This window comes from Ruditapes philippinarum, unplaced genomic scaffold (assembly GCF_026571515.1).
Source record: "Ruditapes philippinarum isolate M1 unplaced genomic scaffold, ASM2657151v2 ctg582_1_1_1_1, whole genome shotgun sequence".
Taxonomy (NCBI): Eukaryota; Metazoa; Mollusca; class Bivalvia; order Venerida; family Veneridae; genus Ruditapes; species Ruditapes philippinarum.
Window position 1 is genome coordinate 32,736 of NW_026867385.1, and position 72,089 is coordinate 104,824.

General features: G+C 32.3%; 5 protein-coding genes across 5 annotated transcripts; 2 read left to right on the forward strand and 3 right to left on the reverse strand.

Annotated features, from left to right (window-relative positions):
- Positions 1–890: 890 nt before the first annotated feature.
- Positions 891–4,016, reverse strand: LOC132735949 (perlucin-like protein). Its single transcript, XM_060722991.1, has 4 exons — positions 3,801–4,016; positions 3,280–3,389; positions 1,799–1,889; positions 891–1,511 (listed from the first exon to the last, which is right to left on the reverse strand). Exons 1-4 carry the CDS (start codon positions 3,955–3,957, stop codon positions 1,273–1,275), a joined length of 597 nt encoding a protein of 198 aa, XP_060578974.1. The 5' UTR covers positions 3,958–4,016; the 3' UTR covers positions 891–1,272.
- Positions 4,017–9,798: 5,782 nt separating this feature from the next.
- Positions 9,799–23,234, reverse strand: LOC132735930 (perlucin-like protein). Its single transcript, XM_060722969.1, has 6 exons — positions 23,075–23,234; positions 14,809–14,969; positions 13,181–13,282; positions 12,540–12,634; positions 12,209–12,299; positions 9,799–10,253 (listed from the first exon to the last, which is right to left on the reverse strand). The coding sequence occupies exons 1-6, from the start codon at positions 23,095–23,097 to the stop codon at positions 10,018–10,020; spliced, it is 708 nt and encodes a 235-aa protein (XP_060578952.1). The 5' UTR covers positions 23,098–23,234; the 3' UTR covers positions 9,799–10,017.
- Positions 23,235–23,270: 36 nt separating this feature from the next.
- On the forward strand, positions 23,271–27,995 carry LOC132735932 (protein immune deficiency-like). Its single transcript, XM_060722970.1, has 3 exons — positions 23,271–23,512; positions 24,667–24,846; positions 26,622–27,995. The coding sequence occupies exons 1-3, from the start codon at positions 23,416–23,418 to the stop codon at positions 26,894–26,896; spliced, it is 552 nt and encodes a 183-aa protein (XP_060578953.1). The 5' UTR covers positions 23,271–23,415; the 3' UTR covers positions 26,897–27,995.
- Positions 27,996–29,266: 1,271 nt separating this feature from the next.
- On the reverse strand, positions 29,267–45,391 carry LOC132735933 (geminin-like). Its single transcript, XM_060722971.1, has 7 exons — positions 45,243–45,391; positions 42,627–42,713; positions 39,911–40,154; positions 37,775–37,857; positions 36,240–36,329; positions 35,157–35,304; positions 29,267–29,501 (listed from the first exon to the last, which is right to left on the reverse strand). The coding sequence occupies exons 1-7, from the start codon at positions 45,327–45,329 to the stop codon at positions 29,497–29,499; spliced, it is 744 nt and encodes a 247-aa protein (XP_060578954.1). The 5' UTR covers positions 45,330–45,391; the 3' UTR covers positions 29,267–29,496.
- A 2,734-nt stretch (positions 45,392–48,125) lies between these two features.
- LOC132735948 (kelch-like protein 20) lies at positions 48,126–53,478 on the forward strand. Its single transcript, XM_060722990.1, has 3 exons — positions 48,126–48,202; positions 49,888–51,074; positions 53,348–53,478. Exons 2-3 carry the CDS (start codon positions 49,964–49,966, stop codon positions 53,476–53,478), a joined length of 1,242 nt encoding a protein of 413 aa, XP_060578973.1. The 5' UTR covers positions 48,126–48,202; positions 49,888–49,963.
- The last annotated feature ends 18,611 nt before the right edge of the window (positions 53,479–72,089 follow it).

The window sequence follows — 72,089 nt, forward strand, 5'->3', positions numbered from 1 at the left end:
ATCTTTTTTCAAGTATTTACTGTTGCATTTTTTTGCAAAACTACAGAATTACATTAAAGATTTAGGGGAGGGAAAAAACATTGTACCATAACAGCGAAGCCAGATGGGTTATTTCTCTTATCTTGAAAAGTGATAGTCCTTCAGTATTCTTTCCGACTTACAAAAAACGGACATAACACACTATCATATATAAAAGAGAAGCTTTAAAAAAGGTTTTTTCCCTTTTGAAAATATATGTTTTTTTTTATTGAATTTTTATATTAAAAACTTTTAAAAGGGTTTATCTTTTCCGAAAAAGTAATAACATAAAAACAGGAGGCCTTTATTTTTCTTGGCCAAAAAATTTAAAGGGATATTTAAAATTGTTTTCAAATTTTATCAAGCTTTTTGTATAAAAGCTTATAGGTTATTTTCGACCCTTACAAAAATTTTAATGTTTCGAAATAAAGAAAAAAAAAAATTAAATGGATCAAATTTTTTCTTTTCTTAGACATTTGCAAATTTAATACCCTGTAAATTCCCAAAAAAAAAAATTAAAGATAAAATCTTTCATATAAAACCCTTTTCTCCGGGTGTAGTGAAAAATATTCTGAAAAAACCCCAAACCCCCTACTTACTAACGTGCTTAAAAAAAAATAAAGTAAAATTGAATTGCTGTGCATATTTCAATTTAATCTTTTACTTGTAAATAGATTCATTTATTACTTATTTCAAAGCTAAGTGAATATCAAAAGACCCGTTAGCTCTGAATACTACTGTGAATATCAACCAATTTAACTCCAAAATACATTCTTCAGCAAAAGAAGAAAATATCTCAGGTGTTGATTTGTCATTATATGCAGTTAAACCCATGAAGAAAAGTCATCGTTTGGAAAGACAATACGTGGATTTTATCGGCAAATGACATTTATTCAGACTTCAGTTCATGTCTTGTAATTGATAATTGTTTTATAAAAGTATACTTTTTAAAAAAAACTATGTGATGATCTTCTGACACAGTAACAAAATAAAATATCATATTTAAAAACAAAATGTTGAATAACATTTGAGTTTTCTTTGACTTACAAGTCAAGATTTCTATAGCAAAACATGAGCAACCAGTCAATACAAGCACAGAATAATTGAAGAGATCATCTTTGCGGTTAAAAGATAAATGGTGTTTCTAGACTGGTTCCAGGTTATTACAAATGCGATTACAAATGTTAACATAAACATGTAATAACTCAATTCTGAGTTAAAGAGTTTAAAGAGTTTTTAGGTATTGTTTTGTTTTTATCTATTTTCTTTAACTTTGATTTTCATTTCACAAATAGACTGAAAATGAGCATGGCATTCACTGTCATTCCACTTCAGGTTGTAACTTCCTTTAAAATGTGCACAGTCTTCTTTTCCCCCACCATCATCAGGTTGACCTTCATTCCAATCCGTAAAAGATACATCCGAGTTGTCGTCAACCCATTTGAATACACCTTCTGTATCAGCATCTGTGAGTCCAAACCAAAAGTCAGTACCTGTAAATGAAATTTTTAGGTGAGACGGATTAATATTTCAGATAGATAGTTCATATTATTATTGAAACAGGTAGTATAACTTATTCGCTGAAATTCTTAATGCAATTAAGTCCCTTACAATTATCATAAATAACCTCAAATTCAAAGAAAGACAATTTCATCACAAGTAAATAAAGGTTATGGACATACCCGGTATGACATTCAAATTAAGTAAATAAAAACTTTTGATTACTAAAAAGTGATAACAAACATAACCAGTTAAGGAAATAAACTTTACATGTACAAACCTTTTAATGTACTTAGATGGTTTCTTAGGAACGTGTTTTCATCTGCATTTTCTATTTGGACTAAATCAGCATGAAGTGTTAGACACTTGCACTGTAATAAGAATTTATATTTTTTTCAATTAACAATAGTGATCTGCTTTTAAAACATCAATGTCATACGAAATGGATAAAAAATTAACATCACAAAATAATTAGGGAACTCGCATACATTTCATGAAGAACATCAAAAGTGTCAAATCTGTACAATTGTTATGAAGCTTATTAAATTTTGTGCATTATCAAATAATAGTTAAGATTCAATCCTTAGAGCAATTTTTCACGCATTTTCGTATAGACACGAAAGTCAATAAAAATGTGTTTAAGTTGAGTGAAACATTAACTTGCATGCCGGAGCACGTGATACACAAAAGGGGCATAATACTGCAAAGGTGCTTAGCATATTTATCTGCCCTTTACTTTTATATTCTGGAGTTAATATTTTTAATATGAAAACATCAAATTATGTTATAAAAAAGAAATAATAAAGAAAAAATGCCTTTCAGGTTAAATGCCTTTAAGAGTATCTGTTCCTTTGAAATAAAATAGAAATAAAAAATTTCATATTTGATGGTGAGCTAGTACTTCAAGTTAAAAGCGATAGTTTTTGAGAAATGTAATTTGACAAGTAATTTAATCTAAGAAAGGGGAAATAACTATACAAAAATTATATGTTTATCTGTCCTTTAGAAATGCATTTCAATTTCAAATGTCAACGAAAATTCTAGGGGTTTTTTTGTTTGTTTTTTGTTGTTTTTGTTGTTGTTTTTGTGATTCACTTTGACAGTCTTTAAAAAAAAAATAAGTATAACAGGGGCATAAATGCATTTTTAGGATTATATGCCCTTTGAAATGATGACATAGTTTGATAATGAACATGTATAACAAGATTCAAGATAAGAACTGTGTTTGTGTCCAACAAAATAATCCCAAACAAAATTGTAAACAGTGTCAAAAGGTAAGAAACATTTAACAATTTTAAGATTATCTGCTAATTTGAATTAGCATCCACTTATGACAATAAATATGTATACAAAGTTTGAAGTAAATAACATTAATTTATAGTTTTTGGAAGAATTTACATTACCAAAACTGTTAGCTTCAACTGCAGAAACATGTTTAAACTGATTAAAGAAGTGTCAAAACTCCACCACGTGACATCCAGTATATTTTTATGCATAATGTCATAGGTACTAGTATATTTCATTGTTTGGGCCAATTCTAAATTATGGACATAAATATGTCATCTACGGAAGCAAAACATTATTCCTTTTATTGCGTTATGGCCTTACTTGCGATAATTTAAATCTAAGTGTGCTGAATGAGAGGATACGCAGTTCGTCTAATTACAAAAGAAAAATACAGAAAGAGGCTGAGTGAATTCATTAAAAGTCATAGTTTCAAATTTGACACAAAAACAAGAAAATTTGTTTCTTATTTCTTACTCTCGCTTGATAAAATGAAGAGTTTTCCTTCATAATCACGTAACATGAACCTTTGTAATGGATCCATTCATCTGGGCATTGCGTACACATCTTGTCTTTATCTTCTAAGTCTTTGGGACAGAAAACAAATCTAGCTTTTCAAATAATCATAAGATTAAAAAGTAAAATGAAATAAGTTAAGAAATATAATTAGTTTCACTATTGATTGAATCGCACACTTTATTTCTGACAAAATGTGTGGGTTTTTTTACCTTTCATTCTACCATTTTTCTTACATAAAAACTTGACTCTGGTTAAGCCCTTGCTGAAATGCCCAACAAATAATTGTTGAGTCATATACGCAGGTAGTTCATGAATGATATCAATTCTACATTTTGCAATGCAGGCATGGGATATTGAAAGTCGCAGAACAAACGTAAATGGTGCTTATATCCGACTCATATATACTAAATAAGATAAAAGATGATTTCGTTACACACTTTGTAAAGTTCCACAATGCAATGCAATATTAATGCATTCACCTTCTTTACTGACTTTTTCCTCCAGCTCTTCTAATTTGTGTTCCAGTCGGACTACCTTTGATAAAAGTTGCTCCTCATAATGGTATTTGGAACAATGCTGTTCCGCAACACAACAAACAACGTACCATGCAAAAACGACTCCTAAATATCCTTTCATGTTAACAATAACAAACGGACTATATCTGTCGCAAACTCTTTTGTATTGTTTTAATCGAATTATCAGCTTATATATTAATGATATTGAAAGTCACTTGATATGTGAGAGTATCGTTTTAATTATTTTGATAATTTATCAAGCGTTCGTGTGTGTGCATTTACAGATATGTGAAGAATTAGTAAGTACCTTTAAATATTCACACGCTACTAATGATTGCAGACAAGTTTGTTGACTATTTTATGGATAGAAAAGTAAAATGCAAGATTTGGTTAAAACATACGACCACTACAAACCAGAAATAAACAAATGTAGAATCATTTGAAATTTTTGAACACCTTACTGACGATAAAACACGAAAGCCGATAAATCAATTGTAATCAAAATTATATGAGCTTGACATTCTTCCAACCAATATTTTGAAAATGTTCAAAAATGAACTATGACTTTTAATAACCAAATGTAAAAATATGCTTTAATTGTCATTATTCTGATTGCCGTAGTTGTATTTGAAATTGCCGTAGTTGTATTTGAAAGTAAGCTGTAAGAATTAGTTCGTTCTGGGACTAATAGTGTATCTTTCTGTCTCAGGTTCGTTTGAGATCTTCCAAAACGCAGTGACGCGCTATGATCAAACACGATATATTTACTATCAGCTGATTTGGTTTTTGTCATTTCCTTTCATTACGGCTTTTGTAACTCACTCTCGAAATGTGGTCATGAATAAGTCTAGGTCCAGATTTGTTGAAGGTTTAACGCAAGTCCCTTCAACTGTGAATTACAAATATAAATGTATTACATATAATTGTGTTCAAATTTGACGCCATTCGGATATGAAATGGCTTAGTTATTTAGTTTTGAACAGCAGTGGTCATACCGATAAATGTAAAAATATGACATTTGTTAAAACACTGTAAATTTGTGCGATCGTTAAATATTGTCAACAGATTGGATATACACATTCAGATCAATATAAAATGATTTAATTAACAAAGGACAATCATCCTACCATCAGATCACTTGTTTTCAGCTGGCGGAAGCAATTCAAAAATAGTGAATACAAGATTAGTAACAGGAAAGGGCATGGATGAAAGCGGAAAATTGGCGGAACGTTAGTGACGTCAATTTCAAAAGCGCTACAAACGGATCGGCGGTTAACGAAGCGAACTGTCCGGCATTTTTTATGTCTGCTTCGGATCTACTTATTTAGTTCTGACCAAAGAATTGAATATGAGACATTTGTTTTAAACATTATTTTATCGTATTTAACTAGATATATGTGTTATCAATAAATTAATAAAATAATGATTAACGGTAATAACTATTAGAATTCTCCCCAATTTTATTTAAATAACTGATAGACTGTGCTTAGTAGAAAAAGATACTTTTCAATTAATACATATTGTTATTTTACTGTATATAATCATGTTGTTATTTTATTGTATATAATCATATTGTTTTGAAACGTACGATTACATGTGTGAATTAATTATATAAATCGCATTTGCTTAACATTTAAGTCCATGCCTGTTGAGTTTCGAGATATGAAAAAGCGGAGAATGGCCGGCTATCGGGCATTTTTATATCATTTTTTTCGAGTGGAACGAAATTGTGATGGCGTTCTTCTTCGCTTCGTCTCCACATGTGAAGCCTGGTCATAGCTACATGATTCAGACCCCTAGAGAACTAGCGACAATACTTTCAGAAAAAATGGCGCTTGTTACATTTTGTATTTCTTTTACGACATCAAGAACGTCATTTATTGTATTGTTAGAGTGCGCCGGATTTTTACCCCTTGTTAATTGAAAATTTCACAGAATTGTTATTTGTAAACATTTTTATTGGGTTTTTTTCACTGTATATAGAGAACATGTTCACAATAAACAAAATATTTGTCTTTGTACCTTTAGTTATAACCTTGTTACTTGTACAGGTATTTTTATATTAAAGTATAAATGCATATATAGTGCAATTAGTCTGTGTCTGTCAACCTGCCTTTACTGTAAAAAATGTATATTCTTTTTGTAATTACGACATAGTATCTCGTAGAAACAAGTTTATGCTTGGAATATTTACAAAAATAATAAATTAAAATATATCGTTATATAAAAATAATATTATTCATGTTTAGTAAACCAAAAGGACCTCCTTATATTTCACGTGCACATGAATAAGAGTAGTTTTTGACGCGCAAAATGAAAACGTTGCCTTGCATAATTTGTATATGTTTATGCAAAACGTCAGTTGTTTTAGTACATTTTTAAGATATTGCATTCAGCCTATTGTTAAAAAGAAACACCAATTCCTATAGTTTTTAATAAATGCTAGATGGAACGTGACGCTCTTAAAGCATGGCTATACATTCGGGTCACTAATTGTTATTTGTCTAGCGCGTTCGTGTAAATAATGTTTTGGCTGTTTAAAGATGATGTAGTGAAACATGTATTAATTTGACAAAACAAAAGCGTATATGCACAGCTGTTTGTTTTTTGTTGTTGTTGTTTGTTTTTGTTTGTTTTTTTTTCGTCCCTTTAAAGCACCTAGTATATGGATTTGTTTCCCTTTTCAATTTGGTATCAATGATTTTTAACAAATTCTCAAATTGGCTTGTGTCATGGTTCGTTACTAAATGTATTTTTTTGAATAGGCGCATCTTGACCTGTTCACAATTGGGCTGGAAAAATCCTATAAACAAACACACTATTTTGATAAGAAAATTAACATTATTGATTAAGATAAATTGATATTTTGCCATTTCGAAAAAGAAATTTTAATTAATCTTTAAACGTATGTACATGTGATGTAATTAAACTCTTTTGGCAAGAGCATAAACACTATAATAATAATAATAATAGATGCAACATGAACCTTCAAACCTGGATAGATTACGAGTATTTGTTATAAAAAAGTAAAATAGAATCGTGCATGCTCAACACTATATATAAATAACTGTAGACATATAACAATTAAGGCCTGGTATATCAACCTTTGAACAATAAGAGCGTGCCAATCATTAGATGGATAAATACGCATCTGAACAATCATTTAAGTATAATGAATTTGAAAACATCCTAGGAAAATTTATGTATTAAGTCCCCACCAAGTATTAGAAATGCATTCATTTCTCTTTATAATCATTCCTCATAAATAAGCATACCTGGTGATTAGTTTATAAAGCTAATTAACCATGTCTAAGGCATGCTCAAACAAAGCCAATAAACGAAATTTCTTTGTTTATCTATATAATAGGAGTTCAATTTAGTGAGACATCGTCGTAGTTTGCACCAAACATGTTCTATGTAAGTTTATTTCTAATATTTTTCTATGATGTCTGTAGATTGAATATAACTTACAAGCTGACTATAATTAATTCAATTATCAATTATGTTTGTAATGTGGCGAGTGGCGGCGAGAAAAATAACCTTCAGTTTATAAAATGTTCCGGACAACTTTTAAATCCGCGAGATTTTAGGTCGAAATTGTATAAAATGTCGCGGCTAATAGAAGCTCTTGCGTTTGTTTTTTTTGTTGTTTTTTTCTTTCTTTCACCCCTCGTTGTAAAACGTCCAGTTAGTTTAGACTAAGCCACGCAAACATCTGCCTAGTTATGTAGCCGATCGTGGTCGTCCTAATCCGCGATATTTAATCCCCTTCCGCAAAGCGGGTAGGGGATTCTAGGAATGGTCTCCGTCTGTCAGTCTCTCCGTCCGTCCATCAGTCTGTCCGTCCGTTACACTTCCAAGTCCGCTCCATAACATTTAAACCGCTGAAAAAAAATTAAAATAACTTGGCACAAGTGATCACCATTATGAGACGATGTGCAGAGCGCAATAATTGGATTGTTACCCCAAAGGTCAAGGTCACACTTTTAATGTCGAGTGTTAAAAAGTGTACATTTCGTGTCCGCCCCTTAACATTTAAACTGCTGCAATGCTTTCAGATAGCTTGACACAAATGATCACCATTATGACACAATAGTAAAGTCACTACCCTCAAGGTCAAAGTCAGTTTCAAAGGCCCAATGTTAAAACATCTAGGTACTTTTCATTTTAAAATTACTTGGCACAAATGATCCCTACCATGCACGATCTGCAGAACACAACATCCAGGTTGCTACCCCCAAGGTCAAGGTAATATATTCTCCATAATTTTTTGACTTTAATAACTTAGCACAAATAATCACTATCATGAGACTATGTGCTGATGATATGCCTAGCGCAACATCAAGGTCATGGTTGGTTAAAGGTCAAGAAGTACAAATTCATGTCTGCTGTGGAAGGCGTTTTAGCTTTAATGAACATGCATATAATTATAATACAAACAAAACAAACAAGTATTTTGTTTTGTTTTTATCAGATAATCTCGATCTCGATCCCGTTTGAGATTCAATCTTTGATACAGTAATTTTATTTAAAAAATCAACAAGGAGAAGTTACGGAGTGCTAAATCCCCTGTCGAACAGGTAATAGGATGGTCCGTTCATACATTGACAATTAAATACATTACAAGGGGCAACAAACCAAACATAAGGTCGTTAAGTTTAAAGTTGATATCTTTTAAACAGTTTGAGTTCTAACCTTGATAAAAAATTGAGCATGAAACATATAAGGCAATATTATATATATAATATAATGAAAAATATGTAGAGAAGAGTTATAAAAGTTCTATATAAAGTTCTTTTATACTTATGCTCCATGCCAATTAAACATGGAAAATATCAATGGGCAATGACATAATGCGAAGAGTTTTCATTCTTGATATCTGCTTTCCTACTTACTGTGATCTATCTCCATTGATGCTTCTTATTTTTATTTCTAAAACAGCACGCAGCATGTGTTATGGTCGGTCTGGATTGAAATAATAAAAGCAAACAAATGGCACTTTTAAAATGAAATTTATCTATGAAAAATTGCAAAGAGCAAAAACTAAATCCAATTGAAAGCTTGCTATCATTTTTTTTATCTATTATCGTTTTTCCTTCCATAATAAATTGTTGTGATAAATTTATTTGATACGCCACATTCTTGCAACGCCCTGTAGCCCTTTCCAATTTTTGTTCGGTGCCCTGCTTGGTTCTTTGCCCCTCGTCTGAGATTGTTGGCTGCTGCTGCGTTAAGTTAACGTTGCCTTAACTTGTTGGTCAGTGTTCTCATATTTAATTAATTTCTAACAAACCGCTCAGGTATCATTCTAGATAAATATTACAATTCTCCAAAAAGGAATTCTTATCATCAAACAGATGACAAGATTTAATTTTTTTATTTCAGCGATAAACGTTTAATAATAATGCAGCAACTGCACAGTTTTCATGTAAAAAAACAAAAACTAATATTGTTTGTGTATTTGTTTATTTGTTTATTTGGATTCCTTTTTATTCTGTAGCGTGTATGCTCGCTCGCGCGCGCGCGTGCGTGCGTGCGTGCGTGTTTGTGTGTGTGTGCGTGCATGGGTGCGAGTGTTTGTGTGCGCGCGCATGTGTGCGTGTGCGCGTGCAGGTGCGTGTTTTTTAGCTGTTTTTTTTTTGTCGTTTTGATGCAAAAAAAAATAAATACTCATGCCTACGGCCTTCGTGGTCAATTCCTACGCAATAAAATTCCAAACCGGTGTTAAATAGCCGATAGACACCGCTAAGACCGATATTATTTCTTAAATCTAAGAATTGTTGGTCGCGTGGGTTCAAATCCGTTCAGAGGCAAAAATCTTTACACTCATTGCCTAGAACTGATTATATCATAGAACGGGGGTAAGCTTGAGAGCTTCCAACACAATCGAAATCTGATAATTGAGTATAAACTAATTAATGGCAGAACTGCATCAATATAAAAAGCTCATTTAACACTGAAATATGATTGATTATTATTTCTTTAATCGAGAACATTCATAAGCCAAACATACATACTGTATACAACTTTCCATATGTTTATGAGTTAAAAAGGGTATATCACTTTAATAAATTGCAATTGATAAAACCTATAAAATGTTCTATTTACTAGTTAAGAAGTTGTTTATAATGTTCCTTTCAATGTTTGTTGTTGTTGTTTTCTGAATATTTTTTATCTATATTTATTTCAAATCTGTCATTTTCTTTTCACAAATGAACATTAAAGGATCATCACAGATCCGGTCAATCCATTCGTAATTCCTTCCGGCGAGCATATTTACGCAATGTACCATACCAGTCTTGGAAATGCCAGGTTGTTTACGCGCCCAGTCTTCAAAATAGGGTGTCGATTTGTCGTCAATCCATTGGTAGATGCCTCTTTTAAAAACATCTGCCAATCCAATCCAAACGTTAGAACCTGGAGTGAGATACATAAGTCATTCAGATAAAATAAAGGATCATTCAGATAAAATAAAGGATTAACTCAAGATTTTTATTTCTTCGCCAATTTAATAAAGCTTCTCAGAAGACGTAATTATTTTTTTATTCTAACACTCCTCGTGATTTTGTCACTAAACACAAAGAAGAAAAAACGGCCAACACGGTTTAGGAACTTTTTGTATATGTAGATTTCTTTTCATATAATGCTTAAATAATATCTAACATACACAATGGTAGGATACTACGTCATCGTGCACCTGCCGACCTTTTTTGTAGAAAATCCGTCGACTCGAAGGTAAAATACGATTTTATTGCAAGAAATAGTTAGAGTATCAAAAATGTAATGTAGCGCATCAAAGAACGGCTGCGGTCCTTGAGGTAAGGTATTTAATTTTTTTGAAATAAGTGAAGAAAAAAAAATAAAACTATGTACAGCAATGGCATTGCCATCCTGATATTTCTATAAAATAATAAAAAGATATAAAAGACCTGAAAAGCAAAGCAAGTGGTTGTTTCTGCTATTTTCTTGGTTCTACATTTTCTTCGCGCCCCATTAGCAACAGCTAAAGCAGAATTCAACATTTAAACATAAAAAATGGCAAAGTTTTTGAATTCAGAATGAGCGGAAGATGTGTTCATAACGGCCCTATACTGTGACATATACGTGCCGTTCCGTAAAAAGAGGTGTATGGTTTTTAAGTAAAATAATGAATTACCCCTAAACATGAAAACAATGGCCGGAACAAAATACAATGAAATTGTTGTGGATTATGAAGCATCATTTGGAAATTTTAAACGGCGCTGTATTTAAGTGGATAAAACATGTTTCAAAGAATTTTGGAACTGACATTACTTTATTCAATGCAAAAAAAGCAAACACGAAACACAAATCTGAAAGTATGACAATGTGTCATTTACAATTGCATGAAACGCATGGAATACTGTTTAATGTCAAACTTGACAGAGATTGTCAGATACAGGGATAGTTGAAGAGAAAAATATACATGTACTTTATGATGATTACTATGGTTAGTTCAAGTATGTATAGTGTTTTGTACATTATATTTCCACAGCTTTTACCAATTAAAGTCATATAATGCAAACATCAGGAAGGTAGGTAGGTAGGTAGGTAGGTAGTCTATGATTATTCACGGTCAATCCGCCCGCAAGGGCTCAAAAAAGCATCTTTCGCTGTCGAGTACGGACTCCGGGCATGTTACCAGGGATTTTTTTCCTTAAAGAGTCAAATTTGAAGCACAAAGTGGTGATAATTTACCTTCGCGCAATTTCCATGGATAATAAGCCAAAGATATGAATTTTGAGCCAAAAGTAGTTCACTGTTTGGCGAACAATGAGAACCTAAATGTACAGTTACCTGTAACAATATGAAAAAAGAAGCACCCTAAAGAGCTGTTTGCCAACTAAGGGCCGTGTAACCTGTGCTAGGTTCCTCTCGTACCCTAGCACACCATCCTTGTCGTCTCTCCGCCTACATTGTAGGGCAACTCCCCTCGGCATTAATCAGAACATCGGCAGCTGGTTTGAGTTCAAGGTCTGGTCTTTTTCGCCATTCCAAGTCCTCAAATCTTCTGTTGATGCCCTGTACATTCACAGCGACGAGCACGCTACGAGGGAAAGTGATCATAATGCAAAAACCTTTGATCGGCTATTGATAAATACCTAGTTCATGGGTATATTGTATAATCATTTACGGTGATAACAAGGCTCTGAAGAGTTTACGCTAGACAGTCAACCAACAGCTAGAAGTTCCCATCTGTGACGACAGTCGGTGACAGTTTCTTGCAGATTGCCCTTATATCATATTTGCCCTTAAATCATATGTAAGACAGAAATAACAAAAACTAATATTTCTATTTAACACTTTTGATTATAAACATGACTGCACATAAGATAGACTTAACAATTACAGACCTTTTGATTCACTCAGATAGGTTTTAAGGAACGTGTTTTCGTCTGCGTTATTTATATGGACTAAATAAGCATTGTGGTTTATACATGCGACCTGAAAATAAAGTAAGACGCAAGGTTATTTATCGGAGAATTTTGACTTCCAAACAAAATACTAAATCACTATATCTTTACTACTTTACCAAAAAGCATCAGAAGAAAAAGATGTATCAGGTAATTGGCCAATCAGTTACTTCTTGAAAAGCAAATAAAAACAAAAGGCTTTTGAGAAATAGAATAAAAGCATTTCCGAGGCACATTGGGTCTTTAAAGTTTAGTTTTCAATCTGACTTACTTCTGCTTTTAAAAATGGTAACTCATCCTCCACTAGCAAGTAACAAGATCCATCGTTATATTCCCAACCATCTTCGCACCTGGTAGATACTTTGTCTGTTTGGAGAAAAAAAAATAATCATGTTTAATACATTATTTATGAAATATTTTATCTCTTATCAAATTTTAGAAGTTAAGAACAAGTTAAGAACAACTAAATGTTAACTTTTTTGTCTTTTGAAAAAAAGTCAATCTAGTTTATACATTATCCTTTTAATTGTCAAAATTGCATGTATATGTAATCATTTTTAACAAATTGACATATCCTCAATCACTTTCTCTTTGTTTATACACTTGGCGGTGTTGGACAGTACTACATCAACATCATTCCATATCATTACAATATTTTTTAAGAGACATTATGCCAATATAAGTGTAAATGGTTTATTTATTTGTTAGTGATTTTTGACTTTTTGGGGTAGGGAAAAAAATTACAATAACTGCCTTAACTGACGGTTTTTATAAATTCACATAAAAGTGTCTTATGGAACACAGAAAAGAATAAAATATCAACCAATCAAAACTTTTTTCATAAAATAAAGATCGCCAATTATGCTGCTTGATTGCCTTTATATGAAATCGTAAATCAAATGTAACATTTACCTCTTTTTTGCATGTAGATTTCTTGTTCCAGCTGGAATACTTTCTGTTCCAGGTTGCGGACCGTTGCTAATATTTCCTCCTTATCTTGGTACGACGCATGTCCTGCAATACAATAATCAAAGCACAGAAGGCGCTGAATTTGTTTGGGTCTCAGAATGTCAGAAAGGTGAAGGTTGTAAGACTATAAACCAATTTGTTTGTAAAGTGTCACCAAATTCTGTTTCCAGTGTTATAACTATAGTACGTGGCTATAAGACTAATTGCAACACTGATATTCAATTCAATGTTTATTTGGCTTAATCAATTAAAAAAAAAACAAACAAAAAAGACACAAGTAGCCTGAACTGGGATTTGAACTCAGGACCTCTCGCTTCTAAAAGGGAGCGTGTAAACCCCTCGACCACGGGGAGTTATAAGATAACAGTCTGAAGAATACCAAATTATTCTTAATTAGAGTTTGTAACCCTTATTAATTTCAATGTATTTTGTTCACGGTTAATCTGTTGCTTAACACTGAAGTAAATAATCATGGCGCTGAATACAAGCATGTATATCTATAAGAATAACACAACATTAGAAATTAATACGCCTTCATTTGACAATCTTTACGCAGTGATCTCCCCTTATTTTTTCGGCGTTAATGTACATATGAAGGAAAGTAACCGCTTCCAAAAAGCGGACTACTTTCGGCATTTGCAATTAACAGCATGAGGGTCTGAAATTTCGCTACCATTATTTGTTTGGTCTGACGACCCAAACAAATAAAAATGAGCCGCGTCACGACAAAACCAACATAATGGGTTTGCGACCACCATGGATCCAGACCAGCCTGCGCATCCGCGCAGTCTGATCAGGATCCTTGCTGTTCGCTTACAAACTCTATAACAAGTAGAGAAACCGATAGCGAACAGCATGGATCCTGATCAGACTGCGCGGATGCGCAGGCTGGTCTGGAGCCATGCTGATCGCAAACGCATTATGTTTGTTTTGTCATGGCGCGGCTCAAATGACATATCGCAAAAATGACTTCTGAACATCCTTTCATACTTGATAAACTTAACAGATTGATATGTCTATTCCAGAGTCATTTCTGCCGTTTTTTATTAGGTGTATCAGCATAAATTGTAACGTATGACACGTGACTACATACTTTTTTAAACACGAATGCTCAAAAAGTACTATTAAATTACTCTATATCCTTTAATTAAATGGTTCGTAGAGTTTAATGCTAAAATTTTATTCCAATTTGTAGCTTACTATAGAACCAATTGCACCAATATGAGCTTTTGTTCGTTGTTGTCCTCTATAAAAAATGCTCCTAAGTCTAAATTGGGATCGACATGGGGTTCACTTAGTGTACATAAAATCACAAAGTAAAACACATTTAAATATTCTTGTGTGAAACCACAATGTCCAAAGCACGTGGAAATTGCCATGTTAATACTATAAAAGTTATGTAATCATACCTATGGCTTCAACATTGCGGTCACTTAGTTCATATAGACTATAAGTTATAGAATAACCAATTTTAATAAATTTCTTCTTATAAACCTAACATATATAGTGTGCATCGCATTGTTTTCCTCGAAAAATCAAATTATAACGCTGAAATAAAAGCACTCATTTACCTCTTTTGTTGACATTGACTTCCAGCTGTTTTACTTTCTGGTCCAGCTCGGCAACCTTGTCTAATAGTTTCTCCTCCACATTGTTTGACGCTTGCACCGCAATACAATTAACAAAACAGAACGCAAGAATGACGTCTACAATCCCTTGCATGTTTGCTACACTTAAACAGATTTATATGTCTATTCCAGAGTCCCTTCTGTCGTTTTAATAAGGTGTATCAGCATATATAGTAACGTATGTCACGTGACTTTATTTTTTTTTTAAACCGGAACGCCAAAAAGTTATATTTATCCTTTGAATGAGTTCGAAGAGTTTATAGATATTAAGGTGGTAAAGACTAAAATTGTTTATGATTGCGTAAGCAAAATTTCAGATATTTGCTATTTAAAGTACAATACGTGTAGTTGTAGTCTTATATGTTTTTGTTGGTTATATCAAAGGTGTAGAATGGCATTCCTTAATGCTGTCCTTTGTGTTCAGAATTATATCTAATGGTCAGAGATTTATCCTACCCGGTATTAAGTTCAGTTCAGTGGTATTTTAATGATGCATTAATTTCAAAACAATTATGTACCATAAAGTGTACATGTATACATTAAGCTATATCTAATGAAATAGTATATGAAAATTAAAAAAAAACATTAAAATATTGTTGCTATCATTACTTTATGCTATTTATTATACAATTGTAAATAAAAAAGATCTATGTTATTTCATATACACGAAAATTGTACGTAAACAGAATAAGATGTTCCGGAATAAAATATTCAACTGCTACCTTTAATAGGATTGGCGATAATTTATTCAAACATGCCCACTCTTGTATATGTATATATGTAAATGAACATACTCGTGAAATAAATATGTTTTAACTATACATGCCCACTCGCTTTTAATAAAATACTGGTATGCTTTCAAATTACTCTCGTTCAATATATTCTATAACTATATAATCATTAAGCACATAAAACATTAATTTTACGAGCCATATATACCAAATATATAGAGAATATTGAATTATGCGTGTAGGTTCAATACTATTATTAATAGAGTTGAATAAAATTATATTATGCAAGCCTCTGGCAAGCAAAATATTATATTAATCTACGAATTCAATAAATTCAGTAATTTATCACACAGTCGTTGCAAAAAATCATTTTTCATTGACGCGCCTATAGTGTGACGCCAACATTTAGCAAGTCTTTACACTATGTTTATATCACGTCAAAATATATGCATGGCCGTGCAATACCATTTTTACGGAGTCGCAAAATCGGCAAGGTATGTGATAAATTTTTTTATCAAATAACCGTGTCGATTTTACGACTCCGTAAAAACGGTATTGCACAAACGTACATATATATTGACGTGACATCATTTGCGTTATACAAACATAGTGTAAAGACGCTCTTAATTTTAGCGTTAGGCTATAGGCGTGTCATTAGAAAAAGATTCTATTGCACATTAAAAACTTTACTTTGGATATGTTATATGAGAATACTATAATTGTGCAAGTTCAGTACTGAATTTAGTAAACTTGTTGAATAAAATTATATTATGCTCGCAAGAGGCTCGCATAATATAAATTTATTTCAACTTGTCCAATAAATTCAGTCATTCAATATCCTATATTTATACACTTTCATTTTACATACAGAATTATAAGCCAAAAGTTGTAAAACACTATTTTGGCTTTCCGATAGGAATAATAATATCTGTCATATTTTGCGGTTCGGATCGGAATATCCGTCCCGAGGTGACCCGCCCACGACGAGGGACGGATATTCCGATCCGAACCGCAAACATATGTCAGATATTTTTTCTTGCATATTCTACCATATTCAGTTATATTTTAAATTCTTTATTTTTAATTTCAATGTAAATTTATATTATTACAACCGTAACTACTTTCTTTCAACAGCGTATGAATTACAATTTCATTCATAACGGTAAAATGACGTCATCATAAGCGTGCCATTGTACAGCACGCGACTCATCTGGCACCCCCATGCCAGATGAAATTTCCGGCATGGATAAAACTCACGGAAACGCCAGTCTGATATGTAAGAACAGTTATTTCTGTTACAAAGTTTGTAGTATCGCTAAATAAAATCACTGTTTGTAGTTCGGATGTGAGTAATTATATCAAGAGAACATACATATATAGTATGCATTACATTGTTATTCTCTATAAATGTTATTTAAATCATAACCCTGGATTAAAAACAAAATGATACCGCCCTTTAAGTATGCGGAAAGAACATTGTGTTTTCTTCAAAACCCGACAATAACAAGTCTTTGTAGTATCACATTCTGATACTCTACAACAGCCTTTTCGGTCCTGCACTTTTGGATCACTTAGTTTACATAGACTTACACAGACACTACGATACCCACTTCCAAAATTTTAAAAGCCGTTTTTTAACATTTTTTTTCTTCAACTGATGCGGCATTAAAGTTTTGGATTTGATCCGTTACAAAACCTAACCAGAATCACATATGTGATTTAACCTTTTTTTTTCATTTTGTAAATACCCTTGTCCAAATTAAATAACTCTTGTGGATTTTTTAGATAAAACAATTATTTTATTATCGTTCTATACCATTTAAAGTATAAAAATATTAATACCGTCTTTAACTGTGAAGACTACAGTCGACCATGACATTTAGGAACTATGCGAGACCTCGTATGAAGTCATGTAGTCATTCGCGGGAACCGATTAGAGAAGAGTCGTGTACTATATTTAGAACATCTTCAATATTTAAAATTCAAGATAATGTTTTATTTATTTTCTTTAATTTTTTAATACTTAAAAATACAAAAGTCAGTAACTCCCCTTTTTCAATATCTGTAAAAAAAGTATTTTATAAAAAAAGTTGTTCTATTTTCTTAACCATCCGCGCAAAATAACCCGTTAAAAGTTATTTAAATTATAGCTACTTGGGTCAAAATTAGATAAAAGAGCCAAATGGACCAAGGCCACTTTATTACATTGTTATGGTCCCTCTTATTTGTAACAAAACACGCGAAACCCAGATAACTCTTTAATCGGTAAAATGACTTATAACTGCATGTCTCCAGATAAGCCCAAATATTTCGAGAAAAATATTCTAAGATTTTAAGGAAAGTAAAAGGATTTATTATTTAAATAATTATTTACATGCGATTATATAAGGACTGATTTTGCAGTATTTATTACTATATTTCTACTGCGTTACTAACGCAGTAAGGACTTTTTCTGGTAACATCTGTTTAGCAATTCACGTGGTGTTTCCAATGTGTACATTACTTTCTTTGATCATTTCACAATATGTTACTTTTTGAAAACATTTTTAAAATTTCATGAAAATTAGCATGAATCTGGGGACATGCTAGCTGCTTTATATCCTAAAACTAAAAAGCATGAAATAAAAAGAAACTTTGTTTGTCGAAATATATTTCATACAGTGAACACCAGATGTTATATTTCCACGTAGCAAAGAGAGAAAATATAAAAGCTGGTGTTCACAAGCAAACAAATATATATATTGTCAATCATTGAGATATTAATTCAACTTTTATATATATTTCCTTAAACTATAATGCGGTTTAAGGGTTTAATTGCCCATTAAATACAGCTATCGCCAGCTATAATCTTAATATAGTAAATCTCTCTTTTTAATATTTCAAGTTTGAAATAAAATTTAAGATGATTCAGTGGTTTATTCCACTGAATGCGTTTCCACAACAGGATATTTCTTTTTCTTCTTTGCCACTTACATGCGTTTGTCAATAACACCGTCTAGTCGCGGTCTTTAGATATAGTTTGCAAATGTACGAAAACAAGCACAGCGTATCAGTGAAAATTATGAAAACTATGAAAGTTAACTTTATTAAAACCGCCTTTTGGCTTAAAAGAGGTTTTAATGATTTCAATTTGGAAATGTCTATATTAATTAATTAGGTCCGTATTTATCACTAACGTAAAAGGCAACAGCAGATGAAGGTCAAGTTATCCCAGATATCTTGAATGATTGGTTGACCTATGGTGATTAACTCGGAAGGGTAGCGCTAACAAGTGCCGTTTTTTGTAAGACATGGTGCCTTAAAAAGTATTTTCTTCTCCTGACCACCACGGTACGAACAACAGGCTTAGGAAGATCTGCATAGAAATAGGAAAAAGCGTAATCTCTAAAGAACGCCCGAAACGACAAAAATAACAATGTTTCGGGCTCGGTTTGATTAAGCCTGTTCATGGGCGCTACTGGAAGGTGAAAGTTATCATCCACGCACCTTAGCACTGGCTTAAACAGAACTCAACATTTAAACATGAAAAAGGTCGCCAGTCGCCGCTAATGTGGATACTTCGGCTGGACCAGCAAGTGCGCGGAGACTCTGGCCACGAAGGCCAGTATAAGTAAATTCACAAGGTTAGCTTTTAAAAAAGCTAGTAGCGACTCGCTTCGTAATTTCTTTCCAGGGGCGTGTTTAAATGTAAAAATGACAGTTCTGTTAGCTGAAAAGACTTCAGCGAACATCAAAATAAAAGTGACATATAAAGTTAAGGAAGCCAGTTCTCTCAGTCTCTCAGTTTAACAAAGAGGAATATGAGTATATATGAATTAAGATGTAAACAGATAGAATGAAGTCCCTATGTCTATGCACATTTACTATATGGCCTGTTGACCTTGACCAGAAAAAAAAATAGATAAGTAGAATTCATAAAAATGTCTCTTTATACGAAGTTAAGTTGTAATATGTTATTTAGTATTGGAATAAGTGACAGATACAAGTCCTGAAGTAAACACAAGTTGTCTATCAATTCAGCCAGAAAAGCCGGGATCCTATTAAAAAAATAGGATCCCGGAAATTGACCAGTTCAAGAATATAGTTTTCAGAAAAGCCGGGATCATATTAAAAAATTAAGAGATTCAAGGAATTGGACAGTTCAAGAATATAGTTTTCAGAAAAGCCGGGATCGTATATAGGGATCCCGGGATTTGACAAATTCAAGAATATAGTCTTTGATTTTTCCAATTAATTAGGCATATAATTACAAGTATTGTGATTTTGTTAATAAATAGCTCTAAATATATCTGTATCCTAAGTTAAATCAATTTAACTTTCATTACATACAATAAAAAAACTTAACGTTTAATGGCCTTTCATTACGACAATAATCAACACAAATATAGTTTATTAGTTTTTTCCCTTATTATCGTAAACGATCCCGGATCCCGGGCGTCCCGGATCCCGGCCAGTAAATACATACACTAAATACCGGAAAGGATAAAATGACCGGAAAAAAGGAAAAAGAAAAAAATGCACAGAACCAGATGTCGTTTATGTTAATTAAACAAACGAAAACTTACTACAGAGTAAACAGGACTGGTGAGATCGCTAAATCAAAAGTCAGTGTAAATATATATTTACTGAAAAGAATCCATGAAAACAAACATTTTAATCATCAATATATCTTTGCGCTCAAAACAATACTTGCTGCTTTTTAAAAATGGCGTGAAAATTGATCAAATTTGATTGGCTAAATAATTTTGGATCCTAGCCCTGATAGATAAATTTTGTAGAAAGCTGGAAGCTAAGCTTCGATTAAATTTTTGGATTGATTCGGAGTTTTAGGTTGTTTCTCAGTAAAATCCTATCGTAATACCGGCTCGCCGTGGCGAGCCGGCATAAACACGCACACACGATCGCGCACACACACACGCGCGCGCACCAATGCACACACACACACACACACACACACACACACACATGATCTTCTCTCTTCTCCTCGGTACATGCACTTCGTAGAGAAGGTAGTGGGCGTCCGCAGAAGATCTGAAGCAAGTAGGCTGGTTAAGAACCGCACGTTTTGTGGGGTTTTTTTTGTTGTTTTTTTTTACATATGGGGCAGGTTATCACCATCCGGTGTTCGGAAGAGTTAAGCTTCTATCACTATCAACGAACCACCTGTCATGTCAGAAGCCGAGGGTAGTTGCCCCTAGTACGGTTAGACGGTTTGAACGGCGGCGCATATTGCTGGCAACAACAGCCCTTTTCAAGGCTAACCTCCTTCATTATTGGCACTGATTACGTTACGTAAGTGCTCATTTACCGCTGTACAGTGAACTACTTTCGGCTTAAAGTTAATTTCTTTTGCGAATACTGAGAATGTTATTTTGAAGGGTTAAACTTCAATTTTGTCACTGGTTACACTACTTTTAGGCGAATACTGAAAATTGAATTTCATGGAGGTAAATTATACAAGAAAGACCGGTGATGACATTTCAACTTCTTGAATTCTCGGGTTTATCTTTACGAATTCACAATCTCAAGATTTCAACATACAATATTCATGCTTTAAACATTATGAAAATCAATGACCCCCGGGGCGGGGCCAATTCTGACCCCTGGGCTATAATTTGAACATTTTTTGTAGAGTTTCATTAGATGATGTTACACACAAAATATCTAAGCTCTAAGCTTTGCATTTTCAGGAGATTTTTTTTAAGTTTTTACTTTATGTACATAATGACTTTTTCATGACTTCAAGATTTCAACTTCATGAATTCAACTTCATTAATTAATGATTTCAACTTCAGTATATTCACGATCACAACTTCGTTAAGTCACGATTACAACTTTGTGAAGTCACGATTACAACTTCGTGAAGTCACGATTACAACTTCGTTAATTCATGATTATAGCGTGAAGGTGAAATCTTAAAATCGTGAAGTTGAAATCGTTAAGTTCAAAACATTGAATTCATTAAGTTTAATTCACAAAGTTTAAATCTTGAATTGTGAAATTGAAATAGTGAATTAGTGAAGCTAAAATTCATGAAGTTGCAATCGAGACGTTCAAAACGTGAAAGTTGAATTCGTGAAGTTGAAATGTTCGTAAAGTTCATGAAGTTGAAATCGTGTATATACGTGAATTTCGTAGGTTAACGCGAATTCATGAAATTGAAATTGTGAATTTACGAAGATGAAATCGGGAATTCATGAAGTTGAAATGTCCCCACCGTTTCTGTAAAATCACCACCATTTTGTGCTTCAAAATTAATCTCTTTAATTACGGTCATGACTGGTGACATGTACGGCAGCGAGTACATATACTAACAGCGCTTCATAATTTGCGTGTATTTTAGGGATTAAAATCCATAGGTACATGTATATAATTACAGCATGCATGTACATGTATATATAATAACATAAAATATCAAAGTTACGTAAAATTTCAAACACGCATTTTATAAACGTTTTCTCTTCATTTAACTTAAGATAAAGCTCTTACGGCAAAAAAAATTTTATTGTAATTTTTTTAGAAATTTAAAATTTTATATCATTTTATTAATGGGAAATTTTTCAAAAATTTGCCTTAAGGGTTTTTTTATTTAGGGTTTAGATTTGAAAAAAGAAAAAAAAAATTAAATTTATACATCATAAGGGGTCGCCATGGAAAAAGTAGGAGATAACAAAAACAGTATATCTAGTAATACAGTAACCTATAAGTCCTCTTTAAAATTGTGTCAGTCACATTTATCTACACTTTAAGTGTTAAAATTTTTTAAAAAAAATAAAAATGATAAAAAATAAAAAAAAAAAAATTTTTTGTCTTAAAGTATGAGAAAAACAAAAAGCCCAATAAAATAAGGTCGTATTCTCAGATTGAATTGAAAGGGAAATTAAATTTTTTTAAAATTATGTCAAAAAATTGTTTAATAAACTTTTTAAAAATTTAAAAAAAAATCATGTTTTTTTTTCCTGTCAAGTTGAGTTCAAACAAATATTAAAAAATATTGGCAAAACTTTTTGTCCAATTTTTGAAAATAAATTAATTGTATATGAACAGGTTAAAAACATTTTTGAACGATATTTATAGAAAATTCGTGACGGGTTTTATAGGTAATTTCTTCTTACCAAATTAGGCAAAGTATGTTTTTTTACGCGTTCACTGCCCTTTTTCTATTTGGGGTTTGGGCATAATGTACTTTAGAAAGAATTTCAATATAATTTTTCGACTTTCCGTCAGTTTTTTTGGATAACGAGAACAATAGGTATTCCGGTCAATAAAAATGTTAACAAAAAATAATTTAAAGCGGGAGTTTTTCTCAAGTTTTAACCAATATATCGAGTAAAAGCCATCAAAAAAAAGTAAATTTTTATAGGGATAAAAAATAAAAAACTTATTAAAAAACATTATACTTAAATTTTGGTTTGGAACCGAAAGTACCAAATGCCAACTGGTTTATTATTGTACATAAATGGGTATATTAAACTGACCTGTCAGACATATATTCAATCATAATTGTACCAAAACAGACTTTATTTTCCTATGAATGTCAGATCACTACGCTCCCTTCGCAGCTCACAGAGTATCGTTTTACATAATCATGAATGAATTAATATCCGATCTTAACCGAAGATTGACGGGAAGGGCCGAAAAGTTGCGATTAGAGCGGAAATTGCGCATATTGGGTTTACCCTTACTTTCGTATTCGATTACATTGTGTTTTTTCAAGGAAAGAATAACCGGGTATTCTGTATGGGAAATATTTCGTTGTTGTTTTAAAAGAGAGTTTTTTTATTAATGCATAGGCACTATTAATCGTATCTTTCAAGTTATGTATGGATATGTTAGTGATTCAGATAGTGATGATAATGACACGGAAAATGGCTACACAGTGGTAACAATAAACGGAAAGGCAGAATATATCCCTGGTTAGTACATATTTTGTTTGTAGTATACGCTGTATTTAAGCATCTGTTTATTTAATCAATTTATAACAATTTTAAACCGATAGGTAGGCCTGTGGTCATGAGACTAATACAGTATCGTATGCTCTGATAATTATAATTAATTTATATTCCCTTTCGAAAAACCTCTTGCGTTTAAACTTAAAACCAGTATCCACCCCCTAACATTTAATGTGAACGTACACTGGTTCATTATATTGATCTAAAATATAATCTTCCCTATTAAGATAAAATATTTTTTATCGTTTGAGTGCAACTATACTTTAATCACATCCGTTGAACACAGGAACTTGACATTTAATCAATACATCACAAAATATACGTATATTAGTGATAATATACTGATATAGCCCTTATCTCGTTTTTTATATAGAGATAAGGGCTATATATCACTAATATACGTATATTTTGTGATGTATTGATTAAATGTCAAGTTCCTGTGGTTTTGAATACTGTACGGTGGAAATTTATTTAATATTCATCAATGGTCTTGTCTATCAATCTGGAAGAAGAGAAATCACTCATCATTTTAGGGAATAATTCAAAATAAGTACTGACTGAAATAGGTATTAAGGGGTGCAGCTATGAGTACTGATCTTTTACTGCACTGGTTCAGTTGCAGTTAATAGGCTACGAGTCAAGTATAAATTAATTTTCTTGATTAAGCCGCTTCCATTTATTATGTATAAATTGCACATGTGTGACATTATGTTCAAACCCATTTAGAGCTGAAACGCTTGAAATAAGAAAAATACCAGTTCTACCATGCCAAGGGTAGGTAGGTAAAACTAAAGTTTTAATCCAATTCTTTTTCTATCTAAAATTATAAAGATTTCAAAACAAATTGTGAATGCAAATCATCTATATAAAGTAATAAGATTTATGCCACATATATCCCAGTTTGTATATTTAAAACATGAGGCAGATATACACATGTGGTTTTCATTGACAGACTGCCTTCGTGTTTTGTAAAAAAAATCCTCTGTTTGACAATGAAAACTTTTGGGCAGCTGTGATTTTTGTGGGTAGGTAGCGGGAACGGAAACAAACAATATTTTATTTTGGGCCTTATAAACCCTAATTTTCAGCCTCTCTTAATTTGGACTTGTAATTTTTAGCGAGCAGCGGACGTACAGTGATAGATATTCCGGGAATGCGTAATTTGCAGATTGGAAGTGGACAAGTAAACGTCATAAATGGACGGACTAGGACTCGCCACAGAGAGCCATCTCCTCGAGGCAATAGTTCTACAAGTTCGCCACAAAAAAGTCATACACCTCATTCCGAAAAACTAACAGGTGATTTGTACATGTAGAATAAAAAACTTGGTTTATTGTGTTTGCCTCATCCTTTTCCTTGGTTCTAAATGGGTATTTGACAGTTTTTAATGAATGGAAGATTTTTGTTTTTATAAGGTTTGTTTGTTTTTCATTTATGGAAGATTTTTTTGGTGGAAGTTACATAAAAATGGAGATGCGGGTGTTTGGCCGTGTGATATGTTAAACTAAAGTTCCTTTCTCAACAAATGCATTGTATACCAGCAGTGATTTTTTTTCCCAATTTTCAAAACAACCTATGGCTTTCTGAAGGGTAAAAATGTAGCGCGTGAAATCAGAAAAGGGAAAAATTAAATTAAAACAAGCAATTATCATAGTATTGCAAGCAATCCATAAGTCCCCTACCGGTAAGAGCCAAAGCAACATTCTGAAGGGCCATTGGCCATTCACTTATGTTCCTATTTAAATAAATTTGTTGAAAAAGTTCTTTAAAAGTGATCACAGGAAACAGTTTTTATGTACAGACAGACAGACGGACTGAAGGACACTCTAAAGTTATTTTTTAAACATCCCTGTTATCAAAAATATAACATGTTTAAAATCCTATCATGATTGAAGAAGTTGGAGTAAAAATTACCAATTTCTCAAAAAAAAAGTCTAAGTTCAAAAGGGGCATACTTCTGGATATAATCTTGCTAGAGTATTGAACACTCACAAATGTTGAGTGATAATAAGAAACATTTATATGAAGTTTGAAGTAGATACATTCAGAAACAGAAGTTATTTAAAAAAAACAATGTTTTTTTCATAAAAATTTTATGTTCAAGGGAGGTAATTTCTGATAAATTTTGTGTTGTTAGAGTTTGTAAACCTTGTCACATATGATGTGGTTGATGACAAGCAACTTATATTTAAAGTTTGAAGAAAATACCTTAAGAAATAAAGTATTTATAGTGAAAAAACTTAAAAACTAGAATCAGAAATCTTGAAATTCAGTCTATTTGTTGCCACAGCAACCAGAATTTTCAACATAGGAAGAAAAGAAAAAGACGTGCATTATCTCCATACTGCCATCTATCCATATATCAAGTTTCATAAAAATATTTTCAGTACTTTTTGCGTTATCACGGGATCCAGGTTATGTGTAAAATTTGCCATATTTTCAGTCTATTTGTTGCCATAGCAACCAGAATTTTCAACATAGGAAGAAAAGAAAAAGACGTGCATAATCTCCATACTGCCATCTATCCATATATCAAGTTTCACTAAAATATTTTCAGTACTTTTTACGTTATCGCGGGATCCAGTTTTGTGGACGGACGGACTGACGGACGTTCTCACAGGACAGTAATTATGTGGCTACTCTATTGTTCTCTCTATTGTTCTTTTAGCCACGCAAAAGAAAAATAGCCACATAAAAGCATTACGGAATGAATGACATCAAAGAGAACCTATTGTCCCTCTAGCCACATAATTACTCTCCTGTGAGTGCGGACGGAAAGACAGACGGACGGAGGGTAAACCTAAAGTCCCCTCCGGTAAACCGGTAGGGGACTAACAACTGAGAATGAAATTTTATATTTTCAATTTCAGTTCAATTTTACATGCATGGTTCATAGCAGAGGCTTTCTATAGGGACTGCTTTCTGTCTTCTAGCTGCTCTCTTGAAGAATGTGCACAGGGCATTTTGGGGGGAAATATAATTATTTTTAGGAGAAAATATACATATTTTTGGGCTAGGGGAAACAGCCTTTATTCGCCTGTAAAATCACTGACCAGGTTTATAATCGTTCCAGATTCAAAAGAAAAACCAACTAGACAAGATCTCAATCACGTGTGTAACAACATAGGCAGAAATTGGAAGAAACTAGCAAGAACGTTTGGTCTTAGCAAAGGACAGATTGAGGCCATTGAAGTAGACTTTCATATTGAAGGAAACTATGAAATGGCATATCAAACGATACTTAAATGGAAAAGACAGAATGGTGATTTAGTGACAATACATGATCTTGCGGTGGCCATCGATTCAATCGGATTAACTGAACTAGCTAGAGATTTGCCAGTTAGGTAAATGGGTGTCTTATCCAATGCAAGAATATATCTAATACCAAAACTTGCTGTCAAGCTGAATGCATTGACAGCGTAGATGTGGCATATTCAGTTATTGACTTTATATATCATTTATTGATTTAATAATAAGAAACAGGAAATTATAATAACATACACGTTTATTCGAAATAAAAGCAATGATAATTAAATCAACTAAATACAACATAAGATGTAAAACCAAAGTACACAGTAAGTCCCTGAATAATAAAAAATTCAACACACTTGAGGTAAGTAACAAATATACAAGAAGATATTGTTATAAAAAATAAGTATTGTTATGCCTATGGGTAACATACTAGTTAACATATAAACCAATTCAAAACTCATCCTAGCAGGGAATATGAACTTAATCCGGTACCAAATTCAAGCTCTACAGAAAAAAACAATCCTTCATTATATCATATCAACAATAATTTCATGCTTGATCATCCTGCACTTTTGTAACGAGGCTTTTCATTGGATAATCCTAATTTTTATATAATCAATACACACAATAGTGAACTTATTAAGTTATTTCCGTTTTTCCTCTAATAAAAAAAAATCTGCTATTATATAATCTTATCATAAAGATGTCAGATATGTTGTATATCCATGTATAATTTTATTATTTTATTTACAACCATTCCTATAGTGCCATATAACCTGTCAAAAATCTTTATAACTTTATAAAATAATGAGTTGACTAAATTTTATTATACGGGATTTATTATAAGGGATAGAATCTGCATATATTACCAATCAAATCAATCGATAAATAGTGGTAATTAGTCAATATTTTCAAAAATTTCATGTGACTTTATTATTTCATTAATAATATAACTATACAAGATGAAAAAGTAATACCTAACCTAGAAAATACAGAACTTTCAGCAGCAGTTAAGAAAAACTTGGAGAGACCTAGGAATTGATTCTACAAAAGTATTTGGGGAAATAAAACGGTAAAAAAGTAGTTTTTTGTGCAAAATTTGAACAGTTTAGTATGTTGTGCATAATTTAAAGATCATTTTGATGATAAATCAGTAAGAAGAAAATTAAAATATCTAAATAAATATACATCATTTTAGCTCTATGTACTATATTTCTTCAAATTATTAAACTAGTGAAACTTTATCACAAGGAAAATGATAATTAACTACTCTACTTTATTATGTTTAAGTCACAAATATGCAATATTGTTAACATTCTATACAGAAATATAAAGTATTGAGTTTAATAGTGTAGCAAGCTTCAAACAGGTACAAGATCATGACCGATTTCATCCAAAAATAGCTTTTTTTTGTGTGTGAAACAAATCATGAAATATGTAAAAACTATGTGTCTTAGAAAAATGAGGAAAAAAGGGACTTTCAAAATCTGAAGAAAACTAAGAGGGCAAAAAAACACAAGGAAAACTGGTAAACCTATTAATACAGTGAAGTCTGCTTACTTCATTCAATTTAAATTAAACAAATAGAAAGTAACAGTCATTGGGTCTCATAGAAAAAAAGAATGCTGATTATGAACTATTATATATTTAATACTAAAAGTTGGGTGAAATTATCTTTACCAATTTAAATCAGGCCATTGAATTAATCAGTTGAAACTATTTTTTTTCTTCTCCTAATTAAAATGTATTTTTAGAGACACAAATTATCTGTGAATTCATTTAATTTTGTGAGACATTTTTATGGGTTCATAAATTCATGGATTGTATGATTTTAGCAAAAATATAAAGCACAAATTACGCAATGCAAAATAATCTGTTTAAGGGAGACATCATAAAATTTCCTCTGAGTTTAAATTTGTGGTTTAACTTATCCACAAAAATAAGTGACTTACAAATAATAATGATTTTGCTTAGGGAGACAAAATAAAATTAGCTTGGGAGTTCAAATTCATAATTTAACTTATCAACAAAAATTAGTGACTTACAAATAATAATGATTTTGCTTAGGGAGAAAAAATAAAATTTCCTTGGGAGTTTAAATTCATGGTTTCATCTATCCACAAAAATTAGTGACTTACAAATAATGATGATTTTACAGTATACATACAAAAGACAATTAAACAAAGAACATAGATGGTTATCACATGATAAAACTGAGATCATTTTGAAAAAATACATTATCTACATAATAATTATATACATACATAATTCACACAACTTCATGTACACTGACACAGTCTACTTCTTGAACTCAACAGTGTCCATTCTGTTAAAGAACATACAAGAGATTATTTACAGTCAATTTGTATATAACATATCATCACATGCATATACATGTAGTACTCACAATTTTCATGAAAAAAATATAACCAGTTTGATGTGTTGTAAGTAAAGGTTTATGTAGTGTTTTATTTTTTTTTTCATTAAAAGAATGATTAAAAACATTTAAAAACATTGTTTCTGGCAGTATGTCACTTTGTTCAACTTTGAAAGACATTAATGTCATTACTGTAACCATCCACTGTCCATCTTCATGTTTGAATTTGACCATACTCGGAACAACACTGCTTGGCAAGGTTTCATTTTAATTATTTGTGGTGCACTTTTCTCGAACATAACAACTTCCCGAACGATCATCAACCTTTAATATATAAATCTTTGATTCAAAACTCAGTAAATATATACTACATTTCCAAAAATTAACAATCAAGTTCATTTATCCCAAAAGTAAAATGTTGAACCATCGAAAACTAATGATAATTGGCAGGTCCTTAGGGCAAACTCCTCACAGTGATAACCTCCCTTAGCAGACTTCACAGACGTCACATGATGATGAAAGTCACATGATGTAACATCGAAATTCAAATGTGTTAATATCAACGTCATTTTTCTCTTTCTGTTTTTTTTTTTTAACTTTTTCGTACCTACGTTCGTAATAGTTTATCAAAAAAATATCAAAAGTATACATAACTAGAACTATCACTAAATGTGATTAATACCCCCGCAAGACTGCTTCAGAAATCAGGAAGTTACTAGTAACAGAATACCTTGCAAAAGAACTGAAATAGAGTTATGGTTGTGGGCAATTAAAGATAGTTGTGGTTCATGTATGTTGTATTTCCTTTCAATGTGGTTGACCATTGATGAAGTTTTATTGAATTATTCTGTAATAAGTCAACAAAAGGTTACGCTTGCCTTCTAAAGCACTGCACTTCCTCTTATTTCGCTTGACCATTAGTCTTCAAGTTATGGTTCCGAGAAATATAAAAAAAAGGAAAAGTTACAAAGGGCAATAACTCTGTAATTAATTTAGATAAAGTTATGGTTCTTGTGCACTGCACTTCCCCTTATTGTGTTTGACCATTGTATGATGTTGTTTTGAATTCCAACAAGTAGTTTTCAAGTTATGCTCCGAACAAGGAAAAGTAACAAAGGGCAATATCTCTGTAATGAGTGATGATGGAGTTATGGTTCTTGTGCACTGCACTTCCTCTCAATGTGCTTGACCATTGTATGAAGTTGTATTGAATTCCAACTATTAGTCTTCAAGTGATGCTCCGGACAAAGAAAAATGCAATGGACGGCTGGACCGACCACCGAGTGACTCCTATATACCCCCCTAAACTTCGTTTGGGGGGTATAATAATAAACAAGAGGCCCATGATGGCCCTGAAGTCGCTCACCTGTATATAGGCCCCCGGAACGGGGCCGGTTTACATCCCAGGGCTTTTATTTGAACAAACTTGGTAGACACCCATTAGAAGATGTTTCATGCTAAACATCTAAGGTCTAGCTGGTCAAGTTTTTTCTTTACACATATAGTTAAAAACAATGACACACCCTGGGCAGGGCCAGTTTTGACCCAAGGGCTTTTATTTGAACAAGCAAATTCGTTGAATTTATATCCCCCGCCGAGTACTGGTTATTATTAACACAACAACTGAAGACATAAGGCTTTATTTATATATTAATCATGGCATAAACAGTAATATTCTTTGAAATTGATAAATATTCAGGGAAATAACAGAGCCATAACTTTGTGTTAAATAGTAAAATCTGTAAATGCCAATGAGATGTATGCATACTACATAACTAATCAAGGGCCATAAATCTGAGTTATAAGTATCTGACTGGAACAAGGCGATTATATGCACATCTCCTCTTAGTATCCCATAAAGTTTCATTGAATTCCAGCCGGTGGTAGCAGAGAAGTAGCGAGGAAACAAATATTTTTCTATATGGATACTGCATAATTAATCAAGGGCCATAACTCTGAGTTAAAGTGTCTGACCGGAACAAGCCGATGATATGCCCATCTCCTCTTGGTATTGAAGGTTCCCATAAAGTTTTGTTGAATTCCAGCCAGTAGTTGCAGAGAAGTAGTGCGGAAACGATTTTTACTCTATATGCATACTACATAACTAATCAAGGGCCATAACTCTGAGTTAAAGGGTCTGACCAGAACAAGCCAATGATATGCGCATCTCCTCTTGATATTGATGATTCCCATAAAGTTTTGTTGAATTCCAGCAAGTAGTTGCAGAGAACTACTCCAGAAATGATTTTTTACTCCATAGCATATTGCATAACTAATCAAGGGCCATAACTCTGAGTTAAAGTGTCTGACCCAAACAAGCCGACGACATGCGCATCTCCTCTTGGTATTGAAGGTTCCATAAAGTTTCGTTGAATTCCAGCCAGTAGTTGCAGAGAAGTAGCGCGGAAACGATTTTTACTCCATATGCATACTGCATAACTAATCAAGGGCCATAACTCTGAGTTAAAGTGTCTGACCGGAACAAGCCGATGATATGCGCATCTCCTTTTGGTATTGATGATTCCCATAAAGTTTCGTTGAATTCCAGCCAGTAGTTGCAGAGAAGTAGCGCGGAAACGATTTTTACTCTATATGCATACTACATAACTAATCAAGGGCAATAACTCTGAGTTAAAGTGTCTGACCGGAATAAGCCGACGATATGCGCATCTCCTCTTGATATTGATAATTCCCATAAAGTTTCGTTGAATTCCAGCCAGTAGTTGCAGAGAAGTAGCGCGGAAACGATTTTTACTCTATATGCATACTACATAACTAATCAAGTGCAATAACTCTGAGTTAAAGTGTCTGACCGGAATAAGCCGACGATATGCGCATCTCCTCTTGATATTGATGATTCCCATAAAGTTTCGTTGAATTCCAGCCAGTAGTTGCAGAGAACTACTCCGGAAAGGAAATTCGGATGGACGGACGAACGAACGGACGGTCAGATGCGCATCTCCTCTTGATATTGATGATTCCCATAAAGTTTCGTTGAATTCCAGCCAGTAGTTGCAGAGAACTACTCCAGTAACGAAATTCGGACAGACGGATGGACGGACGGACGGAAGGACAACGCCAAAACTATATCCCCCTCCCGATTCCATCGGCGGGGGATAACAATCTTTGTAGACACTTACTAGAAAATGTTTCATGCTTTATATCTAAACTCTAGCTATTCGGGTTTTTTCAAAGAAGATTTTTTGAAGTTTTTGCTATACACATATATGGAAAATCAATGTCCCCGAGGCGGGGCCAATTTTGACCCCAGGGCTATCAATTTTTGAACAAAACTTTGTAGACACTCACTAGAAGATGCTTCATGCTTAATATCTAACTCTAGCTATTTGAGTTTTTTCAAAGAAGATTTTTAAGTTTTTGCTATATACACATATAAGGAAAATCAATGACCCCCGAGGGCGGGGCCAATTTTGAACCCCAGGGCTTTTATAAGAACAACCTTGGTAGACACTCACTAGAAGATGTTTCATGCTTAGTATCTAAACTCTAGCTATTTGGTTTTTTTCAAAGAAGATTTTTAAAGATTTTGCTATACACATATAAGAAAAATCAATGACCCCCTGGGGCGGGGCCAATTTTGACCCAAGGGCTCTTATTTGAACAAACTTGGTAGACATCCATTAGAACATGTTTCATGCTAAATATCTTAGCTCTAGCTATTTGGGTTCTTTAAAAGAAGATTTTTTTAAGTTTTTACTATATGCATATAGGGAAAATCAATGACCCCCTGGGGCGGGGCCAATTTTGACCCCAGGGCTTTTATTTGAACAAACTTGGTAGACACCCATTAGAGGATGTTTCATGCTAAATATCTTAGCTCTAGCTCTTTGGGTTCTTTAAAAGAAGATTTTATAAGTTTTTACTATATGCATATAGGGACACCCATCAGAGGATGTTTCATGCTCAATATCTTAGCTCTAGCTCTTTGGGTTCTTTAAAAGAAGATTTTTTAAGTTTTTACTATATGCATATAGGGAAAATAAATGACCCCCTGGGGCGGGGCCAATTTTGACCCCAGGGCTTTTATTTGAACAAACTTGGTAGACACTCACTAGAAGATGTTTCATGCCAAATATCTAAGCTCTAGCTCTTTGGGTTTTTTAGAAGAAGATATTTAAAGTTTTTTCTTTTGGTTGCCATGGCAACCAGAGTTCTGCATGGAAATTAAATTCTTTGAACAATTTTCAAAGGTGACCACCAAAAAGGAACATTCCTGTGAAGTTTGATGAAAATTGGCTTAGTGGTTTATGAGAAGATGTCATTTAAAGTAAAAGTTTACGGACGACGGACGGACGGCGGACGAAAAGCGGTCACAAAAGCTCACCCTGTCACTTTGTGACAGGTGAGCTAAAAATAATTCAAAAGCCAGAGATCTCTGTCCCGATTAGGGGAGATCACTGCATAGGAGATTGGTCCTTATGATTTTACTATGTTCACCCAAACTGAGAATTTCTTGAGACATGGAATTATTTAAATTGGGAAAAATCTATGTCTCAACAATAATTTATAATTTTTTGTAATTATTGGGAATATAATTTTTATAGGGAACAAGTTTATATAATAGATCTGTCGAAAAGGCGAAACAAGAGCTCCACTGAGGCGAGGGCAATATAAGCCCTAAGATTAATGAGGGACAGTAGTGGATTATCTTCCCTTGATAAAAACAGAGGTTAACCAAAATGTAAGTAGGTCCAAATATTTGGAATCCTTTGCTTTTATCCTTGAGTTTTTTGTAAGACAGGTTGATATGTAATCAATTATTTCCACATGCATCAACAACTATGTAAACCTTAAGAAAAAAATGTTTCATTTATGTCAACAGATTCTACATCTTATTGCAATATTTAATCTGAATATAACAAATGATCATAATTAGCCCTAATTAATTTAGTTTGCTACAAAGAAATAGGCAATAAAGTCCGAGTAATCCAATAGCTTAGGACCTATCTATTTATAGGAAGTACTCAGGGGAGGTTATTCACTAAAGTCCCTCATTCTAAAGATGGTATCACAGAAAAATATGCTTTTAATATAGATAGTAAATTTACTATTTTACATGGCACAAAATGATGATCTGCTATGTAAAACATGAGCCTTGATATAAAAGGATTGCTTATCTTCACTAAGAAGAAATATTTTTTGTACAATTCATGCCAAGAGTGGTGTTTTTATTCAGTCATTTACAACTATCACCGAGGCGACTTATATGAAATTTCTAACAATTACCTTTGGTGGTTGTTGTACAAATTTTCTGCCAACAATTTCCATATTATAACCTTTGTGAACTAGAAAATTTCTGGTTATGGTTACAAGTACAAGTTTTATGATCACAAAAGTGAAATGTCATCTGCACTCATTCAATAATGTCATAAACATGGTCAGACGCCGATAAAAATGACAATTAATATGAGGGAAGTCTCACATGAAAACCTTCGATAGTGTTCAATGTTTAACGCCAGACAGCAATGGATTACATTATGTATTAAAAAATCCTCAAAATTCCAAAAACAAACTTCATTTTTCAAAAACTCATTTTTTCTGTTCCTGAAGTAAAACAAGAAACCCGGAAAGTTTGAGTTTTCCCCATTTTAAAATTTGGGGGTAATTCTGCAAAATCAATTTTTAAAAAATGGGGGTTATTTTGACCCCCCATTTTTCACTTTAAAACATTTGAATATTCATTTCATTTTCCCTTCCCAATTTTTGGGGAAAAGGCCAAAAATTAACCAAATTTTAAACTTTTATTTCCCAAGGACAAAACTCTTCCTTCCTTTTAAAACCAAATCTACACTAAAAACCCCTTTTTAACAAAAGAAAACCTTGGGAAAATTACATCAAAAGTTTACATATTTATAAATATTAAAAAGCATTTAAGCCCAATAAGGCGAAAAAACTTTAGAAATTTTTCCCTATTCCTATTTTAAATTTAAAACTAGAATACTGATAAAGTTGCATTACTTTTATTTTCTTCCTTTTTTTCTCCACTCTCTTCAGTTGTTTCCTGGTTGTCTGATTCATTTTTGACATCATCTTCTCCATCATCAGCTTCTTCTTTATCACTATCAGCAGTCTCCTCTTTATCTTCACCATCATCACCCAAAACATCCTGAGATACAATTAAGTATATTATTAATCAAATCTTTTCAATACAATAAATTGCAGGATCAACAGAACCACCTTTTGGTCTTAAAAATTTTGTGAAGAAAAAAAAAGAGAAGATATTTTCCAATGGTACTCTTTTGCTTCTCTTTTTTAGTCCAACCTTCACAGTAAAGGTCATATGGCAACTTTTCAATTTTACTGGTAGAGGAAGACCTTAGGTGCCCCTCCATGAATTATTTCAGATATTTGCAGGCACCCAAGCATAGCCACAGATATTCTCTAAGCTAGCTGTATAGTTTCCTCACATGAAAAAATCCAAATTCCCTCACAAAATTAAAACATCAGCATGAGGGGAAAGTGGCTTGAAGTCAAAAACCACACAGACATGACAATTTTGCAAGAACAATTAACAACACCTTTGTAGACACTTTTTAGAGAGTGTCCCTCAAAGAAAGACATTAAGATGTGTATATTAAAAGGAACTCCACTGAGGTTTAAAGCCTAAAAACATTTGAATTTCTTACATAAATGAATTGGGACACTTTAAACAGAAATATATGCAAAGATATTAAAGAAATATACTTTGAAATAAATTGAAAATCATATTTTTATGCTTTTCTTAGCCCGATTTGAGTGAAAAGCGTTTAAACGCTTTTCATTTTAGATCATTTTTTTACAATTTGAATTATTATCCTGGAAAAACGAAGTGCGCGAATGATCTGAAATTTTGCAAAAAGATTAGTGGTCTAAGTCTACATCAAATCATACATTTATCTTGAAAAAATATTTTCAGTCCCATCATGTAAAAAAAAAACCTTTAAACCAAACATGTAAAAAAAAACAGAGTAACCATCACAAACAGAAACATATAATTTGATTCGATCAATGATGTTATAAGTTAAATACTTTACCTGCTATTTAGATATTGAATGAACTTACATTTAAAACAGAGGCAAGATGTTCTGCCTGACCCGCCAGTAGGGATAAATTCTGATTTTCCTCTTTCAACTCTTCCATAGACTGGTGCAGCTATAGATATAAATGTACAGAAATTTGTGAATATTTGGTATCATAAAATCTTTTTTCACATGTGAATTTGAAGTGTACACCATTTTTGCAATACATATTGCCTGCACATGCTGATCTGCTGCTTTTATATTATTTTTTTTATCAGCTGGGCTTTATGTCACACCAACATTGTTAAGGTCATATGACAGACAACCTTATAGCTTTACTGGTTGAAGATAGGGTTGGATATCGTTAAGAACGAAACGATACGATACGATACCGATACTCGTGAAACGATACGGTATTTTATCGATACCGATACTCGATACTTGAAAGTGTATGTTTGAGCAGCCCTATTCATTATGTATTCATTATTGCTATAGGTATTTTATTTTGATTTGTTTTATAATGAAATAAAAATTATATTCAAGCTTCTTTGTGAAATTGCTTTCTATATTCCTTGAGCCTCTTCGGCTTCAACGAGTCAAATAGAGTACATTGTTTCAGTTGTAAATTGTGTTTCAGTCTCAGGTGTTTTATTAAATTACTGGTATTTCCACCTTTTCCCAAGGCAAAACGTTTGGCAATAAATGCAAACACCACCTCCTTCTTTAGGAGTGAAATGTGCCCAGACCGGAGACCGCTTTGATCGAGACCCCACCATAATATTGTTGACATCAGCAACGACATGTATAAAATTCGAATATTTTAATGAATATTGCAGAAATGTTTAATAGCAAGTAACAATAATTTTTGGGAATAAAAACCGAATAATACATCAAAAAGTGATCAACAAATGCTGTATCAAGTATTTGAATTTATGCAGCATGTTATTATAATGGTTTTTGTAAATACGAATATCGCCGCTACCATGTGCACTCAGTAGTGATCTCCGTTGACTTGCACTATGGACATTTCGGAACACGGCCATTTCTTTTTGTGATATTATTGACGTAAATAATCGTTAATTTTATTCATTTTCCTTTGTTTTTTGTACATATTCTTTGCTTTTAATTTTGAAAATACCGTTAAAAATACCGGTACTTTTTGAAACGGTATGTACCGGTAAATTATGAAACGGTTTTCGGTACGGTCTAAGTACCGGTTATCGGTATCCAACCCTAGTTGAAGAAAACCCTCAATAATAGCCTACGATCATCTGGATGTGTACAAGACATCACTTACCTTAATGAGGATCTGTTTGAGTAATATTCAGCATTATAATAAACAAATTAATTAGCAAATTAAATGTGGCGGTAAGTGTTTATCAGACTGCAATATAAGGGTTGCTGTGTCAGTTTAACCCTGTCAACTCTAGTCTCCTACAGCAAAAAAACCCCACTTTTTGCTTAGTGCTGGTTGGTTCCAGGAATGAATTTGAGAGCTTGTCTGTACACAATAGCTTTCTACATGATCAAACTAAAACAAATTCAGAGTAAACACATATAAACAAATTAGGCACATACAATTTCATTTTCTGCCAGAGCTTCAGCCAGGGACAATCTCCTCTCTTCTGCCAATTCGCGCCAGTAACTCTCTGGGATCGGGTCTACAAAATGTAAAATTTTAATTAATCTTTAGCCTGCTAGCTTCAACTGATTCTACCCATGTGCAGGGATTGAAAAAAAATCAACGCCACTTGTTTTGAAGGACGAGTAGCTACAAACTTCTACTCTTCTAGCGTTGTATGCTACTCGTCCTGCATTTTGGGCGTGATTTTCAAAATAAACTTCCCCGACTCAATAGTACCTTGCCAATGTATCTTATTAACAATGTGTAATGCTCAAGTTATACACAAACTTTGTTTCCAGTTTTCCATTGTTAAAAGTAAACAAACTGATTATGAGAATTCTAGCTTCCTATTACACCCCCAAACTCCCACTTGTCGTTACCTACTAGTAAATACCAGATGACAAGTGGAATTTTCAATCCCTGATGTGACCAATGCTAACCAAGATCAGCCAGCACATCAAATGCTGCCTGATCATGAGCTCTGTTTGAACTTTCCTGTCAGTAACAACTTTTCAAAACTAGAAATGTGTCATCATGCCACGGATGCCCCTGCATGCAACCAAAATTTCAGATGTTATAATATTTAGTTCCAAATTTGTTTGCACAAATTATTTTTTTCATTTTAAGTTTAAAGCCCTTAAAACTATTCAATGTTAACACAAACCATTTTTATACAAAGTTCAAGGCACTGAAACTATTCAGTGTTAACATTTTGTTAATTGCATATTGCATATTTATAGCCAAAATAATGACTACATGCATTTCCACAAAAGTATGAGTGCTGAAACTGAAAATTTCAATTTTTTCCCAACATTCAAGAGAGATAACTTTGTCCAAAACCATTGTACCACAACAAAATTCAAGCTTGAACTGCTTATTCCTATAATGTATCTATATGTAAAATTTGAGTTGAATTACGTTGTACAACCATTGGGGAGATAATGAACGGAAACATAAAATTTCTGATTTTTTTTTCAAAGTTCAAGAGGGATAACTCTGTCCGCTAGCATCAAACCATGACCAAATTTGAATTCTTATGCCATATCCACATCTTTAATTTGTTGTTGAATATGTACAACTGTTGGGGAGATAATGAATGTGAACTGAAAATTTCCTTTTTTTCAAAGTTAAAGGGGCATAACTCTGCCAAAAATTATTGAACCATTACCAAATTTCAAACTTGACCTGTGCATTCCTTTGACATATCCGTATGTAAAATTTGAGTTGAATATGTAACACTGTTGGGGAGATAATGAACAGAAACTGAAAATTACATATTATTTTTAAAGTGAAAGGGGCATTACTCTGCCAAAAATCATTGAACCATGACCAAATTCGAACTTGGCCTGTGCATTCTTTTAACGTATCCATATGTAAAATTTGAGTTGAATGTGTAATACTGTTGGGGAGATAATGTACGGAAACTGAAAATTTCATATTGTTTTCAAAGTGAAAAGGGCATAACTCTGCCAAAAATCATGGCACCATGACCAAATTCAAACTTGACCTGCACATTCCTTTGACATATCCATATGTCAAGTTTGTGTTGATTGTGTACTACCGTTGGGGAGATAATGAACGGAAACTGAAAATTTCATAATATTTTCAAAATAAAAGGGGCATAACTCTGCCAAAAAACATCAAACCATGATCAAATTTGAACTTGACCTGTATTTTCTCATGACATATCCATTTGTCAAGTTTGAGTTGAATGTGTAATACCTTTGGGGAGATAATGAACGGAAACTGAAAATTTCATATTATTTTCAAAGTAAAATGCCAAAAATCATCGAACCATGACCAAATTCAAACTTGACCTGTATTTTCTCATGACATATCCATTTATCAAGTTTGAGTTGAATGTGTAATGCCGTTGTATTTTCTCATGACATATCTTTATGCCAAATTTGAGTAGAATGTGTGTAACCGTTAGTAAGATAATGAACGGAAACTGATAATGACAGAATGACAGAAGGATGGAACAGGGTAACACTATATGCCCCAGCCATTATATGACCGGGGCTTAAAAAATTTACCCAGTCACTCAGTTTTGGACAGAAAAATTGACGACAACATTGAATATAAAATACCTTTGACCATCAAGTCATATGCCTCTTGATCCAAGTCAGCAGTACCGCTGTCATTGTGGCAGTCTGTATCAGTTGTTACACCTGTAGCTCCACTGACGTCTGTCTGGGTTTCTGACTCATGCTGGCACACCGACGTCTGAGTCTCCACTTCACGCGTTAACTTACTTACACCAATGCTTTGTTTGTCTTGAAAAATCTTCAGAGGCTTTTTGCTTGCTACTATCCTGCTTTTACCAGAATGTTTCTGGAACGAAATGATTCAAGAATAGTAACTTTCTCTTTTATCTTAGTTTAAGGAAATTATCAAATAAATCATTACAAAATCTTACAGTGGTGAATTATATAGACACAAATGAACTGATAGCTCCCTATTGAATAACATTAACAATAGATTTAACCACAAACATTGACATGTGCTCTTTTGTTAACATATGTTGTGGTTAAATTCTTTTTGTATCCACTAATCTCATAATACGAATAAGACAGGTCATGGATCTATGCATACAGCATTGTTCCTGCTATTTTTCTTTTGTAGTTTTATTACAATGCCTTTTAATTATGGAAATTGCTTGGACTGTGCTTCCTAAAATTATCTGAATTTCTGATGCCCAATCAAGCAAAGTTTTGAGTCAGTCCAGTGAACTAATAGTAAACAGCTGACCATACCAGATGCTGGTAATAATTTATCAAACAAGAGCTGTCTGTAGGACAGCACGCTCGACTATTCTAAGTGCTTGATAGTAAAAGAGCCTTTATATTGTTTAATTTTTTAAGTTCACAAAAGGGCTAATTTTTTGTTATAAATTCATGTTATAGGCCTTAGAGAGAGTCTAATTATACAGTATTGGCTTGACTATTTGGAAGGTAATGTCACAAGGGTGTTTTATTGAGTATAATAATACTAATTACCTATGAATACATAAATTTGACAGAAAAGGTACAAAGGCTTGTTATTAAGATTAAGATGTTTTATCAAGTAAATCACTGCTTTATTATTATGAATGCATAAATTGTCCCAAAAAAGGCACAAACCCTTCAGTACTTATTGAGATAACAGCTTACAAGCAAAACTTTACCATGAATTTCTAAGTTGAAAAAGGGGAGAAAAATCAGCCTAAATGCAAGATAGAATTATGGATCTTTGTCAGTGACCCTAAATGCTTATATGAAGTTTTAAATTAATATCTTTAATAGTTATTGAGATATGTAAAACTTGCATGTAAACATTAACCAAGAGACTAAGTAGAAAAGGGGATATGAATCAGCCTTAATGCAAGACAGAGTTATGGAACTTGGTCAGTGACGAAGGGAGCGTACATACAATTATGACCCTCCAATTATGACCCTAAGTGCATGTGTAAAGTTTCAAGTAAATATCTTTGAAGACCTTTAACCAAAATTTCTAAGTTTCAAAGGGGCAAATAATTCTGCAAATATTGCAGGCAGAGTTATGCAATTTTGCAAACTGATGTACATTGTTACTATAAAAAAGTATTTTAAATTTCAATTGAATATCTCAAGCAATAATTGAGATATTTCATTTTACAAAAAAACTTTAACCAAAACTTTTAAGTTACAAAGGGGCATAATTCTGTCAATATTGTAGGCAGAGTTATCCAACTTGTCAATCTGATGTACCTTGTTACTATAAATAAGTATTGTAAGTTTCAATTGAACATCTCAAGCAATAATTGAGATATTTGACTTTACAAAAAACTTTAACCAAAATTTCTAAGTTAAAAAGGGGCATAATTCTGTCAATATTGTAGGCAGAGTTATCCAACTTGTCAATCTGATGTACCTTGTTACTATAAATAAGTATTGTAAGTTTCAATTGAATATCTCAAGCAATAATTGAGATATTTGACTTTACAAAAAACTTTAACCAAAATTTCTAAGTTAAAAAGGGGCATAATTCTGTCAATATTGTAGGCAGAGTTATCCAACTTGTCAATCTGATGTACCTTGTTACTATAAATAAGTATTGTAAGTTTCAATTGAATATCTCAAGCAATAATTGAGATATTTGACTTTACAAAAAACTTTAACCAACGCAGACGCGGACGCTGACGCCGACGCCGGGGCGACTACAATAGCTCTCATATTCTTCGAATAGTCGAGCTAACAAAACAGAGATAAATTTATAAGCTTTTTACAATATGTTATTCCATAATAAAATCCTGAGGCTTATATGAACCTATGTCAGACATGTCCCCCCTGAACCTATGTCAGACATGTTTTCCACCACTTTCAAAAACCCTTTTACTTTATTTTTATTGTTGTACCAAACAATTGTTTGCAATATTTTACCCTTTTTCCAGGACTCAGAGAAAAGTTTGTATCTTAGTAGAAATGTACAGAATCAAAGACTGCCCTATCACAGACATGTTGTACAGATTAGGAATCTTCTTGCTACATATATAAACATAATTTATAACTAAAAGATAAATATTATACAGTGGCTTTTTTTCTGTGGCCCTTTAAATCATGAAAATTAGTATGCCATTATTTAAGAATTTTGTCCTATTTTGTACATGTAAAACTTAACTATTTAAAGTAGAATAAGTTTAAATCATGTGTAAATAACTACAATTTGACAATATTGTGAAAATTCCTTTTACAGTGAAAATAAGATATTTTTTTAGTTTTGTTAATAAGGCCATAATTTGGCGTCAAAACTGCTTCAAAAAAATCACTGAATATTGTTTGGTCTAACCTCTGATCCAATTAAAGTACCATTAGATGAGAGCTGTAAAGTTTTCAAGGTCCTCCTCTCTTCATTTTCCATTGTAGCTGTTTTCATCTAAAAATAAATAAGAATATCTATTTCAAAAATTTATAACAATAAATTGTAAAGACTTTATTCACAGATTTTTACCAAAAATGTAGCAGATTATATGTAATATACATTATTTACACAGAAACAAGAAACACTTTAACAAAAGAAACATCATATCCTTAAGCAATACCAAGATTTTTTTTTCTTTGTTACAAGTTTGTAACTGTAAGCACTGACTCAATCTCTGGACAAATCAGGTTCTTTCTCATATTATCTGGGAATTTGATAAGTTGTTTAAGGCTGGCTGCAATGTGTCATAGATTATGTTATTCTAAACATTGTTTCAAGTACAGGGCAAAAAATATTATTAAGGGATGTGTTCTTAGTTCATCTACACCCATTTGGTGTAGTCCTATAAATATGACACCATTTTCAGATATTTTTGCTTCTGGGCAAAGCAATGTCATTTATAAATTGCTCAAAAAGCCATTGAATCTTCCGCAAGAAAATCTTGCCGACGAAAATACACTCAAGTCAGCGTATAAATACATAAATTTTGACCTAGTCATGAACAAAAGTAAAAAAATAAATACCATTAAAGAAAATAAGTGTAAAGAAATGCATCTTTCCGTTCAAAAATTTGGAATCAATCTGTAAAGTGCTCTGTTTAACTAGTATAGCGGATAGGCAAAATTAGATTGTTGTTTTTATTTTATTTTAAATTGATATCAAATCTATGTTGTTTGAGAGTTTTTGTTAATGACTGAGCATGAAAAGGAAAGAAAATTTGATAAAGATAGTATATATCTCCATTAATAATTACATAGCATAGTAAACAAAAATATAGACAAATGGTAGAATCTACATGTCGATAGCTTCCTGATAGTGGGCCGAATTGATCCGTGCAGATTTGACCATGGGCCGGGTTGGTTAAGGGTCGAACTGACATCTGTTTCACTATTGGGACGGTTCACACCAAGACAGTTCACACCAAGATGTTGGACTTCTTTTTCATGCCAAATTTATTCTGATACTTGTGATATACTAAAATATACCTTAAATTTAATAAATATAAATTAAAAAACTTAAAGAGGATTTCACTTTGTCTCAGTACTTTAAGTTTGTATATCATACAAATGTAATTGTTAAAGCTTATTTATTTTTTTGGCTTGATAGGATCATCTAATATAATTCATTTATTTCTTATTATCTGATTAAATATTATTTTACTTTTGTTATATATCTAATACAAAACTTTTGGAGAAGTTTTTGTTCCCAAGACCTTTTTTACATTTGGCTGTTGTCTGAAAACATATAATAGTCCAATAAACAACTGATCAGTAAACTGTTGATGCAGTGTTTATACAACTTATTTAATAGTGATGTCAAACTGTTAGTTGATGGTCCTATTGTTTATACAACTAATTAGGTGACAAGATTACTGTTTACACCACAATTATATAAGTTTGTTTAATTGCTACTGTTTAATAAATTGATAAAGAAATAATTTAAAAGATTAATTGATTTTATAAACAATTTTTTTTTGCATTTCATAGTTTTAGACTTACAAAAAATAATAAATTAAATATATTTAATAAATTTAAATTTTTATGTTATTCTATTATATTTTTTAATCTATTATACATAGAATTTTCTCATGTCGTTAGAAATAAAATTTTAGAAATTTGTCTTTCATTTCAACCCATAATTAAATGAGTAATCTTCTAATAATTTATCATATGTCCTCATTGAAACCAATATATTCACTCCTAATAACATGAATAATTCAAAACACTGTTTAAACCACAGATACAATGGATAGAAATCTCTGACAAGAGACAATAGTCAGATAAAGACCCACAATTCTTTGAGCGCTTCGGTAATGGATTTTCATCGGAGAAATATTTGCGTGGAAAAGTGTGTACATGGTACGTTTCACAATAAATAACTAATGCTTCTTGTTTAAGTAGAAAATGTTTTGTCTTTTTTGTTCTCGTATTCCGGAATTCAAAATGGCGATATTTTGTCTACTTTTACCCAGGATGCATCAAATCATGGAAAATCCAGCGACATATGATAACTTACGTGAACACAATTCCGCCAATTATGAATTTAACTGTGTGACGTCACAGTTTCTTGTCCATCTATATTTAGCTCCATAGTTTAAACAAAACAAAATTCACTTTTCTGAGCAGATAGTATAACGTTTAGATTATATTATTAACACATTCTGTAACATTTCGTAATATTTTTTTTTTTAAAAATCATTCATAAATTCTTATTAACTTCACCCTCAATATCAATAAAAAAAACATAAAATTTAATTTCCCCTAAATATCAAATGAAAAAGATATTTGTTAACTTTCCTTAATAATTATAAACATTTTTTTTCAAAAATGGGAGTGAAACGTCTAGGTGTGAACCGTCTTGGGACGGGAGTGAAACGTCTCAATAGTGAAATGTCACCCACTTTATATTTCGACATCAATTATATATACATATTAAGCATGTTAATGTAATTTTTTGTAAATTTTCTTCTCCTTTAATTTATACCATATCTTTCTTGAAAGTTGGTTGATTTTCTTTGTTCGTTCTCTTTTCGTGCACTGTGGATGTCATTTTTCGACCTTTTTGTGGCATCAATTTTCCCGCGGTAAAATCAATTATGCGAATGGAAGACAATAATCGAAACGCGCAATATTTTACGAAATGAGATATACAGTAGGGTCAGATTCAACAATCAGGAAACAGGAATTTAAATCATTTTGATATTTTTATTGGAGATATATATTAATAATATATTCTTCATTTATTCGTTACTTCAAGTCCTGTGTCTAAAATGTAAAAATAGCTGAAAAAAATCTGATCCTCCAGGCACAAAAAGCAAAATTACATGAAAATTGCAGACTCGGTTTGTTTAAGTCTGTATATGAGTGATAATGAAAAGTTGAAACATCCCCACGCCCACTAGCACCGGCTTGAGCGGTACTCAATTTTCAACACTTAAAAATGCTGGACTAAATGATCCCGCTGGACCAGAAAAATATAACTACACTGTTCAAAGTGAAGTACGAACGGGACAACCTTTTACAGAAGTCACACAACACTTGCCACCTGATGTTGTGATGTATAAATATCTGGAAAAAAGGTGATCCATCGGAAGCTTTAAAAAACAGCAAAATAACATGGAAATTGCAGACTCGGTTTGAATGAGTCTGTACATGAGGGATAATGAAAAAGTGCTACATTCCTCATGTCCCCTAGCACCAGCTTGTGGGGTACTTAATTCTCAACACTTAAGTCACATTTTCTTAATTTGACAAAAATCTTATATCTAACTTAGTTGTTTTCCTTTATTTGGGGGTTATATTTTTCATGTTAGAATATATCTTTAATCAATTTATCACCATAATCTCTCACAAGGAAGGTGTTGATATGATTAGATACATGAAAAATGTCTATGACTTTTAATATAAATGTATACGTATTTATATACCTATTAGATGTAATAGTAACACTTTTCTTTAATTACTTTGATAACTTTCTGTCGTTGAAATTCCTGTCTTTGTACTGTAGGTAAAGTAACTAATACGAAGAGGCTCCCCTTACGTGGTTTCAAAGTCCACTAGAAATAAAATTGTCGTATTTTTTTTCTTAAAATTTCAAAAAAAAAAACTGTGTTTGTACAATAACATAAGATCGAGCGATCCGTGATTGAAACCTACATCCATTTTACAGCTTGCTGTTGAATGCCCCGATTATGATTATAGCTGGGCACTGGGCAGCAAACGTAACACTCATTATCAGTTGAAATCATAGGCAATTTTGAAACTGTTTATAGTAACAAGTGCATGTAAGAAATTCTTTTTGACTGATAAACATATCAATTAAAAACATTTTACATAGGTTTTTCAAAAATATTCTTGTTACGCTTGTTATCAACAATAATTATTTAGATAATCTTTGTTAAGAAATATGTCATGGGCTTCTTCTTCTTCTTCTTCTTCTTCTTCTTCCAATATAGTACAGAAACCTTCCGACGTATACTCGTACTAGCGCAGCACGGTGTGAGAAGTATCTATATATGTACAAAAGTGATTTAAAAGGTTCTATGTATAGTGCTGGTAAAATGTTTAAAAAAAACACCTGACAGTCTATCGGAGAGTGGGTGGTAGTACTTCCCTCTAGAAGCTGTCTATTGTTGTACAGCTTACAACTGTCTGAGGAAGACTGTTTCAGAGGCGGATGGTGTCTGGGTAGTAAGATCGCTGGTAGCACTGGGTTCTTGCAAATGGTACCAGGTAGTGAAGTCCATGTCCTCGAGCAGAAATGATTGTGGGTGAGGTTGGATGTGGGGACTTCAAATAGGCCGTTGACTATGCGGTACATCATGGTCACCTTAATTAGCATGGGTTCTGCGTTCTCGGCGGGTAGGCCACTGTAAGTGTTGCAGCATCGGCGTCCCACTGCTGGTTCTTCTATAGTCTGAGAAGACCATTCTTGCCGCTGGGCGCTGCACCATCTCCAGTTTCCAGATATTTGCCTAAGTGAATGGGTCCCAGATGATAGAGGAGTATTCCACCAGAGGTCTCACGAGGGTCATATAGCAGAGCTCTTTGGTCCTTCTTTGGCATTTATGGATGTTTCTCTGTAGAAAGGATGTGGCATTGTTGGCTTTCTTTGTAATGAGGTCAATGTGATGATTCCAGTTTAGTGACTTTTGGAAGTTGAGGCCTTAATATTTTTCTGTATTTACTTCTTCTAAGATGTGTCCATAAATGTTATATGATTGTCTGATTGGTTTTTCTCTTGTTTTTTATGTGGAGTATCTTGCATTTTTGAGGGTGGGTTTCCATCAACCATTCCTTTTCCCATCTTTGTAGTCTATCTAGGTCCTGCTGTAGGGCTTTAGCATACTAGTCTGAATGGATAGAGCGGTATATGGCACAGTCGTCAGCAAACATTCTAGTTGTGTATTCAGGTGATACATAGTTGGGTAGATCATTTATGAAGTCGAGAAATAAGAGAGAGATCTTCGTTGATTTGAAGAAACTAAATGTATATTGTACCCTTTACCTGGGACTCATAACTGGGAGATGGGACAAAAAAATAACCGGTCACTGTATATTTTGGTCAGCTATATTTAAAAGTAATAATGAAAAGTCTCTGTAGCTGGCCCAGTAATAATAATAATAGTAATAATAATAATAATAATAATAATAATAATAATAATAATAATAATAATAATAATAATAATAACTACATTCCTTTGTAATAAAAATGAAAATAAAGAATTTAAGTAGTCCATATATTTCAAAATTGGTGGAAAATGGGCAGGGAAGAACACATTCCTAAATTTAGAGGTATTTGACCGACCTCTAGTAACAACGGTTTTATCCAATCGATATGCAAGATTATAATGACGTCATTAATTGTGTACATGTAGGCAAGTAATGGCGACTGAAAAACCGTGACATCCATCGTTGTAATGATTTTGTCGCAGTTAGTTTAATGTAAGCATATGTAAAGAAATATAATTATGCAATTTTCACAGATAATGAAAAATTTATGCGCATGCCATATGTTTTCATTTACATATAGTCGTTGTACAGGAAGGCAATTGAAAAAACTACTTAGAAATTAAGCAAAATTTATCATTGGGTACCCGGTAGGGCATCTTTCCCGATTGACAGTGTAATCCGCAAGACACCAGAAAACTCGAATGTTAACAAGTTGCCCTATTATCTGATATAAGGGTAAAAGGTTTTGTACAGACACCACTTTTGTAATTTGTTTAATACAGTGTCATCAGTGAGAGAGAAAAAAAAAACATGTTGCATTTTTAACCAAGTCAAAATATTTTTGCAAGACAAGATAACTTGGCAAACCTTGATTGATTCTCATTAGACAAATGTACGGGATTAGTTGTTGTTCAGATATTTGTATTGGTCGATTTCACAGTATTCTCTGCTTTTTCATTGGCCAGTTTCAGTGATAGTCGCAGTTTCAGTTGCATCTAGGCTGTGTGATTCACCATATTTTTTTATGCATATGAAGTCGGTGCAAGCCAAGTTGTGCATCTGATCAGATGATCTTTTCAACTTAATTCAGCTTTCAGTTAATCTCCATTGTATCTTGTAATGCTTCTGCCATGTTACTTTTTCACTTGCGGTAATGACTAAAATACAGACTGAAATGCATGTAGCAGCCGACCGGGTCATCTCGGGTGTATATTGACAGTTTGATCGGAGCACTTTACTAGTATACATCAATATTTTATTTTTTTCTATTTCTGTTGTTGACGATTTCTGTCAAAAATACCTAAAATCTAAAATAAATGAATTCTTTCCGGTAAGTCAGTCAACATTTGAAAAAGATCCCCCACATTTTTCAGTTTGGTGGGCAACAATCCATAATTTTAAAATTCTAGATGCAACACTGATATCAGTTTCATATGAATGATCTGATTTTTTTTACCTTTGATTTTAAATAAAGACTTTAAGATCAAAATACTTTTAATAGATTCAATTCTATATAGCTTTACTCAAAATTACTGCTTAATTTCTGATGTCCTACGCAGGGTTTTCATTTTTATCCGACGCAACAGATGCTCGAAAGAAAAAAACCAATTTTGCCAAGGGTCAAGGGTGATACTCTGAAATACAGGCTAAAAATACAACCAATTTTAAAAGCATTTTAACCTATGGTTTGAATCGCCAATCGGTTAATAATGAAAACCCTGTCCATGTGAAGATAATGATTTATTACCCTGTTATAGGTATTACTGGATGTGATCCCAAGGCACTGAAGTACTTGTTCCAGCTCTTCATCACAGTTTATGTCTATTTCATGAATATCAGACAGCAAAAAAAAAATGTGTACTTTCTAACATTTAGCCATTGGAAAATAAATGAGTGGCATGCAGATAGATATGAAATAGAATGTTAGTAAAAAGAATTTTGAAATTGTTGACACTTATTTAGATTCTGTTGTTATGATGAAGATTAAAGAATAAATTCTCAAGCACTGTCTTCATTCTAATTACAATAATTAAACTTCATGTCACATGCATGTATAGTAGTCTGAAATAGTATGTTTAACTTCGTATTGGCTGTAAAGTAAATACATATGAGTTTTGCAAGTACAAAAAATGTAGTTTATTTGACGCTTGAATAATTTTTGTTCCTTCTATTTTCAGTGTTTTTACATCTGAAGAGAATTTACAAATAGAGAAGTAGCCATTAGACAGGAAGAAGTTTGAGTAACGTGACAGAATGGCTGAGGTTGGAGCAGGAAGTCTTGTGGATGACAAGCACGTGTTGATGGATGTTGGATATGGAATGGGAATTCTGAAACAGCTTAATGAAATGAGAGCCAAGAAACTCTTCACTGACACGATCTTGTGTCTCGGTCAGGAGGAGTTCCCTTGCCATAAAAATCTCTTATCAGCAAGTAGTCCTTATTTCCATGCGATGTTTACTAATGATTTAAGAGAAACGCGTGATATACGTGTTCCCTTCGCTGATATTTCTCCCTGGACATTTAAGCGTATTATTGACTACGTGTACACTGGTCGTTTAGAGATCTCAACAGATAATGCTCAAGAAATGCTCACTGCTGGTTGTAGATTCCATTATCCTGCCATTGTCGATGCTTGCTGTACTTTCTTAAAGCGACAGTTACATCCCTCAAACTGTTTAGGAATTCAGTTATTTTCTCAGATCCATTCCTGTAAGGAGTTAGAGGACAGTACTACAAAGTATGCGCTTGAAAATTTCTCCTCGTTAGTTCAGTATGACGAGTTTTTAGAACTGCCGTTAGAAAAATTGCTGTGGTTTGTATCGAGTGATCATATCGAGGTACGAAATGAAGAGACCGTGTATAATGCTGTCATGCGATGGATAAAGTATGATGTTGAAGATAGGAAAAAAAGTGTTCTCCAGTTACTTCAAGAAGTCAGATTGCCTGTGATCAATATTAATAATTTACGAAGCATGGAGAATGAACCTCTTTTACAAAATTGTGATACTTGTATGGATCTAGTCAGACAAGCACAAATTAAACATGAAACAATTCATGATCAGTATGGTAGAAGAAGGAGAAGCATGCAAGATACGATGTTCCATCCAAGGCCATCCACTATTGCTAAAGAGGTAATAGTGGCAGTGGGCGGTTTGAATGGATTCGTAACAAGAAGCGTTGAAATGTTTGATCCCCAGAAAGATGCCTGGTCGTCCTTGCCAGACTTTCCGAAACCTGTCACATGGTTCAGTATTTCTGCTGTAGTCAATTGTATAATTGTGGCCGGAGGAATTCTTGATAATACAATTATTGACAGCGTGTGGAAGTTTGATACTTTGGTGGGCGGGGAAACAATAAATAAGAGTCAGAAAGCGAAACTGCCCCACGTGCTTTACGATAGATTAAATTTTTTTGGGGGAGTGCATTACGCTAAATTTGAAAAATTTTTTGATAGGGCTGTTTTTGAGTGGGTTTACCCCTCCCCAAAGGGGGTCAAAATAGGGAAATTTTTCTTTCCCGCGGGGAAATTTTCTTTTAAAATTTTCCCATTTTGGAAACTGGTGGGAAGGGAGGGGGGTTTAAGGGGGGGCTAAAGGCAAAAAAAGGAATCTATGAAGGGGCTGCGGGCATAAACTGAAACCCCTTTCCCTAAATTTTTTCTTTCCCAAGGAAATTTAAGGTTTTTTCTCAATAGTGGGCCCTTAAAGGATTTTTTCATTGGGGGAAAATTCAAAAAAAGATCAACTTGATCCTGAGAAACTCATTTTCCAAAAAACCCCGGGATAGGGAATTTGCCCCTAAAAAATGGTGCCACCCTCCTTAAAAGACAAGATTTGTGATTAGGGGGTGACTGACCCTTTGAGGGGGGGATAAACGGGCCTCATGCCCTGATTTTTTGATGCTTTGATCCCGAAACAAAGACTTGGGAAAAAGAAAAAACCCCTGCTTTAAACTAGGGGTTTCCATTCTTGTGTATTTTATTGTTAATTATTTTAAAGTATATTTTTGGTAAGTGGGGTTTAGTCCCTCCTTCCCCACTTTACAAACATAAAGTATTTTTATTTAAAAAAGTATAAATTTCATTTAAGTTGTAACTTGCAGTTAAGGTGCTTTTCTAAAACATTCACTTCAGGCATGGAATATATATTTATTCTTTGTCAAGTCTACAAGGGTACATAAATAATTACATTAATTTGTGCTTTAATTAACAGTTGTGACCCTTTTATTTCTATCACATTATGTTTAGTTTTATGTTTCTCACAGACAAGTTATAACTTATAGTTCTGCACACCATGCTTGGAAATCTCTGTCAAAATTTTGCTTTGAGATTAAAGTGTTGGCCTTTCAACTAAGGAAACATGAGTTTAAATCAGCACACTACATATTACTCCAGATTGGTCTTAAAAGTTTTTTTTTGAAATCTCAAAAATTTTATCAATGAATGAAAATTGAAAATGTTGTCAAGTTTACCGAGTTTACAGATTAATTTATTTTATCTGCTTAAATATCTTAAAAGTACACAAGTTACTTGTAGCTGTTGTATTAGTTTTCAAAATGCTCACACATTTCTTTTTACTAAATAGAGAAATTGTGGTGTTAAAAGACATTAAATTCTGTCATATTTCATATAGTACACCACTAATGTGAATATTTAAACATTTCTGAAGTCAAAATTATTTTTCTGAAATAGATTTTTCAGTAACTTATTTTACTGATCTGGAGGTGTGCCACATTGGTCAGGATAATGTTTCCTCATTTATACTAGTTTAACTTTTTGGTAATCCCAGGAAACAGACTTATACGTGTTTAATGTTTCATCAAACACCAATAAAATATTTTTGAACAGCCCTCAGAATGAGACAAATTTCAAAAGTGCAAACATTCAATTTGGCACAGTTTATATGCTCCTTGTTTTAGCTTTAAAACTTTTTAGAACTTGAATGTTATTGGCAAGTCCATTATTAGAGACATGTAAGCAAAGATATTTTCTCCTGTCATGGAAAAAGTAGTTTCACGCTTGATTCCTGCATGCTATCCGTTGAAAAGTTGAACAGGCCGTCTATGTTAACTCTTGTTTACATCATGTACATGTAGAATATAATTTATACTTGACATTTGTTATAGAAGACATTATTTGATCCGTGTCACGATAAAACCAACATAATGGGTTTGCGACCCGCATGGATTTAGACCAGCCTGCGCATCCGCGCAGTCTGATCAGTATCCATGCTGTTCGCTATCAGTTTCTCTTCGTATTATAGATTTTGTAAGCGAACAGCATGGATCCTGATCAGACTGCGCGGATGCGCAGGCTGGTCTGGATCCATGCTGGTCACAAACCAATTATGTTGGTTTTGTCATGACACGGCTCATTTATAGATTTATGCACATTAGAAGCTGATGCGCATGTAAATATCATTTTTACCTGCTGCTATCACAATCATCATTCTATGTAGTTTCCGCAAGTGTATAAATATTTCATCACTTTTTTGTAGCTTTTTGCTGATTTTTTTTAAAAAAAATTCAATACAAAGGGCATTGAAAATATATTAAATGTGATAAAGAATTGAATCAAGTTTAAAGGTATATTAAACCAATCTGTTTAATAGATAATCAGATAATTATCTTATTTTCAGAAACTTATCATGTTAAACTTTGTCTCATGTGTGTTAACCAACTTGAAACCTTAGCCTGCTGGATGCATGTGATTCTACACTGTTACCAGTCCGTGCAGATCAAGATCATCCAGTTTATCTGTGCCATCTGATCATGGTCTGCACTATTCTATATTCTATTCTATATTCAGTCAGGACATATTTTGAAAATTTGAAAAACAGAAAGATGAACGGTTTTGTCCAGATTCTAAGATGGACAATTCCATTTAAGATAGTTAGTTTGGTAAGGGTTAATATTGTTCATTGTATGCTCTCAGAAATTTGTTTGATGGAGCATAATAATAGTTACCAGTTTGTCTTCTTTTTGGAGTATATACATGTAGTTTCCTTTTTGCGGCTCTTAGGAGTATAGAGTTACCCGTTTGTCTTCTCTTTGGATTATAGAGTTATCAGTTTATCCTCTCTTTGGAGCACACAGTTATCAGTTTATCCTCTCTTTGGAGCATACAGTTACCAGTTTATCCTCTCTTTGGAGCATACAGTTACCAGTTGTCCTCTCTTTGGAGTATAGAGTTATCAGTTTATCCTCTCATTGGAATAAGTTACCAGTTTATCCTCTCTTTGAAGTATAGAGTTATCAGTTTATCTTGTCCTTGGAGTATAGAGTTACCAGTTTATCCTTTCTTTGAAGTATACAGTTATCAGTTAAGCCTATCCTCGGAGTATAGAGTTATCAGTTTATCCTCTCTTTGGAGTAAGTTACCAGTTTGTCCTCTCTTTGGAGTTATAGAGTTACCAGATTGTCCTCTCTTTGAAGTATAGAGTTATCAGTTTATCCTCTCTTTGGAGCATACAGTTACCAGTTGTCCTCTCTTTGGAGTATAGAGTTATCAGTTTATCCTCTCTTTGGAGTTACCAGTTATCCTCTCTTTGAAGTATAGTTATCAGTCAGTTACCTGTTTATCCTCTCCTTGGAGTATAGAGTTATCAGTTTATCCTCTCTTTGGAGTAAGTTACCAGTTTATCCTCTCTTTGGAGTATAGAGTTACCAGTTTATCCTCTCTTTGGAGTATAGAGTTATCAGTTTATCCTCTCTTTGGAGTATAGAGTTACCAGTTTATCCTCTCTTTGGAGTATAGAGTTACCAGTTTATCCTCTCTTTGGAGTATAGAGTTATCAGTTTATCCTCTCTTCAGAGTAAGTTACCAGTTTGTCCTCTCTTTGAAGTATAGAGTTATCGGATTGTCCTCACTTGTCATGTCAAACAAACTGATTCACACACCTTTATGTATTGACCAGTATCTTAGATATTTGTAATGTTGGTAACTTCATATACTTCTACTATTGGTTTGGGTTTTTGCTTGATGGGGTCATTGTAAAGGTCACTAAGGCTAAAAATAGATTTTCTTCTTTTTTATCATCAGGCAAACTTTATGCTAAGGCAGTTACATCATGGAGCATTTGTCAGTATTATTGATATGCTTGATTTACTCTGAAAACTGAATTTATACTACATGTATTATAATAATATAAATGTTAAATACATGTATGGTTATTTTTAATTTGTAGCACAATAGGTTTTGAAGTACATGAGATTTAAATATGAATATTATTATTGTATGATCTAGTCATATGTTATATTTTGGTAATTATTTTAAGAGGAAGTTAATCTAAGAGTTTTAATTAAGTCTTTTATACATTTGTATTGTAGGAATAACTGTGACATTATTTTGAATTGGTTTTCTACATATTTTGCATTATTTCATTTGATCTTAAATCATTAATTTATTGTCTTTTACAAATGTAGTTGAAATTCAGTATTTTTCTTTACTAGTAATGAACTAATTTCTGGTAAAATTTTGTAATAGACTTTGTCCAACAAAAAACAAGCAACTAAATTATAATGGTGGCATAGACAATTCATTATTGACATTATGACACTTACATATTCAGACAGTAATCCAGTCAGTTTTCTAAAGTTAATGGTTCTAATATTTTGTGAAGGAACACAGTTTCACACAACTGGGCTTAAACTCATTAATTTTGAGCCTAGATTCAAATATTATATACCTTCAACATTAGACCTAAGCTTAAAGGCGCATGCCCACAGATGAGCCAAACATTTCAAGAAAATAAACCAAAAATGTACTATTAGATTTCAAGAAAAGTAAAATGATTTACAATTCAAGTAATAATTGACATGTTACATGCAATGAATGACTATGAACTCTTGCCATATTTATTACCATATTTCTTTTGCATGACAAAATGATTGAAGGGCTATTTTGGCATATTTTGACATTTTATTTTGTAATTTATATTGATTAAAAGTGTGGTTTGCAATGTGTTAAAATTTCTTTCTTTCTTTATATGAAATTTTCAAACATTTTTTATACAATTTCAAGATTTTCATGAAAATTAGTGTGGATCTGGAGGCATGCTGCTTAAAGCAGCTTTAAAAGAGAAAATATAGTAAGAACTAAGAATTTAAAGTTATTAAAACTCAGATGAGACTTTCAAATTTAAATATACAACAAAAACAACAATTTACATGTACTTAATTGATTTCTTATTGCACACTTTTGTTCAGTTTGCTGTTTTGTTTAGTTTTTGTTTGTTTTTCACATTGAGTCTTTTATCATTGTTTTATAAAGTACGGAAGCAAATATCAATGTTTTACCATTATTGTACATTGGTTTAAGCTGAAGTATTTTCAAGACATTGCTGTCTGTATTTCATATCCATCTTGAGGGTTTTAAGACCTTTAAACATGTCAGTATTATTTATGGCATTGCTATGAAAGTCAGAGATATAAGGTCATTGATACATTTAATATTACGACTTTTCCATGGTTTCACATTATGTTTATGTCAGACTGACTGTATTTTTTACTGTGTTTAATTGTGTTGCCAGTTGCTGTACCAGTGTGACCATACCACATTGTATGTGACATCATTTTAACCATGTGTGACATCATCTTAAACCTGTGTGACATCACTTTCACCCTATGTGACATCATTGTAAATTGTTTGCTGCTGAGGAGACTGGTATACCCATTTTACTTAGAATAATATGTATTTTGACAACAAGATAGGAACACCTGAGTACCTAGCTGTTATTTGGATATGAAATTATCTATTTGATTTGTTTACTTGCAATTATTACTTGTATCATATTTTCTTACAGTTTGTGAAATGGATGTCATATACCATATGATGTGGGCACACTGTCTATACATGTACATGTATGTGTAGATTAAGATCTGTTCAATTGTCTGAAAATTGTATACTTTCATTAAGATAGGTGTTATATAAATGTTGTCCTAGCAAAGGCTATATAAGATATATAAAAAATGTATTTATTTCCTTTTAATAATGTCCAGAACCGTCAAATGCTGATTCTTAAATGTCCTTGCAAAGAAATTAAATTATTACATGATTTCGCAGTATAACAATAAATCTAAATTTAATATCATATTGATTATTTAGCCATGATATATCCTACTTATTTTACATATTTTGCATTTAGATTTTTCTATTTCTGTAGATGATATTTACTATTATATTAATTAAGTAAAAAGCTGTTAATTTCTTGTCTTCTATGGATTAAATGTTGGCTAGATAAGATAATAAATAAAAGCTGTTATGTTGTTGTGTTTAGAAAAGATAAAATATCTGTTAAGTTGTTGTCTAATGTAATAAGGTTTTAAATTGATAAACAAAGCTGTTAAGTTGTCTGGTTTATTAAGGTTTAGAAAAATAAAGAGCAGCTATTTAGTTTAGTTTTGTCTAACATATTAAGATTGAAAAATGATAAAATATTTGTTAAGTTGTTGTCTGATGTATATATATTAAGGTTTAAAAAAATAAAAACAGTTATTAAGTTATTGTCTAATGTATTAAGGTTTTAAAGAAAAAAAATGAAAAAAATCTATTAAGTTGTTGTTTGATGTATTAAGGTTTAAAAAAAAGATAAAAATAGCTGTTAAGTTGTTGTCTGCTGTATTAAGGTTTAAAAAAGATAAAAGTAGCTTTTAAGTTGTTGTTTGGTGTGTTAGGGTTTAAAAAAGATAAAACAGCTATAAAGTTATTATATGATATATTAAGGTTAAAAAGAAAAGAAAAAAAAGCTGTTAAGTTGTTGAATAATGTATGAAGATTTAAGATAGTTAAAGAAAGCTGTTAAGTTGTGTTCTGGTGCAGAACGGTTGAAAAAATAATAGAAATATAGATAAAATAATAATAAAATGTTGATGTAAAGTGCATCATCTTTCAACAGGGAAGAAAAAGAATGTAGATTCTTCCAAGTTTTTCTTAATACATTGTAACATACATGTATGGAATAAATTACATGTTAGGAAGACAGGGTTTAATTCATATTTCGTTACCATGTTTCAACTTTCAAAAACTTTATTATCCAATATAAAGTTTGTCGTACATTTATTAATTAAAAATCTTTTTTTATAACCTAAAAAGTGCCAGATTTGTATATGGATGGATTTGTCTTGCCTTGAATTTTAAACTTTCCATAACTTGTTAAGAGCGAATTTAAGTTAAAAATTTTCCTAAATTTATGCATCCAACTGGGTGGATGTTAATAGAACAGCCAAAAAATGCATGTTGATATGACTAAACATTTTTCTAGTGATTTAAGCTTAATCGTATATGCTATTAATATTAATTTTTATCACTAGAACAAACCAGTAACGATTTTGCCCACTTAGCTCAATAAGGAGAGCATCTGTTTTGTAATCTGGGTGTCCTCTGGTTCCATTGGTGACCCTGATTCAATCCTCGGACATAGCGTTTTTTTTCTAATGTTTCCTTAGTCATGCAGAACTCAGAGACAACCGATTCGTAAAACATGGGGACATGTAGTTAGTCAAGACTCAATACTATTCGTAGCTAATTTTTTTGGTATTTTAATATTGAAATTCCTGAAACATTTAATGGACTATTTCAAGTTCAAAGCTGGTACAATCAATTATACAAACTTTGAAGGTTAAGAAATAAAGTCAGAATGAACAGATCTTCGATTCAAAGTATGACAAATTTATTTTAATTTTACAAATTTAGCAGGATAATGATAAAATTATGTACATTATTATTATCACCATAATTTGTGATGGTGCTCTTTTGTACTCTTGCCAGACCTTTTTTTTTATATTTTTTTTCACTTTATTCTGAATTAGAACTGGCAAGAATGAAATCAGATTTCAGTGTGTGTGAAATATCGTATTGTTTCAATTTAACGCCCCTTGGGACTTGCATTTTTCCAAAAGAGGTTTAAAAATGTGCTTCAAAATATGTTTATTAATTAAAGATTCCAATTCAGTTATAAAACACAGGATTATTTTTTTTATTATGATTTTACATTTCTGGAGTGTCAATTATATTTTTTAGATAAAAATATTTGGATTTTTTTTGGATTACTCTTTCATTATGGATTATAAATCTCTAAGGTAGGTAAGATTTTTGTCTTCTACAAAATGTGATGGGTGGTGCTAAATGGAAACAATATGGTACATGTACTTAATGATTGTTGTGTGTGTGGTGTGTGTTCACATTATGTGGTGCAGCTGACAAAGAACCAAAGGTTCACAGTGTGCTTTTAGGATAGGTTGATAGTTCATTATAAGAAAATTTACTCTCGAATTCATCTTTTACTGAGAAACTGGAAGTTTTAAAAATTACTTTTTTCTTCTTTTTTTTTTTCACAATTCATACCTTTAAAAATTATGTAACCAATGAAATTCTAGTATTTGCATCATGTGATCTCTCAATATAAATCGTTATTTACAATTGGATCCAATCTTTATCAATTAAGCCTCACTGTCATTTGTCCAAAAATGCATTACTCATCAAGGTACAAACTAACAAACTATTCCATTTATTACCCACTCTCCTCCCCCCCCCACCACCCACCCCCCCCCCAAAAAAAAAAATGAGTCATGATTAGAAAACATGACCATGTGGTTTCAAGAATCTCAGTATTTTGTTTAGGTCTAGCTGCCTTGTAAACTAAAAGAAGGAGTTTCCTAAGAAATTTCTCAAAAATGTTCATATAAAAATTGCCAACAAATTGTTAAAATGACCAACATACTCTTGCTATCTTACCATACAGTAGATGTATTTTGGTTAATATAGAATTTATTTAAATTTGTTTGTGTAGAAAGCTATAAGCATATAAACACACTTTCAAAATCTGTTCCTGGATTCAACCAGTACTTAGCAGTGAGTGTAAAGTTTCTTGCTCAAGGAAACAACTTGTCCCTGACAGATTTGAACCCATGGGCTAACACTCATTAGATTGCTAGTTTGACGCATTAACCACTGGACCGTGCCCTCATTGTATCTTCATTAAACTTTTGTCAAAGTGTCATTTTAATTAGGGGGGTTGACTTAATGACTTATGACCACTGTGGTGCTCTGGTTTTATTTGATATATGAGTTTTGTTTTTGTTTTTTGTTTGCATCACTGTGTTGTCCCTATTTCACATATTTATGAACAAATGATCATTAATTATAATATTTTGGTAAATAAGTTACAGACATAATTTTTTTTATTCATTTCAAACATTTATTGTAACTGAATGGAATTTCAACAACTTGAAATTTAATCAGTGAAGAAAAAAGATATGTTCTTTATTAGGACATATTTTGATGGTTGAAATAATTAATGATACTGGTCTACTAATTTATAGTTGGTACATGTACATGTTTATATCAAAATATGGTTGATGGTGTCAAAATTGTAGTTTTAAACAAAACTTGTCAAAATTATCACAGACTTTTTAATCATGGACTTTTTTATACATGCTATTGTCTATATATCTAGGTGGAAATGTCTTTATACGATTAAGTCAGGTCAACCTTTTTCTGCTGAAATGAACTTGTCTAGCCTCCATTAATAGGGCAGTCTATTGTCACTTTTAGGGATATAGAGATGAAAATTTGATGTTGGTCAGCTGATTAAAAAGAGCATGGTCAGCTTGCACCTTATCTTGCTCTATAATGTTGCAAAGGGTGTCAACTTCCTAATACGCTGTCAACTTCCTATTATACTGTCAACTGCTTATTATACTGTCAAGTTTCTATCAAACTGTCAACTTCCTGTACTGTGCTGCAGGTCCAAGTTTTTCAATTGTTCACATGTTTTGTTTGTTCATGTTTATGAAATTGTGTTAACTTATTTTAAAGAGAATAAACACCATATTTATGAATTTGTTTAATAAAATTTAGTAAAAGAAAGCAAGTATATTATTATTAATGTCCTTAAAAATTATATTTCCTGGGCCATATGTTGTGTATATTTATATTACACATTTTGAAGTGTATTCATGATTATACATTTTCATGGATTATACATTGCCATCCTGTTGACTTGGATATCCCTGCTGTAAAATATTTTGGCAGAATTTACCCATGTGACATCTGAACTGTTCCCTATTCAGTGTGTAAATATTTTGATATTTTACCAGAATATGATAACAGACAAGATCGAAGAGTCTTTTGAAGCATGATTATAATTTATCAGTGTAAGAACGCAATATAACATAACATGATTTGTACAGAAAAGCCAATTTATTAATTTTGATATGTTTTTTATGATCTGATACATTAAATTTTATGTCTCGCCTAAAAAAAATGAAAAAGTTCCGAAAATACAAAATCGGGATATTTGAAATTAGTCCCTCCAAATTTCTTTTTGGGACGAGAAAAATGTTTAAATTGGTTTTTTGCAACTTTTTAAAACCCTCACGTTTTTCCCCCTTGGGGAAACCCAAAATTTACAAAGGGGAGAACAAAACTCAGCTTGACCGGGGCTATATAGTTACCCGGGGCGCTTGGAATTTCCCTATCGCCCTCCCCTTTCCGACTGAGTTCCGGCCCCTTACGCACTATTCCCCCAAATTTGTGAAAGTTCTGAAACCCTGACAACCCCATGGGCCCTTATTGTGGGTTTTTTGCAAAAATCTGTAGCACCCTATTTAAAAAAATGAGTAAAGCTGTTTTTTGGGATGGATTTTTTTTTTCAAAGTTTAATTTTACGAGTCGCAATTCTCTTTTAAAATTTTTTTGTTTATTTTTTTGCTTTTTGGGGGGATCATTTATACTTCCAAGGGAAAATTAATGAAGGTAGCGTGCATCGTATAAAGCAGAGTTGCTTCCCTTTTTCTCAATTTTGTATTTTTAAGTTTTCAATTTTTCGGGCCTATCAGTGTATTTATATTTTTAACCATTTTTTCCCAAATGGGTTCAAAAAGGGACTAGGCCCAAAGGTCGCTACCTTTTCGATTTTTCAATTCCCTTCCCCTAAAAGATTGTTTTTGATGCGTTAAGCTTAAAATTTGATTTGACACCAAAAATTTCCCAATTTGCCAAGAAAAAACCAAAATTTCATAAAAAAAATTTTGAAATATAAATATTTTTTGTAAAAAATTATTTCGTTTGAATTTGGTTTCCCAAAAACATCATTTTAAGGGGTTGAAAAAGGCCCGGGAAGAGGTTTTGAAATGTTAATTTTAGGTTTTTTTTTTTTAAAAAAAATAAAAAATTTAAAGACTCCGAACTTATCAAAAAGAAAACTCCCGGAAAAAAAACAATCAAAAGCCCGTGCGCCATTTTGCATGGAGTTTAAGGTAAAGTTTCGTGCATGTGCATTAAGGCTATAAGATTTTTTACTCTTTACAAATTTCAAGAGAATTGGGAAATATGACCATTATATAAAAACGCCCAAAATTTACCTTTTAACTGGGGGCCGATAAATTTTGTTTAAAAAATTCCCTTAAAATCGTTTCTGCTTCAATAATTTTAAATTTTCTTTCAGTAATTTTCAGACAAATTTAAAAATACACTGGGATATTATAGGGAAAAGTAATAAACTTTTTCAATTGTATTAAATTGGCATTAGTAGATGAAATGTCAAGATCAGAGTGAGAACTCTTTTTTTAAATAATTATTATAATAACGTCTGCCTGTATCAGTGAAGATATATCTCAAGCACTTGTATAAGAAGAACCAGCTCAGCCAGCCCGCTTAGCTATAGGGAGAGCATCGAAATTGAAATCAAGGGGTCGCTGCGAAAATTCCGAGATTTTATCTAATATACATGTACCATTTTTCAGCTTTACTGGTGGAGGAAGACGTCAGGTTTGCCTTCTTGCCTTATTTCAAGCACGAACAAGCATCTGTGTAGAGCCATCGACGACCCGTATGCTTTCTGGATAGCTTCCTCGCATGAAAATGAAATAATGTAATTTTGATTTGATTTAACATGTTTAACAAAATTAATTATTTGAAAATATTTTATTTGTTCAAACATTACAAACAATTGCTTATAATATTTACAGCGGACAATTGGACACGTATGACTGACTATACTTGTATAACATTCATGCTTGTGTGCGTTTGTGGATAGGTGGGTGGGTGTCTGCGTGCCTGCCAGTCTGCATATATATGCGTGTATTCCTGCATCTTGCGTATATCTAGTAAATATTATACGAGTGATAAATATAAAAAAATTCCCTGAAATATTAAAGCGGATTTTATTTTTAATCGATCATAAATGAACACGCAAGTGAGTCAGACGGGGTGTTGTTTCACGCGCACGCACAAATTACACGCTACATGTTATAGTATCCATCCTTATGAAATGTTTTTGAAAGTGTGTTCTTAAAATTTATCTATAACAACCTTCTTGCCCTTATCATTGATAGACATGTGTTAAAAGTGCATGCCAATTCTAGAGCTCTCAACCAATAAAATGGGTCTTAACGGGTAATTTCATTTGACAGTATTTTAACTCGAGCGTATTGATACTACAACAGCTGTCTTAACGCTGTAAAGCGCACAACAAAATATATGCACAATCATTCATGAAAACAGTGTTAGGAGAAAACTCCAATAGTTATCTTACAGTTCACATTTCTAGGCAAAGTAATTATGAGATTGTAATTACATTCCGTAGTCTGTCTCAACCAATTTGAAGAGCAATATTCCTTGAAATGAGCCCAGATGCATATCCCATAGGATGTGACCTTTAAGACACGAATCAAGACAATGTCCTTACACTTCTCTTAATCAGTTTGACTTTTCAGTAAGGTTTTGATATCGAACACTGACGTCATTGTGACGTCAATGCTGAACTTATAAAACGCGTCTTCAATAGATATTCCTCTGTGCAGGCGTTCAATTTATTTTATCAGGATGTATATCGTGATTGACATTTTCCCGACAACAACCTTGGAAATATTTACGGGCGTTTTCTGAACAACTGTGCTGATTTTAAAAGTGATGCTGTAGATCTAATTAAGTCACACAGGTCTACAAACATAAGTGCAGCTAGTGAGGGAAAGGGTACATATGATGCAATAGATTTACACGGTATTTTTACGGAACATATGCGGGCTTAAATGGATTTCCATAGGGGATCAATACCGGTGCAATATTAACTGCTTTAGTAAATAGCAAAGGGGGAAAACTGGTCCGCATGTATGGTCTAATTAAGGAGCGGTAGATATTTTATCTCTACATATTGCCTTACATTTTTTCTCTTTGAAATCTCATATTTTCCGGATTTGGCCTCGACTAATTATAGTTCTACTTTGTATTAGATAGCCGGAAAAGAAGATAATTAATATTTTTATATATAGTTTTATATATAGTATAATAAATATGGAATGCATGTAGTGTCATGGTATAGAGTATAGAAATGCCCATATAACTTATTGCCTACGTATGGAAAGCCTGTAGGCCTTTACAGCTGTCTAGAGTATGGATGGGACATTGGATAGAGTGTAGGTCGTTGTGAAAAGTATGGAAAGCCTTTACTGCTGTTGTGTAAAAAACAAAGTCAGTACTGATTCCTTCGTTCGTAATCAAAAGTAGATCTAATGCTTTTGCAGAATATTTCAAGAATATGTTGGAAGTTCTGACCGTTTATTATTTGAAAAATTTTGATCTCCAAATTCAATTTTCTGAAGGGACCTCAAAAAAGTTTTGAATCCCACAATTCTTTTTCTAAAAAAAAAACCTTTAAAGGGCATGAGAAAAGGGCCCTTTTAACCCCTCAAAATTTTTGAGAAAGTTTATATTTTTATAAGCAACCCCCAAAAACCCAAGGAAATTTTTTCAAATTTTTTGACCTGAAAAGTTTTTTTTTTCTTTTCATGCAATACCATTTAAATATAAAAAAAATGATCTCCGTTTAAAGAGTAGAAAACCCAAGTGCCTGGACTTTGGATAAAAAACACATTTTTAAAGCAAAATTTACAAATGTAAAATTTTTGTCAAATAAGGTAATAAATGCGATAAAATTTAAAACATTTTATTTTTTTTAAAAGATTAAAAAAATTTTCCGATTGTCCTTTCATCTTAGGTCAAAATAAGGGTTTGGTTTTTTAAAAATTTGTTTTTGTTTTCAATGTTAACGAATAATCTCCGCATTCACTATGGTTTAATATGATATTGACCTTTTCAAATTACAACAATTTCTACTTAATTTTACCATTTAGAGTAATATTCCAGATATAACTTGCGCATGCGTAATGGGAGAAAAATAAATCATGCACACGAGGGACAGTATTTGTAACCTCTGATTCTTTACGGGATGGAAATGCAAAGATCACAAAGAAATCTCGTGAATGTAATTTTTGATGTTTCCTATAAAATGCAAGCAGTTCTCAACACACTCACACTGATGAAAACAACAACAACAATAATAAAAACTAACATTAAAACATATAGCAGCAATAATTTGCACGTAGTGGCACACCGTCTGCTCTTTAATAATGGGACAATGACAATAGATGAAATGTATCCGTTTAATAAAAAGAAGTCTCACAGTCGAAATATATATCTTTCATGTGTTTTCCCCTTTTTAAATTCTTTAAAAATACAAATTTTATATGTTTTTTCCCCTTAACAGGTTTGTTTTTTTGTTATAAAAATTTTTTGTTTAATGACAGCTCCCAAAAATTTGTTCCCTTTTCCCGAAACAAACAAACTTTGACGGTTTTAAAAAATGGAAAATAAACCTTTTTTCCCCTTTTTAGTGTCTCGCACTGATGACCGTTCTTTCAAACCCAAAAATTATAATAAAGGGTTTTAAACTTTTTAAACCCGGACAAAGGGGTTTTGTTTAAAATAAGCCCCCTTTTTGTTAGTAGTAACTGAAAATAAAAGTCTTTTGGAGGACAAACAAAACTTGACTTATAGATTTAAACTAGATTTTAAATAGCGTTTTCTCTTTCCTCCAATTTCCCAACAACTAATTTTGAATTTTATTTTGAAATTTCCTCTTTTCTGTTAAATTAAAATAAAAAAAAGTGTTTCAATGAAAGATATTTCCTTTTATGTGTTTTTATTAAACGCTTAAAAACTTTTGGGTAGTTGCAAAAGGGGACAAAGTGCTCCCCTGTCATTCCAAAAATTTTATAGGTTTTGTTGTTGTTGTTGTTGCTGTTTTCAAATTTGTGTTTTAATGTGATACAGAAACTTCGAAAGACTGTTCCGACCTGAAAATTTAATTTTATGGTTACTTCATAATATATAAGGCACCGAAAAATTGATTTTTATATTGCTTTTGCTTCAATTGCTAGTCAAGTTACTTTGGTTTGTTTATAGCTTAAATGAAAAATGCATTTCTTTGTCGTCATAATAAAGTCATTGTCATTATAAATTGATCAACAAAAGTATATGGTGGAATCATTTTCAAATTTATGATAAAAAAAATTCATCCAAAAGACGAATGTTCTTACCTATGTCATTATGACAGCCCTATATTTTGAATTTCTTTTTCGTTTTAATTGGATTTGTTGTACTTTCTTACTAGCAATTAAGCAAATCGCAACAGTTGTATGACGTCAGTGATGATGATAGATAGGTGAGTTATAGACTGTCAAATGATTTTATAATGATCAAATTATTTATGTTTTGGTTGCCACTTCTGGCAACTTGATATCCTTAAATATATTTTTTTCCACAAAGATAGAATATCTATTTGTTTATCACTTGCGATATATATTAAGATGAGTGAAATATAGCATTTATAGACCTAAAATCATATACTGACGTCATTGCAATGATTTTGCTGCGTTTGTCTTGGCAAACTTCTTTGTCAGCAAGAATTCAGTTTCAATTTTTTATATAGCAATAATATATACATATATACATTGAATGTACTCTGTCTTATGATATATTTTTACAGACATACGTATATATGGGTATTTGTTATTCTTCATTGCAATATGTTTTTTAAAATACTTACTTAAAACTGTGCAACGCCCGAAAAACATTTCCCCTTAAATATTCCCCTAAATGAATCCGGATCACCTTGCCAATTACTCATGCTCAATTCGGAATAAACAATTATAGTTAAAAGTAGATTTTACGACGTGATCTTTGATGTATAGAGAATCAAAGAGTGTATTGCAATAGATATTTATTGAACATCTGGAGAGAAAAATACGTTGTAAAACGAGAGTTAATTGATTTTACAAAATGGTAAGAATCTTCTTTTTTAAAGAACACCATCAACAAACGATTAGGATAAAATCTTACCTAACTTCAACATATATGCAATTCAAAGTTTTGGTCTGTCAAAACATAAAATCAGTAAATATTTAATGCACGTCATGCACGTCATTCTATGTGCAAAGAAAAAACAATACAAATTCAAGCAATAATTTACTTGTAATGTGCGTTTAGCGATGTATCACAACATTTCTAGTTCGAGCACAGTAAGGGCTACTTTTGCATTTTTTAACTCTTTGTAAAGTAACCTTAAATGTAGACAAAGAACATATTTAATTGAGATAGGTTAAACTAAATTCCTTGCAATTCAAGCAGTACCCATGCCATCTTCATCTTTTCCATCAACCATGAAATATAGCAAAACATTATTTAAAAAAAACTTTTTTGTAACTGAAAATATTTGCGCCAATTTATTAGAAGAACACATGCACTACATCGGCGGCATGTTTAAACTTTATAGAGATATATATCTGCTGTAAAAGTTATTGGTTGAAGTTTAAAATTAATACTTCTAAATGTTGCATGTTTTATGTTTGTCCATTACATTTAGCTTTTATGGTGTTTTAGTTTTATATGTATTCTTTATAAATATCTAATCTTTTAATAAAATAAATTTGATACTTCTTTTGAAAAATGATTTAACTGAAAACCCTTATGTATAGAAATCACCATACAACAGAATAGCAAAGAAAGGGTAAGCCTAAAATACCTTTGATATCTGTTTATTTGTTACTGTTACTGAAACATTTCAATTATTAACCAACAACCAGTTAAATTTCTTAATTGGATCGGTTCAACTTCCATATACGAACTTTCCATTATCAATCATGGAGGCATTAAAATGGCATTTTGCTGTTTGCCAGCCAACAGTATAAAGCCTGGTCACACTGATGGACCAGCTGGGTTGGCTCTTTGCTGGTGAAAAAGGCTTATCCTTATCATTATTGTTCCACAAGGGTAAGTGTTTTAATCTCTTAAATCGATAAAGAATTGTTTTAGAGCAAACGAACGTAAGTAATTGGCATAATTTAACTTAATTTAATATGCTTAACCGACCTTTCCACAATTACAGATTTACTTACAACTAAAATGTTTTACCAAACTCGAAGCAAATATATGCATTATCTAAATTATCTTCAACAGAATAATTCTACAAATGCTAAAGGCTAACTTTAATACAGTAGTTTATCTCCTGTGTTTATTCACCGTAAGCTTTAACGCTTTGTAAATTCCTCAGAAATATACCACGGCGGCCAGAATTTAGTTCTTGTCTGCACGATAGCAAGATTCAAAGAAGTACAATATGATCGATATTATGATGAACAACAAACCAATAGCTCCGGTCAATGATACGGCACGAATGACGTCATACAGCTTGTTGTTGTCTCAGCTTTGAGAAATAACATTAGAATCTGCTTACAAGGCAAAGCTGACGTTCCGGGGATTAGATATCAATAATCAATGTAATACAATATTAAAATGTTGCTGATGAAATAAAATACTTCAATACCATTATTTTTCTGTTTTATTTGACATTAGCATTCTTAAGAGTATTGAACTGTCCCGATAATACAATATTATAACGCCCACAACACAAGCTCTGTTTTAAGTTACAGTTACATATTCCCGCAACTTTGAAATTAATTGGGTAAAATTAATATGACTATAGGACTACATCATTCATACACATGCGTACAATGAATTACCGACTCATATACATGTACAATAAATTACTTAAGGTTTTTTTTCTGTTCACTAAAATTTCAACAAATTTGGTCATTGATGATTTCCAGCATTGGACATCATTAATCAGTACAAAACATTTTATTGCTTCCAACCTCACTACACCAATCACACGCACACACGCGCGCGCGCGCACACACACACACACACACACACACACATACACACAATGACATTTTACAACACTACTTCATGACGATGATTTTGTGTTGGTTTTCCCGTTGTCAGTACATATATACTAAGATTTGGTTTCCCGACATAAAATGTTTTAGGCATAAATACAATATCTTCTTAGAGACACGTAGAAAACTGAAATGCTGTGCTTATTATTATAGAATCTTTGTGATCACATTGTAAACGACTAAAATTGCGGTTTTGTGAAGAATTATCTCTCCAGTTATGAAAGGGTTTGCTCTATCTGTATTTTGGCTAGAAATATGTAAAAAGGTTGTTCTCTTTGATTTTACAAATGTCTGTTATTAATTAATAACAATAAGAGCGATTTGAAAATGACTACACTTAGATTTTTTTTGCAGGAATGGAAATATTTTTCGAGGTATTATACTGGTAGCCAACCCAGACTTATTGCAGCAATATTTGCAAATCTCAGGACCTCATCACCAAATATTTAGTAAAAAGAAAAGACTACAATTACTATAACATATGCTTTTCATTACAACAATTTATTGGATTATTGTCATTGCATAGTAACTGGACATGTACTTCAAATGTTTCAACCTTATTAGTATGAAAATTTATCATCGGTGTCAAGTACTTTAAACAAACTTTTTTAGTTGTAGAACCATTTTAGATCAATACTTAAACAATAAATGCGACAATGACTGAAAAATAAATGTCATATGAAATACTATATTTTCTACAACATAACAAAATCTAAAAACCTATTATTTATGTATTTAACATCCTTAAATGAACATTAAGCAATAAATTGCTACTTTCTTTTCAAATAACAATAATGTCGCCTACTACCATTCAACGATTTTATAAGACTTCACGTCATTGGCAATACGCATCAAAAATATTTACTACTTTGTGTGTTTTTGCTACTTTCTAAAGAAACCTACGCGTACTGGTAGCTTATAAGCACTCAGATATTTATCTTTTAATCAAAATTTTATATCGGCACTGTGTGTGTGGTATAAAAATCGAATTCACGCACGTATAAAATATAACTTAATATGATATGGTAAAAGTATGTTTGATTGAAAGGATGTGAATATACAATGTGGAACAAAATGTTAGCAGACATAGTCGAGATGGTTTCAAGGAACAGCCGAGCTACTAAAAAGTAAATAAATTGTAACACTACTAAGTACATGAATTTATCACCCACATATCAACGCAGGTCCTAAAGTAATTGGAAAAAGGACAAATGATAAAGATATAGCTGTTATCATTGAAATAAAACTATACTCATTGTTCCACCTTACATTATATGAGTAACAACGTCAAACAGTGTCCACTTATCATAGTCCTCAACATAGTCCAAAAACCCTTAGCCTCTCACATGTTCCAGACATATGGTCAAAGTAATGTGATTTGCAATAAGAGATTCAAGAGGACCAAACAACAAAAAGTAAAAATAAAACTATGAATAATGACTCATAGGCAATTAACGAAGCTTTCCAATTAAAAGCAGCTAGTCAGCAATAACAACATCTCTCCATCGGTACTAACTGAATCCACTCATTAATGCAAACACTTTTAAGCCAATCAGGGCCAGGCGAAAGCATTGAATCCCAAAAACTGCAAGAAACGTCTAAACAATCGGCTGCAGTTTGACTCTTTATAAAAAATAATTTATAAAATGATGGTTTCCGTCAAACGATATAGCTCATGCTAAAGATTTGGTTAATTTAAAGAAGTTATTGCTCCGCGCACACAGGCACGGAGCTATTTGTGTTGACTATTTTTTTGTTCATGAACCCGATTTGAATCAATTAATCCCTTCGATTTACAGCAAAAAAATAAATTCGGAATCAAACACTCCTTCCGATTTCTATTATGTAAATCATATATTGGTTTCGATGATTCGCAGCATGTCATATTAATGAATGAGAACGGGAACAAATTTCACGCTTCAACCGCTGTGAAAGCAGTTAAAAGACAAAACAAAAAATAAACTTAAATTTGGTGATTTATTTCTAACATATGTATCCTCTACAGGAAATTACTTATCATTTTGTAGTACACAGTGGGATATGTATGTATTTCAGTGCTGTACATGAATTCGAAAGCTATAAATAGCTAGATGACCTTAACATTAATAGTCTTCCATTTTATTGATAAATAATGTTTCACCATATAACATGTATAAAACAAAAATTCCTGAATTCGGTCTTTTTGAAATTCATCCCATTTTTTTCATTCCAGTGTGTGTTATACTTACAGCATTCATCTGGGACTTGAAATATACCTACTGTATCTTAAATCCCAGGTATTAATGTAAACCATTTTTTTAATTTGGCATAAAAAATGCACGTAATGTTACTATATTAGTCCCTTTTGTTACTATTTGTATATTTGTTACAATTATAATAATAAAAAACAGACTTTGTTCATTTTGACTACTGTTTTGTATTTTCCAAAGAAAATAAATTTTAATATTCTAATCTCTAGCAAACCTACCAAAGTTCATGATGAACAATGATTTTTGTCCTCCCATTCAGCCATTTATCCATGATATACAATGCTGGTAAAATCCAATTAATCATTGAAAACTTTATAAGTATATCTAGTCATCAGATGTCTACTAGTTCATCGTCATTTGCTGCATTTCTTGCTTGGACGCCCTTTGATATCATGATGTTTGCATCAATTTTATTCTTGATATATCATGATGTACCATTTGCTGTGAAACATGCAAAAGGACATTTTGAAAAGTAAAGTCCATGAAAGATTTTGGTTTTGCTCATTTACATCGATGATTAATTGTTGATTTTTGTAGAAAATGAGTAGCATTATAGATGAAAAACAAATGTACATGCTTTGATATTTTTATCATCTTATATTACTGACTTCAGTAGTGACACAAACAGAACAATGTTGCACTACTGTCATGTCACATTACATTTACAAATCTTGTAAGTCTTGTTCGTATTCAATGGAATTACTTTCCTTTCCAGGAAACATATTTTTTGAAATTAAATATCTAGCCCCTCTCTCATCGATCGTGCATACGATAAGTATAATTATGCAAAAAATGATTTACAAAACATCAGGAATAACGTACAATAGTACTTAATCTGAATAGAACATGACCTGTGCGTAGGAATGATTTGGTAAGGTATCTGTAATAAGAGCATAATTTTGCGCGGAGCTTCTCAATTGCTGCATTGCAGCAACATTTGTACTTGTCGGCTTTAGAGCCAAAGAAAATCTTATATGAAAAAAAAGTATGGATTTAAAATTGGACGAAAATTAAACAAATATATCAATAGAAATAAAACTAATTTAAAAATAAA

Coding starts and splice junctions, on each gene's coding strand:
- LOC132735933 (XM_060722971.1), bottom strand. CDS start 45,329: ATGCCACAAAAAGGTCGAAAAATGACATCCACAGTGCACGAAAAGAGA. Junction 36,330..37,774: donor CTCTGGCAGAAAATGAAATT/GTATGTGCCTAA, acceptor TTATATCTATAG/CTGCACCAGTCTATGGAAGA. Junction 35,305..36,239: donor ATCTTGCCTCTGTTTTAAAT/GTAAGTTCATTC, acceptor ATTGTATCTCAG/GATGTTTTGGGTGATGATGG.
- LOC132735930 (XM_060722969.1), bottom strand. CDS start 23,097: ATGATTGAATATATGTCTGACAG. Junction 14,970..23,074: donor ATTGAATATATGTCTGACAG/GTCAGTTTAATA, acceptor AATCTGTTTAAG/TGTAGCAAACATGCAAGGGA. Junction 12,635..13,180: donor AATCTACATGCAAAAAAGAG/GTAAATGTTACA, acceptor TTCTCCAAACAG/ACAAAGTATCTACCAGGTGC.
- LOC132735932 (XM_060722970.1), top strand. CDS start 23,416: ATGTATGGATATGTTAGTGATTCAGATAGTGATGATAATGACACGGAA. Junction 23,513..24,666: donor AAAGGCAGAATATATCCCTG/GTTAGTACATAT, acceptor TGTAATTTTTAG/CGAGCAGCGGACGTACAGTG. Junction 24,847..26,621: donor TCATTCCGAAAAACTAACAG/GTGATTTGTACA, acceptor TAATCGTTCCAG/ATTCAAAAGAAAAACCAACT.
- LOC132735948 (XM_060722990.1), top strand. CDS start 49,964: ATGGCTGAGGTTGGAGCAGGAAGTCTTGTGGATGACAAGCACGTGTTG. Junction 51,075..53,347: donor CGGGGAAACAATAAATAAGA/GTCAGAAAGCGA, acceptor TCTTATTTTCAG/AAACTTATCATGTTAAACTT.
- LOC132735949 (XM_060722991.1), bottom strand. CDS start 3,957: ATGAAAGGATATTTAGGAGTCGTTTTTGCATGGTACGTTGTTTGTTGT. Junction 1,890..3,279: donor CTTCATTTTATCAAGCGAGA/GTAAGAAATAAG, acceptor TTCTTATTACAG/TGCAAGTGTCTAACACTTCA. Junction 1,512..1,798: donor CCATCTAAGTACATTAAAAG/GTTTGTACATGT, acceptor TTTCATTTACAG/GTACTGACTTTTGGTTTGGA.